Here is a 72,089-nt window from a genome sequence, read left to right as displayed (position 1 = left end):
TTTCTATACATGTTCGATGACACAAAAAGATAAAAAAAGAAAATACCTACACACAAAAATACAATCTTGACGTATAAATTTCTACAAATACGAAGCAAAAAAGTATGAGTTGTGCAATGATGAAAATAATGAGTTAAAAAAGAAAATATAGAGAGAAACATTGTTGTGACAAATAGCGCTAACATGGAGGACACCTTACATGCCACTATGGATACGCTGACTCAGCCAGGGAGTGCAGCTGTGAAACGTAGCTGGCGCGTGAAGATTCCATCCAAAAGATTAACAGATTTTGTTGTGAAGGTTAAGGGTTGAAATACGTGAAGGCATAGCAGATGGTTATATCATGAATAGAGCACAAGATAGTATAAATAAGTTGTTAAGCAATTGTAGTTGCAGGCTATTATGTTGCAGTAAGTTCTGGTTCTCATCTTTCAATTTTGTAATTCTCTCCTCTGTATCTTCAGTAGTCTTTGTATTGTTCTGTTGCTTGTAACTCCATTTGGTTGAGTTAATATAATCAGTACTTGGAATATTTGTCGATTGCTTCATTGATGCTTTCTGTCACATCCCTTTTTTTCCCCTCCAAAAGATATGGATGTAAAATGTTACGGATTGTGGGTTAAAGAGTTTTTCCATTTAAAGTGACATTTTTGAAGTAGGGATTATTTTTTGTTTAGAGTCGCCACTTGGAATTGATTTTTGGGTGTTCCAAATCACCTTTTATTTGAATCCCTATACAAAAGAAGATTTGACTCTTTTATTATTGGTCTGCGAAAATAAAATCCAGGTAAGAAATTATATTGACCGGGGAGAAGGTGTAAGGCATTCCTGAGTCCCTTTGTTCTAGCACAGTCACTTTATTGACAATAGCTTGGCTTGAATTAATTTTGAATAAACTATGATTTATTTGATTTTCATGTTTTATCTATCCACTTTTTATTATTAAAAAAATGGGATTATCTTTGAAACGAATCACCTGCGTGAATCCGTTTTGTTTATTGTATCAAAATTATGTCACACATACGTGTACACAATTAATAACATTTTTATTATTTATTAGGATTGTGTGGCCAACGTTGCGTGAATGCGTACCTTGATTTATTAGTGGGATCATAACTATGTCACGCAAACGGATACATAATTACGATAATTTATTTATTAATACGCGCCTAAATCATTCTAACGCATTTATAAATTATTTGCTAACTACATTTGAGATGTATTGTGAAGCGCGGAGTTATGGAATAATCGAGGAGAATGGGTTAGTTTTGTTCTTATTAAATTGGGCCTAACAGAAATTATTGCAGTCCAAAGCCTAGCTTGTCTAATGTAGCTACTCAATAAATTGTTTGAAAACTCCGGCTATTAAAATACTACCCCACATTGTCTAGTTAACATGCAATTTTTATGTTTTAACTACAAGTAAAGAACTAACCATGATAGGATATTCAAGAACTACACCAATAAAACAACTAATAAGATAATCAAGTAACAAAAATCTAAATCACATTGAATAATTTTAACAAATTTCATGCTTCAAAAGATATATTCACATGTGTAGAAATAAAAAATTTAAACGAAAGTTGAAGGGTTAACCTCAATGGAGAAATTTTCTTTCATGTTAATAGTGAATCTTCAACGTCGTATTACAATAAAAATGCCTACAAGCTTGGAAGCGGGCAGGACGTTGACTGGAGCTCTATCACACGACCTTGCTAATTCAACCATGAAATTACACTGCGACTTCGACGGAACTCAAACTTGAAAACTGTTGATGCGTTATGTGAAAAAGTGGACTATTTTAAGGTGCTTTCAATGGAGTTTTTGGCTGGTTTTTAGACTGATTTTTCAGAAGATTCGCAACTAATTTTTGCCGCTCTCTTGGGCTGTATTTTGCAGTTGTTTTGAGGTTGTTATGGGACTGTTTTTGGACAGAGAAGAGGGCTGATTTTGGGGTAGATTTTCAGTTCTTTTTGGTTCAAAATAGAGCTGAAGTTGTAACTCCTTTAATGATGTTAAAAACTGATTTTTATGACCTCTTTTCTGCCCTATGGTGATGGATTTGAGGGGATTTTTATGGCTATTTTTGGATGGCCAAAAATGAAGTTCATGGCTGTCACTTTTCTTGCTTTTTCATCCTTTTTTTATATGTTGTTCATGTGTGTTTGTGGGGCGTGAGTTGTTTTCTCATATAGTGGAGGGGATCATGGGAGTTAAAGTGTAAGGGTGGAATATGAGTTGGAAAGTGTAAAGGTGGAATGGGAGTTGTGAGGGAATAATTGTGTTGGTGGTAAAGTATGTGCTAAACGACGTGAGGGAGTTTAGAAAAATGTAAGTGTGGTCAAAAATTAGGTGCTCACAGCATGCCCCTCTTTGCTTGGAAACATGAAGAGTTTTCAAACAAAGAGAATGTGAGCCATGTAACTAATTTTTGAACATGTCTTTATTCAAAATGGAAGAAATAAGGATAAGAGAAAGGGTGCAACCGAGTCTTGATTTCGGACAACCTACATATCCTGGGTTGTAAGGGAATCTGGTCGCATTTAGTTCAAGGAGAATTATGGAATGATGAGTTGAGAAGTCGAGTGAGGTTCCGTCGAGGCTCCGGTTCGTAAGTCTGTTATTACATCAAAAATCAAAAACAAACTAAAAAAGCCTATCAGCTATGAGTTACAAGATTCTTATCTATGAGTCATCTGAAACTTGTACTTGAGTCTTGGATGGTTCTTCCTGCAGACTGTGATCTGAATCTTGATGCCCGTTAGCTGCAACCGCTGGTTCATTCTTCTTCAGCTTTTCGGATCATGACAGGACATGCAGAGCTTGTGACTTCAACTATGTCTTGAGCAATTCACATCTTTTCTCCGCTTCTGCACTTTTGATTCACTTCTTTTCCTTAGTTTTCTTTTCTTTTATTTGAATCGAGACTTCTTCTTTTGGTCGCCTCATAACTTGTTCCTCAAGATAAAAACCTGTTCAGGCACCAAAGCAAACAAACAAACGAAATTTTTTGCCCCAGTTTTTACTAGGAAAATTTCGTGAGTTATTCGTAACAAAAATCTAAACTATTTCTTTATTAAAAGCACTATAGTATCAGAATTGGTGTACCCTAGAAAAATATGATTCTTTGGGAATGGTGTACCCTGATTGTCTAAATGGTGTCTAAACTAAGGATTGATGTAACCTATGTTGGAAAACAAAGCTAGGGATTGACGTACCGTATACTGGTAAGGAAATGTAACCAGGGTTGGTGCCATGTATTACTGAAAAAGGAAATGTAACAAGGGGTTGACACCCTGTATTACTGACAAAAATGTTGAATCCCCCTGGGTGATAAAGTTCTACTTGGGTTAAACTACAAAAGGCAAGTCTGCGTGAAGATTACTTCTACACGGAATTATGAGCTGGATCCCCCTAGGTGAAAAGGTTCTATCTGGGTTAAGCTATGAAAAATAACAAGAGCGAAGAGTACTTCGACACAAAACTATGAGCCGGATCCCCTTAGGCGAAAAGGTTCTACCTGGGTTGAGCTACGTAAAACAAGCCTCGGCGAAGAGTACTTCTACCCGGAAATAGGAGCTGGATCCCCCTAGGTGAAAAGGTTTTACCTGGTTTAAACTAACAAAAATCAAGCCTGATCGAAGAGTAATTCTACCCGAAACTTTGAGCTAGATCCCCCTAGGTGAAACGGTTCCACCTGAGTTAAGCTGCGTAAAAATAACCTGAGAGAAGAGTACTTCTATCCGGAAATATGAACTGGATCCCCCTAGGCGAAAATGTTCTACCTGGGTTAAGCTATCTAAAACAACCTGAGCGAAGAGTACTTCTACCCAAAATTATGAGCTGGATCCCCCTAGGCTACAAGGTTCTACCCGGGTTAAGCTATGAAAACTAAGCCTGCGCAAAGAGTTCTTCTACCGAAAATTATGAGCTAGACCCTTCTACGCGAAAACGTTCTACATGGGTTAAGAAATAAAAACTAAGCATGGGCGAAGAAGACTTCTACCCGGAAATATGATATGGATCCCCCTTAGGCGAAATGTTGTATTTGGGTTAAGCTATGAATACTAAGCCCAGGCGAAGAATACTTTCACACGGAAATAGGAGCTGGATCCTCCTAGGCGAAAAGGTTCTACCTGGGTTAAGCTACAAAAACTAAGTCTGGGCGAAGAGTAATTCTACTCGGAACTATGAGCTGGACCCCCTTAGGCGAAATGGTTCCACCTAAGTTAAGTTGTGTAAAAACAACCTGAGTGAAGACGACTTCTAACCGAAAATATGAGCTAGATCCCCCTAGGCAAAAAGGTTTTATCTGGGTTAAGCTGTCAAAACTAAGCATGAGCGAAAAGTACTTCTACCCAGAAATAAGAGCTGGATCCCCTAGGCGAAAATGTCCTAACTGGGTTAAGCTATGAAAACTAAGACTGGGCGAAGAGTACTTCTACCCGAAAATAGGAGCTGGATCCCCCTAAGCGAAAACGTTCTACCTGGGTTAAGCTATGAAAACTAAGCCTGGGCAAATAGTACTTTTACCCTAAGTAAAAAGTTTCTACCTGGGTTATGCTACGAAAAGCAAGCCTGAGCGAAGAGTACTTCTACTTGGAACTATGAGTTGGATATCCTTAGGCGAAAAGGTTCTACCTAGGTTAAACTATGAAAACTAAGCCTGGGCGAATAGTACTTCTACTCGGAAATAAGAGCTGGATCCCCCTAGGTAAAAAGGTTCTACCTGGGTTAAGCAATAAAAACTAAGCCTGGGTGAAGAGTACTTCTACCCGGAAGTAGGATATGGATCTCCCTAGGCCAAAAGGTTCTACCTGGGTTAAGTGGCGTAAAACAAAGCCAGGGCAAAAATTATTTCTACCCGAAAATATGAGCTAGATCCCCCAGGCGAAAAGGTTCTACCTGGGTTAATATGCGTAAAAACAACCTGAGCGAAGAGTACTTCTACCCGAAAATATGAGTTGGATCCCCCTAGCCGAAAATGTTTTATCAGGTTAAGCTGTGAAAACTAAGCATGGGTGAAAAGTACTTCCACCCAGAAATAGGAGCTAGATCCCCCTATGCGAAAATGTTCTACCAGGGTCAAGCTAGGAAAACAAAGCCAGGGCAGAGAGTACTTCTACCCGGAAATAGGAGTTGGATCCCCCTAGGCGAAAAGGTTCTACCTGGGTTAAGCTATGAAAACTAAGCCTGGGCGAAGATTACTTCTACCCGGAAATATGAGCTGGATCCCCCTAGGCGAAAAGGTTCTACCGGGGTTAAGCTATCTAAAACAACCTGAGCGAAGAGTACTTCTACCCGAAACTATGAGCTAAATCCCCCTAGGCTACAAGGTTCTACGCGGGTTAAGCTACGAAAACTAAGCCCGCGCAAAGAGTTCTTCTACCGAAAATTATGAGCTAGACCCTTCTACGCGAAAATGTTCTACATGGGTTAAGAAATAAAAACTAAGCATGGGCGAAGAAGACTTCTACCCGGAAATATGATCTGGATCCCCCTTAGGCGAAAATATTGTATTTGGGTTAAGCTATGTATACTAAGCCCTGGCGAAGAATACTTCACACGGAAATAGGAGCTAGATCCTCTTAGTTAAGCTATAAAAACTAAGTTTGGGCGAAGAGTAATTCTACCCGGAACTATGAGCTGGACCCCCTAGGCGCAACGGTTCCACCTGAGTTAAGCTGCATAAAAACAACCTGAGGGAAGAGTACTTCTACCCGAAAATAGGAGCTAGATCCCCCTAGGCAAAAAGTTTCTACCTGGGTTAGGCTACGAAAAGCAAGCCTGAGCGAAGAGTACTTCTACTCGGAACTATGAGCTGGATACCCCTAGGCGAAAAGGTTCTACATGGGTTAAGCTATGAAAACTAAGCCTGGGTGAAGAGTACTTCTACCCGAAATAAGAGCTGGATCCCCCTAGGTGAAAAGACTCTACTTGGGTTAAGCAATGAAAACTAAGCCTGGGCGAAGAGTACTTCTACCCGGAAATATGAGTTGGATCCCCCTAAGCGAAAAGGTTCTACCGGGGTTAAGCTATCTAAAACAACCTGAGCGAAGAGTACTTCTACCCGAAACTATGAGCTGAATCCCCCTAGGCTACAAGGTTTTACGCGGGTTAAGCTACGAAAACTAAGCCTGCGCAAAGAGTTCTTCTACCGAAAATTATGAGCTAGACCTTTCTACGCGAAAACGTTCTACATGGGTTAAGAAATAAAAACTAAGCATGGGCGAAGAAGACTTCTACCCGGAAATATGATCTGGATCCCCCTTAGGCGAAAATGTTGTATTTGGGTTAAGCTATGAATACTAAGCCCAGGCGAAGAATACTTTCACACGGAAATAGGAGCTGGATCCTCCTAGGCGAAAAGGTTCTACCTGGGTTAAGCTACAAAAACTAAGTATGGGCGAAGAGTAATTCTACTCGGAACTATAAGCTGGACCCCCCTAGGTGAAAAGGTTTCACCTGAGTTAAGCTGCGTAAAACCAACCTGAGCGAAGAGTACTTCTCCTTGGAAATATGAGCTGGATCCCCATAGGTGAAAAGGTTCTATCTGGGTTATGCTGTGAAAATTAAGCATAAGTGAAAATTACTTCTACCCAGAAATAGGAGCTGGATCCCCCTAGGCGAAAATGTTCTACCTAAGTTAAGCTATGAAAATTAAGCTAAGGCGAAGAGTACTTCTACCTGGAAATAGGAGATGGATCCCCCTAGGCAAAAAGGTTCTACCTGGGTTAAGCTATAAAAACTAAGCTAGGGCGAATAGTACTTCTACCCGAAAATAGGAGCTGGATCCCCCTAGGCAAAAAGTTTCTACCTACGTTAAGCTACGAAAAGCAAGCATGAGCGAAGAGTACTTCTACTCGGAACTATGAGCTGGATACCCTTAGGCGAAAAGGTTCTACATGGGTTAAGCTATGAAAACTAAGCCTGGGCGAAGAGTACTTCTACTCAGATATAAGAGCTGGATCCCCCTAGGTGAAAAGACTCTACTTGGGTTAAGCAATAAAAACTAAGCCTGGGTGATGAGTACTTCTACACGGAAGTAGGAGATGGATCCCCCTAGGTTAAAAGGTTCTACCTGGGTTAAGTTGCGTAAAAACAAAGCCAGGGCGAAAAGTATTTCTACCCGAAAATATGAAATAGATCCCCCTAGGGGAAAAGGTTCTACCTGGTTTAAGCTGCGGAAAAACAACCTGTGCGAAGAGTACTTCTACCCAGAAATATGAGCTGGATCCCCCTAGGCGAAAAGGTTCTATCCGGGTTAAGCTGTGAAAACTAAGCATGGGCGAAAAATACATCTAACCAGAAATAGGAGTTGCATTCCCCTAGGCGAAAATGTTCTACCTGGGTTAATCTATGAAAACTAAGCCAGGGCGAACAGTACTTCTACCCGGAAATAGGAGCTGGATCCCCCTAGGCGAAAAGGTTCAACCTGGGTTAAGCTATGAAAACTAAGCCTAGGCAAATAGTACTTATACTCGAAAATATGATCTGGATCCCCTAGGCAAAAAGGTTCTACCTGGGTTAAGATATCTAAAACAACCTGAGTGAAGAGTACTTCTACCCGAAACTATGAGCTGGATTCCCCTAGGCTACAAGGTTCTACCCGGGTTAAGCTACGAAAACTAAGCCTGGGCGAAGAGTTCTTCTACCAAAATTATGAGCTGGATCCCCCTAGGCGAAAATGTTCTACCTGGGTTAAGCAATAAAAACTAAGCCTGGGCGATAAAGACTTCTACCCGGAAATATGATCTGGATCCCCCTTAGACGAAAAGATTGTACCTGGGTTAAGCTATGAATACTAAGTCTGGGCGAAGAATACTTCCACACAGAAATAGGTGTTGGATCCTCTTAGGTGAAAAGGTTCTACCAGGGTTAAGCTACAAAAACTAAGTCTCGGCGAAGAGTAATTCTACCCAGAACTATGAGCTGGACCCCATAGGCGAAATGGTTCCACCAGAGTTAAGTTGCGTAAAAACAATCTGAGCAAAGAGTAATTCTACCCGGAAATAGGAGCTGGATCCCCCTAGGTGAAAAGGTTCTATCTGGGTTAAGTTGTGAAAACTAAGCATGAGCGAAAAGTACTTCTACCTAGAAATAGGAGCTGGATCCCCCAAGGCGAAAATGTTCTACCTGGGTTAAGCTATGAAAACTAAGCCTGGGCGAAGAGTACTTCTACCTGAAAATAGGAGCTGGATCCCCCTAGGCGAAAAAGTTCTACCTGGGTTACGCTATGAAAACTAAGCCAGGGTGAATAGTACTTCTACCCCAAAATAAGAGTTAAATCCCTCTAGGCAAAACGTTTCTACCTAGGTTAAGCTACGAAAACCAAGCCTGAGCGAAGAGTACTTCTACTCTGAACTATGAGCTGGATACCCCTAGGTGTAAAGGTTCTACACGGGTTAAGCTATGAAAACTAAGCCTGGGCGAAGAGTACTTCTACTCGGAAATAAGAGGTGGATTCCCCTAGGTGAAAAGGTTCTACCCGGGTTAAGCAAAAAAAACTAAGCCTGGGTGAAGAGTACTTCTACCCAGAAATAGGAGATAGATCTCCCTAGGCAAAAATGTTCTACCGGGGTTAAGTTGCATAAAAACAAAGCCTGGGCGAAAAGTATTTCTACCCGAAAATATGAGCTGGATCCCCTTAGGCGAAAAGGTTCTACCTGGGTTAAGCTGCGTAAAAATAACCTGAGCCAAGAGTACTTCTGCTCGAAACTATGAGCTGGATCCCCCTAGGCGAAAAGGTTCTACTTAGGTTAAGCTACGTAAACTATGCTTGGGCGAAGAGTACTTCTACATGCAAATATGAGCTGGATCACCCTAGGCGAAAAGGTTCTGCCTGGGTTAAGCTATGTAAAAACAACCTGAGTGTAGAGTACTTCTACCCGGAACTATGAGCTGGATCCATTTAGGCAAAAAGGTTCTACCTGGGTTAAGTTGCGTAAAAACAACCTGAGCGAAGAGTACTTCTACCCGGAACTGTGAGCTGGATCCCTCTAGGCGAAAATGGTTCTACCTGGGTTAAGTTACATAAACTAAACCTGAGCAAAGAGTGTTTCTACCCGAAAACTATGAGCTGGACCCCCCTAGGCGAAAAGGTTCTACCTGAGTTAAGCTACAAAATGCAAGGCTGGGCAAAGAGTAATTCTACTCGGGACTATGAGATGGATTCCTCTAGGCGTAATGGTACTACCCGAGCTAAGCCATGAAAACTAAACCTGGGTAAAGAGTACTTCTACCCGAAAATAGGAGATGGATCCCCCTAGGTAAAAAGGTTCTACCTGGGTTAAGTTGCATAAAAACAAAGCCTGGGCAAAAAGTATTTCTACCCGAAAATATGAGCTGGATCCCCTTAGGCGAAAAGGTTCTACCTGGGTTAAGCTGCGTAAAAATAACCTGAGCCAAGAGTACTTCTGCTCGAAACTATGAGCTGGATCCCCCTAGGCGAAAAGGTTCTACTTAGGTTAAGCTACGTAAACTATGCTTGGGCGAAGAGTACTTCTACATGCAAATATGAGCTGGATCACCCTAGGCGAAAAGGTTCTGCCTGGGTTAAGCTATGTAAAAACAACCTGAGTGTAGAGTACTTCTACCCGGAACTATGAGCTGGATCCATTTAGGCAAAAAGGTTCTACCTGGGTTAAGTTGCGTAAAAACAACCTGAGCGAAGAGTACTTCTACCCGGAACTGTGAGCTGGATCCCTCTAGGCGAAAATGGTTCTACCTGGGTTAAGTTACATAAACTAAACCTGAGCAAAGAGTGTTTCTACCCGAAAACTATGAGCTGGACCCCCCTAGGCGAAAAGGTTCTACCTGAGTTAAGCTACAAAATGCAAGGCTGGGCAAAGAGTAATTCTACTCGGGACTATGAGATGGATTCCTCTAGGCGTAATGGTACTACCCGAGCTAAGCCATGAAAACTAAACCTGGGCGAAGAGTAATTCTACCCGAAAATAGGAGCTGGATCCCCCTAGGCGAAAAGTTTCTACCTAGGTTAAGCTGCGTAAAAACAACCTCAGCGAAGATTACTTCTACCCAGAACTATGAGTTGGATCCCCCTAAGCTAAAAGGTTCTACCTGGGTTAAACTTTGTAAAAATAACCTGAGTGAAGAGTACTTCTACCCGGAACTATGAGCTGGATCCCTAGGCGAAAAGGTTCTACTTGGGTTAAGTTGCGTAAAAACATCCTGAGCGAAGAGTACTTCTACCCGGAACTATGAGTTGGATCCTTCTATGCGAAAAGGTTCTACCAGGGTTAAGCTACATAAAAATAACCTGAGCGAAGAGTACTTATATTCAGAACTATGATCTAGATCCCCCTAGGCAAAAAGGTTCTACCTGGATTAAGCTGCGTAAAAATAATCTGAGCAAAGAGTACTTCTACCCGTAACTATGAGCCGGATCCCCCTAGGCGAAATGTTCTACCTGTGTTAAGCTGCTTAAAAACAACTTGAGCGAAGAGTACTTCTACTCGGAACTATGAACCGGATCCCCCTACGCGAAAAAGTTCTACCTGGGTTAAGCTGCATAAAAACAACCTCAGCGAAGAGTACTTCTACCCGAAACTATGAGCTGGATCCCCCTAGGCAAAAAGGTTCTACCTGAGTTAAGGTACGTAAAACAACCTGAGCAAAGAGTACTTCTACCCGGAACTATGAGTTTTATCCCCTAGGCGAAAAGCTTCTACTTGGGTTAAGCTATGAAAATGTGAGGCATACACTGCAGTGATTTATTCTAGAAATAAAGGAAAGTGAAGATTTTTAGGAAACTTACCTTTGATGGCATTCGTCCTATAGGAATAGCCATTCTGCACTACTTTGTTCCTACTTCAAAAAAAGAAAAATTGTGAGGTTTTAAAGTGGTGGCCAGTTTGTGGCCTTGATACCCTTTCCGAGGTTGGGTGCCCTTTCAATCTATCTTTTTGCTTCAATCAAGAGCCCTATAAATCAGTCTTGTTATTCCTTCTTTGCCTTGGTTTTGGAATAGAGTTAGACCGAAAGGGATTAAAAGAAAAATAAACAATGAAATTGACAGTGAATTTAGGTAAGAGGTCTCCCTTTCGGGGAAAGGAAAGAACTTATCTGGAATATATGCAGACTTCAATGAACATGACATGCCTTTTGGACTGGATGTCTGATCTGTGTAAACAGTCCGACTCTCAGAAATTCATCACAACCTTTGCCTCAAAATCGATAACCCTTACCCAATGATGTGTCGATGCCAATGGAAATGAGGATCCCTTTTCCAATTAGAGGCGCCCTTTGCAAGTTTTCACCAACTAACCTCTCTTATTTCTCTTCTTACCATTGCCTTATAGTGCTCTTTGCGAGTTTTCACTACAAGACTCTCTCATTTTGGTTTCTTTACATACCATCACATTACGATGCCCATGAGGATTTTCACCAATAAGACTCTCTTATTTTATTTTTTCTCATTTGGTTGTATTAGATCCAAGTAATTGTATCCTTCAATTATTGAACATTCTCGTCGATTGATCGGAAGGACTTGAAAAGGATTTAGGTTAAAAGAATTTGGATTGAATTACAATTTTGGAACCATTCAGGCGAAACCATCACCAAACCATTATTATATATGCCCCAGTTTTCACTTTTGGGGAATGTGAATTTTTATTTTGGTGTGACTGAACCTTAAAGCGAGGCTGCCTACGTATCCTTTTGGAATCAAGTCAAACGTAGTTCAATCATGACCTTATTTTGATTTTTATTTTATTTTCCTTCTGTTTTTTTTTCTTTCCTTTCTTTTTTTTTCTTTTTTTTTTTGCCATTTTTCATTTCATTTTATTTTTGTCCTTTTTGTTTTTTTTTCTTTTCAATAATACTTTCAGGTTCCAAAGAGGATGATCAAAGAAAGGTAACCGACTCAAAATGGTTAGCAAAAAGTTTAATGATGTTTGGGTAGCGAGAATGAAAGCCTTCATCATCCTAATCAGAGAACATTAATGCTACATAGAGGCTCAAACATAGTACCTTTTGACTGCATCCGCGTTGACGGTTGTTTCAGGGATATTTACCTTCGATGCTTCCAAGGTACAATGCTCTCTTTTGGCAATACTCCTGTTGCAATGTATGGACCTTTTCAATTTGGAGTATGCTTTCCTTTAGCTTCTTCATGATGCGAGAGAATACGTCTCGGAAGGAGTTGCCCCAATCTAAATTTCCTAGGCCACACTTTCTTGTTGTAGGCATGGGCCATTTTTGTTGGTATAACTGCCCATGGCAGACTGCGGCCAATAGTTTTTAATCAATCAATGTCAATTGTTTCAATCGGGTCCTGACCCAATGTTTATCCTCAATCTCGACTTCAAGAATGGCCCGAAGAGAAGAAATCTCAACTTCGTTCCAATTTTCTATTAAGAAATCTCAACTTCGTTCCAATTTTCTATTTATTTTCTTACAAGCCTTGTCTTCAAAACATTCTGTTTCTTACTTCATTATTCGGGGTCTGACAACATTTTAGGATCTGGGCATGAAATCCGCAAGCGTGTCATGTCATTAAAATCTGCATTAATAGAACTCAAAAGAGAATAAGAAAAGTGACAAGATTAAGAAAAAAACATTACTGGACAATGAGATAGAAGGGTTTACATTGGAAAGTAAGACAATAAAGTAAAACATTCGGATCATATTCTGAAATAATCCGAACACATAAAAGATAGCAAGACCGGTTACCAAGACTCTCATCTGATAGGGAACTTTCAGCTTTGGCAACCCTTTTTTTTCTTTTTTCTCTTTTTTTTTGTCTCGGCAATGAATGCAATGGCCTTTAGTGCCAGATCAAATTTCTCATCTTCACAAAATATTCCGACTACTGGCACATTGATGTGAGTAGGCAGAGGATTGTTCATCATATTAGGGGCCTCTTCATCCTGAAAAACAATTCTTTCAGCTCCAATCAAATCTTCAACTGCCCTTTTGAGTGTCCAACAATCCTTTGTACTGTGTCCCACTGCTCCAGAGTGGTATTCACATCTAGAATCAGCTCGGTGCGTGGGGGACTCGGGGTTTGGCCGGTTCGGGGCCACTGGCTGCAATAGATCTAGTCTGATTAGCTTTTGGAACAAGCTTGAATACGATTCACCAATAGGGGTGAACTGATTCTTTCTGAACGGCTCTCTTGGGCGAGGATTGTATTGGGGATCATTTGGTTAAGGATTATATGGAGCTTGGTAAGGATAGGCATTTCTGGGAAGTGAAGCTCAATTTTGCGGATAATGTTGTGGCCATGGGTAGGGTTGCACGTTTATTACCGCATAGGGAGGCGGTGACACGACATAAGCAGCATCTTGAAGGGGATAATAGTATGGTGGGACCATATGAGGCACATGTGATTGGCTGAATGACCTCGGGCCCCCCTCGAGCTTGAAACCATCATGGTTCCCTTTTCAACATGTTTCTGTCACTTTTTTCTATCTTTCTTTTTTCGTTTTCTTTTTTCAATATTTTTCTTCTTTTTTTCTTATTTTTTTTCTTTTTGTTTATTTTTTTCACTCAATGTGTTTATGGATATGATTGAATCCGATATGGATTGCCTACGTATCATGACGTCGCATGAATCAGATCATTACGTAGTTTAGGAAGATCGAGAATGGAGTAGATAAATAGCTTTTTTTTTTACTTTTTATAAAACTCACACCATGAAAGCTTTAAGAAAAAAGGAAAACACTTTTTTGGATTGTTTTTTGGAATTTTTGAAAGAAATACTTTAAAAGAAGTAAGGAAATATTTTTTGAATTTTTATTTTGATTGATTTTTTTATAATTTTTTTTTATTTTAGAGAAAGACTTCTAAAAAGTCATTTGCTTTTGATTTGAACTTTAGGAATTTTAAAAGTAAAAAGAAAATATATTTTTTGTTTGAATTTTTATTTGTTTTCTATTTTTCTAAAGAAGAAAGAATTTTTTTTGAATTTTCGATGTTACCTCTTAATTTTCGAAAGAAGGACTTTCAAGAAAATGGTTTGAAGGGTTTATTTAAAGGGTTTATTTGCGCTAAACTAGTAGAATGACTTCCCTTTTTTCTTCTCTTTTTTTTTAAAAAAATAATTCCGCTACACTAATTTTCTAAAGCCGGTCGACAATGCAAGTAAGCCTTCCAAATGATGTATCAAGTAGCACATAAGTGGACATGATGGTCTCAAAGAGGATACCTATCTTATACGGACTCGGTCCCTATGCCGAGCTTCGCTAAGTCAAATGCATGTGATGCAAATAAAGCGAACCTACTAGGGATATCCGACATGAGGTTTGTTCTTGTAGGTTTAAATCCTGGTGGGAGAAGGTATCTAGACTGGCTTACTCGAGCAGACAACTCGAGTCGAGGAGGGTCAGTGTACCGGTAGCATTGCTTTCCGGCTTAATTGGTGGTGCTCCCCGCCTAAAAATATGTGTGACTAAAATCTTTCACCGGGCGACAAGCACCTCAGCTATCTCAAAGAAATCAGGCTATGTCAAGCAAATGCCCAATTTTTAATTTCAAGAAGACTCAGAGGGGGCACGTGAGAAAATAGTTTATATGTACAGTTCAACAATATCAAAATGATAAAAAGCGAACAGGTAGCACATTAGGCACAAATAAATCACAATATTTACAAAATTAATAAAGCCAAATAAAAAGTCAACATGTACAAGCTCCAATTCTTATTAAGTATTCCCCAGTGGAGTCGCTAGACTGTCACATCCTTTTTTTACCCCTCCAAAAGATATGGATGTAAAATATTATGGATTGTGGGTTAAAGAGTTTTTTCATTTAAAGTGAAATTTTTGAAGTAGGGATTATTTATTGTTTAGAGTCGCCTCTTGGAATTGATTTTTGGGTATTCCAAGTCACCTTTTATTTGAATCCCTATTCAAAGGAAGATTTGACTCTTTTATTATTGGTCTGCGAAAACAAAGTCCGAGTAAGGAATTATATTGACCGGGAGAAGGTGTAAGGCATTCCTCGAGTCCCTTGGTTCTAGCATGGTCGCTTTATTGACAATAACTTGGCTTGAATTAATTTTGGATAAACTATAATTTATTTGGTTTTCATATTTTATCTATCCGCTTTTTATTATAAAAAATGGGATTATCTTTGAAACGAATCACGTGCGTGAATCTGTTTTGTTTATTGTGTCAAAATTATGTCACACATACGTGTACACAATTAATATATTTTTATTATTTATTAGGATTGTGTGGCCAAAGTTGTGCGAACGCGTACCATGATTTATTAGTGGGATCATAACTATGCCACACGAACGTATCCATAATTATGATAATTTATTTATTAAAACGCGCCTAAATCATTCTAATGCATTTATGAATGATTTGCTAACTACATTTGAGATGTATTGTGAAGTAAGGAGTTATTGAATAATCGAGAAGAATGGGTTAGCTTTTGTTCTTATTAAATTGGGCCTAACAGAAATTATTGTGGTCCAAAGCCTAGCTTGTCTAATGTAGCTACTCAATAAATTGTTTGGTAACTCTGGCTATTAAAATACTACCCCACATTGTCTAGTTAACATGCAATTTTTATGTTTTAACTACAAGTAAAAAACTAACCATGATAGGATATTCAAGAACTACACCAATAAAACAACTAATAAGATAATCAAGTAACAAAAATCTAAATCACATTGAATAATTTTCACAAATTTCATGCTTCAAAAGATATATTCACATGTATAGAAATAAAAAAAATTTAACGAAAGTAGAAGGGTAAACCTCAATGGATAAATTTTCTTTCATGTTAATAGTGAATCTTCAACGTCGTATTACAATGAAAAATGCCTACAAGCTTGGAAGTGGGTAGGACGTTTACTGGAGCTCTATCACACGACCTTGCTAATTCAACCACGAAATTACACCGGCAACTTCGACGGAACTCAAACTTGAAAAATGTTACTGCGTTATGTGAAAAAGTGGACTATTTTAAGGTGCTTTCAATGGAGTTTTTGACTGGTTTTTGGACTGATTTTTCAGCAGATTCGCAAATGATTTTTGCCTCTCTCTTGGGCTGGATTTTGCAGTTGTTTTGAGGAAGTTATGGGACTATTTTTGGACAGAGAAGAGGGCTGGTTTTGGGGTAGATTTTCAGCTCTTTTTTTGGTTCAAAATGGAGCTAAAGTTGTAGCTCCTTTAATGACGTTAGAAGATGATTTTTAGGACCTCTTTTTTGCCCTTTGGTTATGGATTTGAGGGGCTTTTTATGGTTGTTTTTGGATGGCCGAAAATGGAGTTCATGGCTGTCACTTTTCTTGCTTTTTCATCCTTTTTTTATATGTTGTTCATGTGTGTTTGTGGAGTGTGAGTTGTTTTCTCATATGGTGGAGGGGATCATGGGAGTTAAAGTGTAACGGTGGAATGTGAGTTGGAAAGTGTAAGGGTGGAATGTGAGTTGTGAGAGAATAATTGTGTTGGTGGTAAGGTATGAGCTAAATGACGTGAGGGAATTGGGAAAAATTCAAGCATGGTCAAAAATTAGGTGCTCACACTTTCATCCAGATGTGTATAATAGAAGACAACAAAGTACTCAAGGCCTCTATCGATGATTCACTACGGGTTTCAATTCAAGACATGAAGGATTCATTTTCTAAGAAAATGGTAGAGATACATGAGATGCTAATGGAGGTTGTGGCGCCCAACACTCCGGCGAAAATTAACAGACGTGATCCAGCAATGACGATCGTTCGACAAAACCAGGGACCAGCAAACACCATACTTCGGCACAAACCAGAATTCTGTTGGTTCTATGGTGCCAATCCAGAAGCATGGATATTCCAGGCAGAGCATTATTTTAATTTCTATAGAGTTGAGCCCAACGAGCAGTTAATTGTGGCATCGTTATGTATTGATAGGGAACCACTGGAAAGGTACCGCTAGTTGTAAGAACAAACAGTTGGTAGATTGGCCACACTTCATAGAAAAGGTGAAAATTCGCTTTAAGTAGGAGGGTATCGGGTTGGCGGAGGGAAGGTAAGTGAAGCTCCGGAAGATCACCACCGTGTCGGAATTACAGAGCAAGTTCGAAGCCATCACTAATGAAACCGATGACTTATTTGAAAGGTTGATGTTGAAATTCTTTACCTCTATTCTGAGGGAGGATAACAAAAATTCAGTATTGAGTAACGAGCCCAAAACTTTTGAAGAGGCCCTAACCAAGGCCCACATACATGAACGTCGGATCCAGTTAGAGAAAGATCCAACTCGACCCGTGTTTGCTAAAAAAGGTACTCCTCTGTTACCTAACCTTAATCATTCTTCCTCGTATACCAATTCCGCCTCCTCAGTCACACCAGTAGCTCTCAATGCAAATCTAACGCCGATAAAATGGCTCACCCATGCTGAAATTCAAAGTCGCCGTGAGCGGGAGCTATGCTATTATTGCAAAGAAAAGTACACTGCCAGACACAAGTGTAAGTCTCCTCCGCACTTATTACTCCTCAATGATGCTTCCGAGATAGAAACAATGCTACAAGAACCATTTGTTCCTAATGATATTTTAGCCGAAGAATTGCAGTACGTAAAGGTGCAAGAACATTCAGCTATCTCTTATCATGCCTTAGCTGAGGTAATTCCTCCTCGATTCTTCGATTTTTAGGGCACGTAAATAATTCTCCGGTCCAAGTCTTAGTGGACGGTGGCAGTGATCATAACTTCATTCAATCCACGGTGGCGATCTTTCTAGAGTTGGCAGTGGAAACCGTTCCTAATTTTGCAGTAGTGGTGGGTAGTGGCCAACGCTTGAGATGTGAAGGGGTTATGCAGAAAGTTTTCCTCACTGTCTAGGGTTTTGCCCTCCCCTCGACTTATATGTGCTTATATTACATGGGGCTGATGTGGTTCTAGGTACAACCCGGCTTTCTACTTTGGGGCGAGTTGTCACTGATTATGCTGAGTTTATTTTTGAGTTCAACCACCAAGGAGTTGCAGTGCGTTGGAAGGGGCTTGTACCATCTTGCGCCCAGCCGGTGCAATTGCAAAATTTGCATAGGTACACAGCTACAAATTCCATCTCCTCTTACTACAGCTTGCATATAGTGCCCTCAACATCCCTGGTGGATGAGCAAACTTAACCAGCTCTGTTGGCCATGGTAGAATCCTTTGCAGATATGTTTCAAAAACCACAAGGTCTACCCCCTACTCGTTCACAAGACCATGCCATCCATTTGGTGGCTAGAACAGAACCTGTCAACATAAAACCATATCGGTTTCCTTATTTCCAGAAGTAGGTGATGGAGTAGCTCGCAATGAAATATTAAATGAAAGGTTAATTCGAGCCAGCACCAGCCCCTTTTCTTCACCAGTGTTGTTGGTTAGCAAAAAAGACGGAACATGGCAATTTTGCGTGTATTATAGGGCCCTTAATTAAGTCACAATACGGGATAGATTTCTTATACCCACAATTGATGAACTGTTTAATGAGCTCTATGGAGCGCAATACTTTTCTAAGATAGACTTGTTGTCAGGCTACCATCAGATTCGAGTGAGGCCTGAAGATGTGGCCAAAACTGCATTTCATACACACGAGGGACATTATGAGTTCTTGGTAATGCCATTTGGTTTATCTAACACACCATCCACTTTCTAGGACACCATGAATGAAGTGTTTCAACCATATTTGCGCCGATTTGTTCTTGTATTCTTCAACGACATTTTGGTATATAGTCTCACATGGGAGGGTCACTTGGAGAACTTACGACTGGTGTTAGAGTTGCTGTGGTACCATAGGTTGGTGGCTAAGCGGAGAAACTATCATTGTAAATGCCTAATTTTTGCCTTATATATATATATATATATGTGTGTGTGTGTGTGTGTGTGTGTGTGTGTGTGTGTGTGTATATATATATGTGTGTGTGTGTGTGTGTGTATTTGTTCTTATTTGTGTATGTATAGATTTTAGGAGTTGAGTAATTGTTTGATAAATGGGGTAGGGATTGGGCTAGTGTAATTTAATTAAAATTGTGCCAAAATTGGCCCAAAATTTGAGCCTAAAGAGCCCAAATCCGGTCCAAAAAGGAGCTTCCAAGAAGAGCTTAAAATGATGTAGTTTGGTCTTGAAACTACGTCGTTTTGGTTAAGTAACAAGATTCAATCTCATCCACCCATCTTGATTTAATCCAACGGTCCTAGTTTGATCTTCATCCTAGGTATTTAAAGCCCAAAATCCCCAAAAATTTGCCCCATTTCCCCCTTATTTCCTCTCTCTTCTTTCCCTCTCCTTCATTTCTCTTCTCTCTCTCTTCACTCTCTCTACGCCGCCCCATCTCCGCCCACCGTCGCCGGCCGGAAATCGCCGCCGCCGGCGGACCACCTCCAAACACCTCCAAATTCACACCATGTAATCTCCACAACTTCCTCTTTCCATATCTCCAAACCAAATCCTTCAAAAATCCCTCAAACTCCTTGAATCTTAGATCTTGGAAACTTTTCCGTCACTTTTTTGCCCAAATCCTTGAAGCTCCAACCACTACCACCCCACAATACCTACATCAATGGATAGAGCTCCTCAAGACTTAGCTATTGATGCCAATTTCACCCTGAAAATCCGGCGACAAAAATCCGGCCAAATTCCAGCGACCTCCTTGAACACCCTCTTTTGGCATACCACCATTTTTTCGGCCACTTGAATTGTAAAATGGTAAAAATCCTATTCTTTTTCATGGATGATTTTTTATTTTTATTCTTAATTTTCAGATTTTATTTTGGTCTATTATTAATTATTTTAGCATTAATTTTTGAAGTTTGAAATGTTCAATTTTCTGTTTTTGCACTTGTTGAAGTAGTAAAATAGTTTTGTATTAATAAAAGTGAGGTAGTGCAGAATACTTAAGAGTATATGGTACTTGTTTGGTTGTTTATTTACTGCTTCAAGACTCTTTGAGTACAATACTCAAAAGTCAAATTGTTTGGTAAGAAAATGTAGACTTTTGCACAGTGTTTGAATAAAAGTCTGTCTTTGAATAGTGGAGAACAGATTTTGTTTGAAATACTTAACAAGATTTGAACCACAAAGTCTGGCCTTTTGAATTTAAGAGCAGATTTTGTAGAAAATCTGTCAAAAAGATTGATTTTTAATTTTTTGAAATAGCTGGTTGTTTTGATATATAAGGGGGACTCAATCACACTTCCAGGGAGATGGAATAATTGCATTGAACACACAAAAACATAAAAAAAAAATCAGCAGTTGAACACATGAAAAGTGAGCTGAAATGGTGAGCTTTGGGAGTGAATCTTAGAGTGCAAACTTTTAGAAAAGTATAAGTCCTCTTTAGAGTTCGTTTCTGGGTTTCCTCTCTAAGTTTTCGGGTTGTTTTAACACGGATTTGCTGCTGGTTTTGTTGCTGTTTTGCTGCTGTTTTTATGCTGCTTTAGTTGCTGAACTACTATTTATTCTTTTGCTATCCAGGTAATCCTTTAAGACTCGTAACGTACGTATTTTCAGCAATGGGAATAACTTGAACATACTGCACCATTTAAATGTGTTTGATATGATGAATAATTTGACAACAAAAGAGCTTGTATGTTATTGTTATGTATCAAACATGTGATAATGTGAATATAGTCCTTCATAATACTTGAATATTGAGTTGCAAGTTTTTTGAATGTGATATCTAAGTATGCCATGAATGACTTTAGATGTATAACACATAGCATGAGTTCGTTTTAGTTGCTGAAATTTCACTGCCAACATATGCTTCTAGGAATGTTATGATAATTTTTTTTAATCTGGCCATTTTTCCAGATTTACAAAAGTGGCTATTTTTGTAAAGTGTGTGTTTATACAATTGTGACTATGTAGTTAATGGTCATAAATTCAAACTAAGTAAAGAACCGAGATTGTATCAACTTTGGGCCTTTTTGAACCAAAAAATAAAAGCTGGCCCATTTACCTTTAAACAACAAAATTACCCTCTTTTCTTCTATATAACATTGTGCCAATTAAAATCCATTTCTTGGTCCATTTTAATAATAAATTCCAGCAGCCCAAGAGCTCTTTACAAGCTGGCCCATTTTTTTTTAACAAGAAGTTGGCTCATTTCTTTTAAAATAGATTAAGTTGGTCCAACTTTTGTTTGCTTAATTTTTCCCAACTATAAAGCTAGAAAAATAGTAATAATATCAGATTTTTCTACTATTTTTAATTAACTCATTTCCTTTTTAAACGCTAGGCAATTAGTAGGCGCGCTTTAACTCACGGAATCACTTGTGTAGCGTGATGTTTGAATATTTGATAAATTAATTTAATAATCTCATACCATGCCCATTAATTTTAGTTAATTCTTAATTTAGTATTTTTTTTGTTAAGATCGTGAATTCGCTTGCATAGCGCGATAGTTGATTTTTTATTTTATTTCAAATCTAATCTCTTCGAATGTAGTAATTTTTCCAGACGTAAATAACATGCTAACAATCGTTTGTCATGACTGCAGATTCGCTTGCGTAGCGCCGTTATGATTAAATAATAAATTTTGTCGATCATGCACTCGCTTGCGTAGTGTGGTTATGACATCTTCTTATTAAAAAATATTCTTTAATTTTTCTAATAATCAAGAGACAAAAGTGGATAGGTAAAAATATGAAAAATAATATAAATCACAGTTTATCCAAAATTAATTTAAGCCAAATGTAGTCAATAAAGCGACTGTGCTAGAACCACGGGACTCGGGGAATGCCTTACACCTTCTCCTCGGTCAACAGAATTCCTTATCCGGACTTTATTTTCGCAGACCAATAATAAAAGAGTCAAACCTTCCTTTCACTAGGGATTCAAATAAAAGGTGACTTGGAATACCAACAAATCAATTCCAAGTGGCGACTCTGAATAACAAAAATAATCCCTATTTCAAAATTGTCACTTTAATTGGAAAAACTCTTTAACCCACAAATTCGTAGCATAACACGTTACATTTTGTACATATCTTTTGGAGGGGTAAAAAGGGGTGTGACAGCTCTGGCGACTCTGCTGGGGACATCCAGCGTGAATTCGAGCTTGTACATTGACTTTATTTGGCTTTATTAATTTTTTGTTTATAACTGTGATCTATTTAGGCATAATATGCTACTTGCTTACTCTTTACCGCTTTGATATTGTTGAATTGTTTTATAAATTGTCTTCTTGCGCACCCCCCTCTGAGTCTTCTGAATACACCCTCGGGAATCGCGGATACGCACCTCATTCTTTGTTGAGATAAAGCCGGTGGTCCTGGGCTCCCGGTGAAGGATTATTAGTCACCCATATTTAAGAACGGGGAGGGTCCAGTAGTTAAGCCGGAGAAGTATTGCTCCCGGTACGCTACCCCTTCCCAACTCGAGTTGTTCACTCATTTTATGGACAGTCTAGATACGCCTCATCCCCTAAGACTTTTGAAACATAGAAGAACAAGCCACATGACTGGTTATCCCTAGTAGGATCGTTTTGTTGCATCATATGCACTTGACGTAGCGAAGCTCGGCACGGGGGCCGAGTCCGTATAAGACAGGTATCCTTTTTGAGACCATCATGTTCACTTATGTGCTACTTGTTGCATCATTTGGAAGGCTTGCTTGCATTTGTTGACCGGCTTTAGAAAATTAGTTGAGCGAAAAAAGAAAAAAAAAAGAAAAGTCATTCCCTAGTTTTGTACAGGTAATTCATTTTTACCAAATAAAAAAATAATATAAAAATGGTCTAGTCTTGGTTTGAACTACGCAGGTCCGATTCTAACAATTTTAGTGGGGTACGTAGGAAACCTTCATCAGGGTTGGCCCCCATTTTTGCAAGAGTTTTTGAAATCGGTGTGTCCATAATATTTTTCTCTTAATAAATAAAAAAAATCGATAGTTTTGTTTTTTTTGTTTTTGTTTTTTTTCTTTCTCTTTTACTTTTTCACCGTTTTGTCTTTACGTCTGATCATGTTTTTCAATACAACCTCGAAACCTTCTTCGAAGCCATCGAAGGGTTGTTTTCATAGATATAGCTAATATTTTACCATTTTTTCCCCAATGTGGAACCATTTTTGCGGAAATTGCCTTAAAACTTTTCTCGGAAGTGCCAAAGGGCTATTTTCATAAAAAATGATTACTTTGGTCGTTTTTAACACCTTTTACCATTTCGTTTTTATTTTTGACCATTTTGCCGGGACCGCCTTTCAACCTTCCTCGGAAGTGTCGAAGGGCTATTTTCGTAAAAATAGTCATTTTGTTTTTGTCATGTCGTCCTTTGTTCCCAGCCATTTTTGCCAATGTCAACATTACATTTTTAAGCTTTTATTTATTTTTTATCCATGTATTCAGATGTTTTTATCGAGACTGCATTAGTACTTTTCTTGGAGGTGCTGAAGAGCCATTTTCATAAAAATAACCATCTTGTCCTCTTCGTCGCCTTTTATTATTTTCCCTTTGTCCAGCTATTTGTTTTTCCTCGGCGAGATACCTAAGTAATACTTCCAGAGTATAGCCTTCTTATCATATGAAGTTTGTCCGTTGTCTTATCCAGAAGTCTGTTTGGTGTCATTTCTTCGAGTTAAGATTTGGATCCGACCTCATAATTTTATTTATATAGGTACGATATGGATTCAGTTAGTGGGAGACCTGACAAGAGGCTGAGAGATGAAGAGCACTCGCCGTTTAAGATTGTCGACAAAGTGCCTAGGTTATTGAAGCGATGGTGGAACAACATGGATGGATTTGAACAAGGAAAGATCAAAGATTATTTGAAAAACTTGGTAAACATTATGGAGATTGAGCCCAAACGAGAACTCATTGAGGCTTTGGTTTATTTTTGGGACCCGAAGAATAATGTGTTTCGTCTCAATGGGTTTGAAATGACTCCTACCTTGGAGGAATTCGCTGAATATACCGACCTGGGGCATAAGAGTCGAACAAAGAGACTTTTGTCTCCCAGGGACGTTACTGCTACCAAGTTCCTTGAGCAGATATGGATCAGCCACATCGAGATAGCACATGTGGCACAAGGGCAGGTCCACCTAGATTTCTTGTATGACAGGTACGGGCATGAAAGGGGGTTCTCAAAATATGGGAAGAAGCTAATTAACAAACAGAACCAACACACATGGCGAGGCCATGGACGGAAAGCATTCATTGTAGCTTTCTTGGGGTGTATGGTCTTCCCAAGAGAGGATCGGAAGATCAACATTCGGTTATCTAGGATAGTCATAGCGATGATGAAAAGAAATGATTCCTATACTCTTCCAATGGTGTTAGCAGATACCTTTCGCGTTTTGACCAGGTGCTGGGAAGGAAAAGGTTTCTTTGCAGGTTGCAACCTCCTGCTCCAGATGTGGTTCATGGATCATCTTTTCCGTCGTCCTTATCAGGTAGACCACCGTACTTGTTGGGGTAATCATGTTCACCAGTATAATGCTAGATTGAAGAGTGAGTCGGAGATCCGCAATTTCCCAGAAAGTGTCAATGATTGGAGAAAGTATCTTCACTCCTTAACAGATGATCAGATCACATGGAATTATCCTTGGTTCACCGCGGAATATGTCGTCTATAAGTCATCTTGCCATCCATTTCTGATCTTAATGGGGCTTCGAGGTTATCAGTCATATGTTACCATGAGAGTTCTACGTCAGCTGGTCACAAACAAATAGTTCCCCCGGTAGAGGCTATGGAAAATTTTATCTGGGAAGCAACATTAGAGGATCCCATTCGTGAAGCTTATGCCCAACGTGTTTGGAATGTCACTAAGATACTCGAGCGTGGCACCATGGTGGCAGATCGAGGAAGTGGTGAGTTGAATCCTTCTTATCTTGAGTGGTTCTATAACCAAGATGCTCTAGCAGATAGACCAGGTACAGTCGTGAAGAGCACCGCAGAGTGGGAGGCTGAAATTCGAAACAGAGTTGGGCTGGTTGCGGAAGAGATGAAAAGGGGTTATGAATCTGACTTTGGAGCACTACAAGAAGAGCTCAGCATCGTTAAAGTAGACAAGGATTTGTTGTATGATGCTTTTGAGAAAGAGAAATCTCAGTGGGCACGAGAGAGGCAAGCACTCAAATCCCAAATTCGAAAGAAGAACATGGTCACAACCGCACAGGAATAAGAAGAGAGAGAAGCCCAGTTCAGGGCAGTCCGTGATCATGAGCGCATGAGTTACGCTCCACTAATCAAAGGTTTAAGGGATCAGTTAGAGGGAGTTGAATAGAGCAAGGAGAGACAGATCGCGGAGTTTGAAGTAGAAATACATCACTACCAGAGTATGATAAATCGGTTGGAGGGGGAGTTACTAGAAAATCGGCGCCAGAAAGATATGGCCTTGGACCGCGAGCGTGATGCGCTGGATCTAGCTGAGACACGTGGTCAGCAAAATCAAGAGTTGCATGTGGCTCAGGAATACATTAAAGGAAAGATCCTCGAGGTAGCCACATATACCTCAAGAGCACGCAGGAGTTGCCAGGGAATGACGCCCGAGCGGTTTGCATAAGTATCATTAAACATTGTTCGTCATATATCTGCAGACTTGGAGAGGATATACCGCAACGTTGGGGGTCAGGCACAGGAACAAGAGCCTTGATTACAGTGATGTTGGTGGATTCTACTGCAAAGATCAAAGTCTTCATTTAGTTATCAGTCCTTTTTCATTATGCTTTTGTTGTTTCGAGTCTGTAAGAGTCTTTTGGCATTTTGAGTCTTGTTGTTTTGCCTTTTATCCTAAAAAGTCTGTTTTAGTTAGGCTTGGTCTTGTTTATCTTTATGTAACTCTTGCCTTTTGAGTCTTGTATAAAAAAAGAATTATTTTGAAAATCAATGAAAAGAATTTTTTTTTGAAAAATTCTAAAATGAACCAAAAAGATGTTTGTTTTGTAAAAAAAAAACAATTGAACTACTTAATGATCTCTTCCATGCGGTGACATACGTAGGCAACCCACAAAAGGTTCGATCAAGTTTTTATTTTAAATGGCTCTAAAGTAAGGGATCAAATAAGGCGAGTGAAAAAAAACGAATAAAAGAGAAGAAGGAAATAACAGTGTCAATAAGCAACAAGCTGATAAGACGGAATGAAACATTGAAGCTTTCCAAAATCATTTTAGAAATGGTGGCGATGTTAGGAGCATGACATATTACGTGTAATTCATATCTATAAAATGCCTAACCCTAACACGTTTGTTGGCTCTTAATCCAGTAAGTTTAAGGTGGTTGGTTTGTGGTAAATCTGGCAGCACATCATTACTTCACAAGATCTACGGGACCAGTAGTAATTGATAACAGTGATGAAATCGAGTTGGTCAGTGACAATCCGCAGGGTCAGTCAGTTGAGCAAGAGTCTGAGGAGATAAGAAAATTGAGACAACAACTGTCAGATGTATATCAAGCTTGGGTTTCCGGTCGACCTCCACCCCAGGATCCCTCAGAGGGAACTTACACCATACCCCAGGCTACTCAACCACCGCTCCATGCAACGAGCGACCCCATTCTACCACCAGGGTATGTGCCGAATTACAGACTCCATGCTGCCCCCAATACCTGTAATATGCGACCTCCAACCGCACCGGTCAGGAACACCCCTCTCGTCGTGTCTGGCGCACCGGTATATACAATCCCGCCACCATCTCCTGTGACGAAGCCAAATAATGAGCCACCATCTCATGCTTATGATGGACAATACTATTCTCCGAATATGGATTTTGGGGTCTCGGCTCCATACAATCAGACTCCTCGATACGAATCACAAGTGGAAAATGAAATGCCTGCCACGACGATTGAGCCCAATGGGATGGCCAGGAAAATGAAAAGTCTTGAACATAATATAAAGAACATACAGGGACTAGGTGGTCACAAAAGTGTTTCATTCAGTGATCTATGCATGTTCCCTCACATCCATTTGCCACGAGGGTTCAAGACCCCAAAATTTGAGAAATATGATGGACACGGCGACCCTATCGCCCACTTGAAAAGGTACTGCAACCAGCTGAGGGGTGCGGGAGGAAAGGAAGAGCTACTGATGGTTTACTTTGGGGAAAGCCTTATGGGGGTAGCTTCCGAATGGTTCACTGACCAAGACATCTCTCACTGGCATGTTTGGGATGACATGGCCCAGGCCTTCGTCAAGCAACTCCAATACAACATTGATATTGCACCAGACCGCAATTCCCTATCCAATATGAAGAAAAAGCCGACGGAAAGCTTTAGGGAGTACGCCATCAAGTGGAGGGAGCAGGCGGCCAGAGTTAAGCCACCCATAGATAATCATGAGTTGATCACTGTCTTTTTGGATGCTCAAGAGCCTGATTATTTCCAAAACATGATGTCTGCAATGGGTAGGCCTTTTGCTGAAGCATCAAGATAGGGGAAATGGTCAAAAATGGCTTAAAGACTGGCAGAATTGTAAGTCAGGCTGCACTCAAAACCACCACCCAAGCCATCCAAAATGGGTCGGGAAGTTTTGCAAATAGGAAAAAGAGAGATGAAGGTTCTATGATGACCTCGGGATCTAGGGAAGTTCAAAGAGGGGCATCACACCCTTATGTGCAAGTTTAGTAGGGGCGATCCAGCTACCCTCAACATTACTATCCCCCGCCAATTCCTCAATACTCTGTGGGCCCACCACAATGTACGGTGTTCAATGCTCAATCATATGCTCGGCCTCCCAATTATCAGGTACGGGCACCAGCTCCAAGGGGCCCCCGACCTCAACAACAAAATTTTCGGGCACCCTACAATGCTCGTCCCAGGCAGGATTATGGTTGAGAGCATAGGTCGACAGAAAAATTCACTCCATTAGCTGAATCATACTCTAGTCTATTCCAGAAGCTGAAGCAAATGGGCATGATTGGACCTATCTCTCCCCACCATATGCATCCGAATTCACATGGATTTCAAGCAAATGCTAGATGTGAATATCATTCAGGTGCCCCAGGGCATAGCACCAATGATTGTTGGACTCTGAAAGGAACCATAGAAAGACTCATTTCTGAAAAATTAATTATAGTAACGAATGGAAAGGACCCTCCTAATGTGACAAATAACCCGTTGCCGGAACATAACGATGTTCATTTCATGGGAATGATTGACCGAGATCAGGAATACAAGCCGGTCGGCCAAACAGAAATGGCAGTGGGAGCAATTCAAGAAGGAATAAATCTGGAAGTAAGACCAAGCCGAGATGTGCCGTTGATTGTGAAAGGCGTCCCGAACTCAAAAAAGGTAACTTTATTTGTGCCCAAGGTCTCGAGGTTAGAGGTTCGCTCCAATGTTCCAAGACCAAGGTTGTATGTCCTTGGAGGACACCCCGTCATAAGGCAGAATCGGGGCGGTGCGAATGGCATAACAGAGCCGATCATAATCAAACCTGCCATGCAACCCCCTGTGACAAACACGAAAACTGTCCCTTGGAACTACAAAAAAACTATGATGACCTACAAAGGCAAGGAAATCATAGAGGAAGTGGGGGAAACTGGAGGTTTGACTCGATCGGGGAAGTGTTATTCTCCAGAAGAGTTGATGAATGCCAAGCAAATCAGAGGAGGCCAATTTACAATAAAGAAGCCAGTCACTGAAGTAGAGGCAGAAGAGTTTTTGAAGAAAATGAAAGCTCAGGATTACTCAATCATTGACCAGCTAAGAAAGACTCCTGCCCAAATCTCTCTACTATCTCTGCTCATACATTCCAAAGAGCATGCTCGTGTACTAATCAAGGTCCTGAACGAGGCACGTATCTCAAAAGAGACCACAGTGAATAAGTTAGAGAAGATGGCCAATAGATTTTTTGAGGTAAACAGAATCTCATTTACCGATGATGAACTTCCCGAGGAAGGAGCCGGGCACAATAGGGCGTTGAACTTGATAGTAAGATGTGAGGGGCATTATGTAAAGAGAGTCATGGTTGATGGAGGCTCAAGTGTAGATGTATGCCCTCTCTCTACTTTGCAAAGCATGAAGATCAATACGGACAAAATCCGACCCAGCAATGTTCGCATCCGGGATTTTGATGGCTCAGCGAGAGACACCATGGGGAAATCAACCTCACCATGACGATTGGGCCGGTGGACTTTGAGATTGTTTTCCAAGTAGTGGACATGGTCACTTCTTATAACTTTCTTCTTGGATGGCCATGGATCCATACAGCCCGAGCTATGCCATCCACCTTACACCAGATGCTCAAATTCGAACATGACGGGCAAGAAATTATTGTTCATGGAGAAGACGAGTCTTCCATTTATAAATACCCGTTAATCCCCTGTATTGTGGCCAAGGAAGGGTCTGAGTCCATTGTCTATCAGGCTTTTGAAGTGGTTGTTGTGGACCATGTCGAGGAAGGAAAGCCCATTATGCATCCTTGTCTTTCCGCCACATCTGTAATGGTGGCTACGGTTATGATGAGACAAGGTTATGAGCCAGGAAAAGGTTTGGGGGCATCACTGCAAGGGATTTCAGAGCCTATTTCTTCTTTAGGAAATCGGGGTACTTTTGGCTTAGGCTTCAGGCCAACACAAGCAGACAAAAACAAATCCAAACACCGCAAAAAGAGTGGATGGGTCTTGCAACAGCCTATCCCTCATATTTTCTACACTTTTGTCAAGCCACGACTCCGAGAGGGTCAAAATTCCTCGGCGCATGCAAACATTGATGAAATTTGCCATGACCTCAGCGAGATGTTTTATGAAGTGAATATGATCCAGGCTGGTGAATGCACTAGTCATGCCGTTGTGCAACTAATTGACCCAGACACCATGCTCGCCAACTGGGAAGCAACTTCTCTCCCCACAAGGAAGGAGTCTTGGTAGTCTGCTTTTGCAGCTTCCTTTTTTGTATTCTGGGTTACTTTCAGGGTTGTAATCCAAATATCTCAGGATGATTGTTTGTTTGATGTTAACCCTTCTATCCTTTCGAATTCAATAAAATGCAGTTTAGTTTCCTATTAAGTTTCCTATCTTTTCCTTTTCCTAATTCCTGTCATTTTATTCTCATTTCAGTTTTGTTAATGCCGGCTTTAATAACATGACATGCATGCGGAATTCATGCCCAGATCTTGAAAATCTATCTAATATTGAAATAACGCATCAAGAGGTTGAATATGAGGAAGATGAGATTGTTGAGGAAATAAAAAGAGAGTTGGAACAATTTGAAAACAAGCCTAAGCCAAACCTCAATGAAACTGAGATGATTAATATCGGAAGTCCTGAAGAAGTTAGAGAAACGAAGATAAGCATTCACACTGAACAAAAAATGAGAGATATCTTGATTCAACTTTTATTTGAATACAAAGATGTATTTGCTTGGTCTTACGATGATATGCCGGGTTTAAGTGTTGATCTGGTTGTTCATAAGCTTCCTACGTATCCTGGTTTTCCACCAGTCCAACAAAAGCAACAAAAATTTAAAACAGACATGAGCGACAAAATCAAAGAAGAAATAATAAAGCAACTAAGCGTTAATGCGGTCAGAGCTGTCCGATACACCACCTGGGTGGCAAATGTTGTGCCTGTGCTAAAGAAGGATGGAAAAACTAGAGTTTTTGTCGACTATAGGGACCTTAATTTTTCTTTTCCAAACATCCACATTCTTGTAGATAATTGCGCAAAGCATGAGATCCAATCATTTGTGGATTGCTATGCTGGGTACCACCAAATTCTAATGGATGAGGATGATGCAGAAAAGACCGCTTTCACCACGCCATGGGGTACCTATTGTTATAGGGTCATGCCATTCGGTTTAAAGAATGCAGGGGCAACTTACATGAGGGCCATGACCACCATTTTTCACGACATGATGCACAAAGAGATTGAGGTATATGTCGACGATGTCATCATAAAATCAAAGACACAAGCCGATCACGTGTGTGATTTGAAAAAGTTCTTTGAACGGCTTCATAGGTATGACCTTAAGCTTAATCCAGCCAAGTGTGCATTTGGGGTCCCAACTGGGAAACTCCTCGGTTTTATAGTCAGCCGGAGAGGCATCGATTTGGATCTATCTAAGACAAAGTCCATTCGAGATCTGCCACCCCCGAAGAACAAAAAAGAGGTCATGAGTTTGCTCGGGAGGTTGAACTACATCAGTAGGTTTATTGCTTAGGTCACAACCACGTGCGAGCCCATCTTTAAGTTGCTGAAAAAGGATGTCGCTGTCAGATGGACGGACGATTGCCAAAAGGCCTTTGACAGGATCAAAAATTATCTGTCAAAACCCCCTGTACTGGTTCCACCTGAACCTGGTAGGCCTTTATTTTTATTTCTATCATTGATCAATAATTCCTTTGGATGCGTTCTGGGGCAACATGATGCAACAGGCAGAAAGGAACAGGCAATATATTATTTGAGCAAGAAGTTCACCGATTATGAGGTTAAGTACACCCTTTTAGAAAGGACATGTTGTGCCTTGACTTGGGTCGCTTAGAAGTTGAGACATTATCTTTTGGCCTACACTACTCACCTCATATCCAGAATGGATCCTTTGAAGTACATCTTCCAAAAGCCAATGCCCACTGGCAGGCTCGTAAAATGGCAAATCCTGCTCACAGAGTTTGACATCGTCTATGTCACTCGCACCGCGATGAAAGCATAGGCTTTGGCAGATCATTTGGCAGAGAATCCAATTGATAATGAGTACATGCCACTTAGCACATACTTCCCGGATGAAGAGGTCGACTCGATAGAGGAAGTGGTTCCAGATGATCACCCTAAATGGAAAATGTATTTTTATGGGGCTGTCAATATCAAAGGAGTTAGGATCGGGGCAATCCTCATCTCACCTACTGGACACCATTACTCTGCAACGGCCCGACTTCGGTTCTTCTGTACTAATAATACGGCAGAATATGAAACTTGTATCATGAGTTTGAAAATGGCCATCGATCTGGATGTGCATGAACTATTAGTTATGGGAGATTCTGACTTGCTTATCCGGCAAGCCCAAGGCGAATGGGAGACTCGAGATATCAAACTTATTCCGTACAGACAATGTGTACAAGACTTGAGCAAAAGATTCAAATCTATCGAGTTCAGATACATTCCCCGGTTTCACAACGAGCTAGACGATGCCTTGGCTACTCTAGCCTTGATGCTCCCTTATCCAGGCAACACCCATATTGATCCACTAGAAATCCAAGTTCGGAATCAGCACGGTTACTGTAATACAATCGAGACAGAACCAGATGGTGAACCATGGTATCATGACATAAAACAATTCCTGAAAACAAGAGAATATCCAGAGCATGCCAAAGGAGATCAAAAAAGAACTATAAGGCGACTCACCAGTGGTTTCTTCCTGAATGGGGAAATTCTGTACAAGAGGACCCTAGATTTAAACTTGTCGAGATGCATAGATGCTACAGAAGCGGAGCGGATCATGAGTGAAGTGCATTCAGGGGTATGCAGACCTCACATGAATGGATATGTTTTGGCGAAGAAGATTCTACGGGTAGGGTATTACTGGCTTACCATGGAGCGAGATTGCTTTAGATTTGTTCGCAAGTGTCACCAGTGCCAGATTCATGGTGACTTGATTCACTCGCCTCCTTCGGAGTTGCATCCCATGTCCTCTCCTTGGCCTTTCGTTGCTTGGGGAATGGATGTTATTGGGCCGATCGAGCCAAAGGCTTCAAATGGGCATAGATTCATTTTGGTTGAGATTGATTACTTCACCAAGTGGGTGGAAGCCGTCACTTTCAAAGCAGTCACCAAGAAAGCAGTGGTAGACTTTGTTCACTCCAACATCATTTGTCTCTTTGGTATCCCAAAGACCATTATCACTGACAATGCAGCCAATCTAAATAGTCATTTGATGAAGGAGGTATGCGAACAATTTAAAATCATGCATCGCCATTCTACCCCTTACCGGCCAAAAGCCAATAAAGCAATTGAAGCAGCAAACAAGAACATCAAGAAGATTCTTAGGAAGATGATCCAAGGTTCCAGGCAATGTCATGAAAAGTTGCCTTTTGCTTTTTTGGGATACCGTACGACTGTTCGCACATCTGTTGGCGCAACACCGTATTTGCTTGTATACGGAACTGAAGCTGTAATACCCGCTGAAGTCAAAATTCCCTCTCTCTGAATTATTGTGGAATCGGAGATTGAAGACACTGAGTGGGTCAAGACCCGATTAGAACAACTGATGTTGATTGATGAAAAACTGCTAGCAGCAGTGTGTCTCGGCAAGTTATACCAACAAAGAATGACACGCGCTTACAATAAGAAAGTGCGCCCAAGGCAGTTTGAGGTAGGCCAACTGATTTTGAAACGCATCCTTCCGCACCAGGTAGAAGCTAAAGGAAAGTTCGCCCCGAACTAGCAAGGACCCTACATCATCAAGAAAGTGTTACCAAAAGGGGCCTTGCACTTGGTAGATGAAAAAGGACGGGTACCAGACATGACTATTAACGCAGATGCAGTCAAAAGATATTATGTCTCATATATACCCATTGTAGAATTTTCACGCATTCATTTTCTCAAATTGAAGTGGCGAAGGCTATCATTCGCTCGCTATTCCAAATAGGTGTCACCCTTTTTGTTAATCCTTTTGAGCCGTATTTGTCTTCCTTGTTTCTCACTTCTTGGAACTTGTAAAAAAAATCTAAACAATTGAACTACGTCCGACCTGATTTCGAAAGGATACGTAGGCAGCCTTACCCTGGGTTCGGTCCCATCAGAACAAAAAATCCATATTCCCAATACTCCAAAACTGGGGCAGAAGTTTGTTTTATTTCACGATTTTTTTTTCTCTCTATAAAAATGATTCCAAAAGTTGTAATTCAGTTCAAGGTTCATTTTGCCTTTTTAACTTTCAAGAACTTCTGATCGATGTTTTTTAAGAATGATTGAAGTCCCCATGCCAAAGACGTTGGGAAACCTCCCTCATACAGTATCATAGTCAAAAAAAATAAAAAAAAGAAAAAAAAAGAGAAAAAAAGGAAAAAAAAGAAATGAGAGAGTCTTATCAGTGAAAAACCGTACGGGCGCTATAAGGCGATAGTGAACAGAGAAATGAGCTAGTCTTATTGGTGAAAACCCAGATGGGCACCATAAGGTGATGGTTAGTAAAGAAATGAGAGAGGTTAGTTAGCGAAAACCTGCAATGGGCGCTACTAGCCGAATAAGGGTCTTTGATTCTCCGGCATGAGCATAACCAAGACAAATTCAAGATGAACATTTGCGGCGGATTTTGAGAATTAGACAGCTCAGACAAATCATGCATCCAGTCCAAAATGCATGTCATGATTCATTAAAGTCGGCACATACCTCTAGATAAGTCTCCCTATTCCATTCCCCGAAAGGGACACCTTTTGTTTAAGCACAGTTCTTTTTCGCTTCCAATTATTATTCTGTTTTTACCCATAATTTTTCTTTGAGTCCCCTTCGGTCTAATCCTGCATCAAAATCGAAGCAAAGAAAGGGCTGCAAAACTGGCTATAGCTTCCCCGTAATGTCGAGCACAATTTGGGGCATATATGGCATTGACGAAGGCACAAATCCATCTCTGATCTTATTCGATAAGACAAAAAAAGTGTCTAAAGAAAAGAGCTGAAAAGGTCACCTAAGCAGGACCTGCTTTATGAGAAAAGTTGATGAGCACTACGGACACAAACTTATACTAGGTGCAAAACAACTAAGCTTGATTTTAAAGAAAAATCGCCTTGCCTTAGAGACAAGGGTAGCGGTACCATGAACATCTGGGTATAAAACAGTTGGGGGCAGCATTGTAAAGACAAGGTCTCTAGAAAATGATGCAGAGGCAGAGTGTCACACCTCTTTTTCCGACCCCGCGTGGGTGAAGGAGTTTTTCCAATTAAAGGACAATTGAAACGGTATTTATTTATTTGTTTCAGAGTCGCCACTTGGGAGATTTAGGGTGTCCCAAGTCACCAATTTAATCCCGAATCGAGGAAAAGAATGACTCCATATTACAGTCCGCGAACCAGTAATCCGGATAAGGAATTTTGTTAACCCGGGAGAAGGTGTTAGGCATTCCCGAGTTCCGTGGTTCTAGCACGGTCGGTCAACTGTCATATTCGGCTTGATTATCTGATTTAATACATATTAAACCTATGTGCGAATTTTAACTTTTAACCGCTTTTGTCATTATTATTATTTTTATCAAGAATTGCAACATCGTGGAAACACATCTCGAACCACGTCACAATCAATGCACCCGTGGTTGTTGGCATATTTCAACTCTGTTGAGATTTGGATTTGGATCACATAAATGTGCACCCGAGTTTAAGAAGATTAAATTATTAAAGGTGCGCCTAAAGCGACTAGCGTATCATTTACTTTGGGTAGGGCCGTGAAATTTTGCTAAACGGTCCATCCCGAAGTCTAAGCAATTTTAAAGCAAATATTTACTGAGGGCCCCACAATTTTGTATTTTTATTCGGCGAGGCTCATCTCATTCTTATTTTTTAAAGGAATTTGCAACGTCGTGGACATGCATCTCGGACCACGTCACAATCAATGTACCCGTGATTAGAGCCACATTTCGACTCCGTTGAGATTTGGATTTGGGTCACATAAATGTGCACCCGAGTTTAAGAAGGTAAGATTTATTAAAATGCGCGCCTAAAGCGATTAGCGTATTATTATTTTGGGTAAGGCCGTGGAGTTCGCTAAGCGGCCTATGCCGAGTTCTAAGTAATTAACACGTACATTTTTGTGAGGGCCCCGCAATCTGTGCGTTTTATTTGGCGAGGCTCGTCTCATTTTTATTTAAAAGGGTAAACCTACAGTGAATATATTTTTCTATTAAGTTTGTCTCTACAAATAAAAGAAAATCTCCCGATTAATTACATGCTAAAAAAAACATAACTTATTAGTTATTAGTTTACGGCTAATGCGAATGGAAAATTGCAATCGAGTTTGTACAAAGAAAGATTGCTTTCGTTCTATATTCTATTATTTAATAATACTAGAACATGAGATTGACACACCATAATATCACAACAAATTAACTAGTCTTTGATTAATTTAAACTAACATTATTAGATGAAGAAGTTATACATATGCAACCCTATTACTCACTAATCAGTCAACTACATTTTTATACAAAGAAAGGAAAATTCTATTCAAGCACAAATATAAACATGAGGAATTCAACAGTAACAAAGCCTGGTTAATACTTCATTTCGCTTCAAACCGAGAGTGTACAAATGTGTACCTGGAAATGGCAGTACAAGAAGAAAAGGAGGAGGAGTCAACAGCAATAATAAGCAGCAACGCAACAGCAACCCAACAGCAGCAATCCGAACCAGAATCAAAACCCCGGAAAATTTGAAGAAAATCAAGCAAGCTCGATAGAACAAACCCAAAGTTGGTAAAAGACTTAAACAGCAACAAACCACATCACCACAAACATACTCAAACCCACGTGTATTAAACCCGAAACTAAACTCGTTTCTCACTTTGTTTTTGTTTCTCTTTTTAAACTCTCCAACATTCTTGAGATTTTCAGAATGTCTTCCTCAAATCTCTCTCCAAAAATCTCTCTCTAAGTAAGTCTTTCAAGTTCAAGTCCTAGTCTCCATTTTTTTAAAATGTGTCAAATGACTCTATTTATAACAAGACACTTGTCTTGAATCCCCAACCCGAAATATTTCCCCAATTGCATGCTTTGTCCCCACTACTTATTGTTTTTTTTATTTTAAACCCTTGTCCCCCATGCTTTAACATAAATAATTACATTATTCCCACCCCACTACATTATGTCTTGTCCCCCATTATATTAAATAATTGTACAAATGTTTAATTCCAAAAATACCCCTCCGACCTTACTGAAATTACCATTTTACCCCTGAAAGTTTTGTAATTCACCAAACTACCCCCTCAGCTATAACCAATTCACCTAATCGATTTCAACCAAAATACAGCAAATATGACCAATTTCTAAACAAATTCAAGCAACAAATCACATGAACACAGATTGAATCATACAGCTTCAAATTAATGGGAATAAGTTAACCATATTGGGAACCAATCCTGGTTAACTTAGACAAAAAATGAATGAGCAAATAGACAACAGCATCAACAACAAAATACATGATTCAAACTAAATCAACAAATCAAAAACCAAAACAGACTCACATTAAATTACTGGATTAAAAACGAACTTCAAACAAAGAATAAACATGCATTAAATCTATATTAAACAACAAACATGACAGATCCAAATGACTAAACCAACATATTTCTATATTACAACTGAATTCTTTTAATCAAATAGAAACAAACCGAAGAAGAAATAACATTAAAATTAAACTAACAACATTAATTAAATTTCAATTTGAATCTAACAACATTAAAACTAAACTAACACTTTCACATGAACAAACTGAAAAATTAACAAAACGATGAACACGAACGAAACAAGAATACCGATTTTAGATTCGAGCATATCAAAAACAAAATACGGACAAAAGTGAAACTCAAAACCCACTAACCGGATCGAAACAACGAAGAACTTGAATGAGGACAAATCTGTCTGGAAACGATTATCGCACCAAAATAACTCGACGCCTAAGACGTCCATGAACGGACCATTGAACTGGAGGTCGACTGGATCGGAGAAGACGACGAGAAGGCTGTTTTGCACAGCCCTTTTTTCTTTTTTTTTTTTCCAGGTGGAGAAGGCAGCATGGTCGACTTGGAGTCGACGTGAGGATGGGGGTCGATGTGGGTTGCGTGTGATGGAGGAGGAGCAGCAGAAGCCGCTTGATTTTGGAACAAAGGCGACGAGGCAGCAACATAAGCAGCAGAAGGGAGCTGTTGAAGACGCAGCGACCAGCAGCCATGGGAGCTCAGGCTCGAGTTCAACGGAGACGAAGAAGATGAAGCAGAAACAGAAGCGTGGTCTGCTTGGTCGACGCAGAAGCTGCAGGAAGCAGAAGCATGAGCGTGGTCTTCTTGGTCGACGCAGAAGCAGCAGGAAGCAGAAGCATGAGCAACAGTCTTGAAGCAACGGTAGCGGGGTTGTTCGTGGCTGCTCGTTGACGATGGGTTGTTCGACGACTAGAGAAGGGTGGTCGATAGAGGGGTTGTGCGCGTGTGTGAAGGTGAGCAGCCATGGTTGGCTAGGGCAGCCATTGGAGGGGGCTTGGGGAAGCTTTTGGAGAAGAAGAGAAGGGGTGGCGAATGGTTTTTGTTTTTGGTTTTAGGGTTTTTTTAGTTTGTTTTGTGAAAATGTAAGATAGGGGGTGTTGGGTCTTTGGGTTATGGGGCGGACTGGGTCGACCCGGTTTGAAGTGGACCGGGTCATGGCGAAGGTTGGATATTTTTTTGGGCTTGTGGCTTGAATTTGAAGAAGAGCCCAATTCTGATTTTCTTTATATTTTTGCTCTCTTTTCTTCTAAATTCTAAAAATACTTAAATTATTATATATAAATAAATCAAGTTATAAAAGTGCAAATTAATTCCCAATAACAATTAACACATAATTAAGTAATAATTAAGCATAAAATTGTACAATTGGACATTAAATGCTAAAAATACAAACGATGCACATTTTTTTGTAATTTTCATTTTTGTAAAACAAACTTAATTACTAACAATTGTAGGATTAAATCCTAAATGCAAATGCGACATATTTTTGTATTTTTTATTAATTTAACAAATAAACATGCACAGACAAATACAAATGATTATCCAAAAATGTCACAAAAATTCTCAAAATTGCACACCAAGGAAAATCGTTTTATTTTTGAATTTTTTTGGGAGTAATTCTTTCATAGGGCAAAAATCACGTGCTTACAACTATCCCTCTTTGCCCGAAGACACGAAGGGTTTTCGTGCAAAGATAAAGTGAGCGATTTTTGCCCATCCGAGTACTCCGTGTGAAGCATTTTTTGAAAAAGATTTAACCGAACCTTTGCTTCAAAGGTTTCCTACATATTCCTGGCTAAAGGGAAATTAGGTTAATGTAGTTCGGGAAGTTTTGGTAGTTGGGACTACCGTGGGACTGCAATGTTACTGTTGTTGCATGCTATTACCACTGCTTACCGATCTCCTTGTTACACCGTACTTAAAAGAAAACAAGAAGCTAGGCTAGACTACGGATCATAAGATCTCATCTATCTTCCACTTGTTCTTGTTGCCTTGCTTTCTTGTCGGCTTGTGTTTCTTCCGGTGCTTTTCTTCTGAGAATTTGGGGATGACACTGGCCTTTTGCTTTTCTGAATACCAGTTTTCATCATTTTGTTCGGTCCGCTGGGGATATGGCTTCCTTCATTAAGCTTTTCGGTGGTTCCTCTGGGGATACGGCTTTCTTCATCAGATTTGTTATGCTGGGCATAATTTAATGTTCACAGGCCGCTTTTTTCAAGACGCGTATTTTCTTCCTTTTGACTCATGCGCTTGAATTTGTGCAGGGACCTCTTGTTGCAACCTTTTGCTTTCCAGTGCTGGGGATTTGTATTGTTTCTTGCTGGGGATTCCTGTTGTAACTTTCTGCCATCCGGTGGGTTACTGATTTCAAGATCTGCAGTATAAGACTGAAAAGTATTCCTCTCGTTATACAAGTGGGTGCCTGAATGCAAAAATATGAAATGTATTCCCTCGTTATACTGGTGGGCGACCTAGGACATGAAATGAAAAAACAGAAATGTATGCCCGCATTATACTGGTGGGCGGCCTAGAAATGAAATGTAAAGACTGAAAAGTTTTCCTCTCGTTATGTAGGTGGGCGCCTGAGACATGAAATGTAAAGACTGAAAAGTATTCCTCTCGTTATGTAGGTGGGCTCCAGAGACATGAAATGTAAAGACTGAAAAGTATTCCTCTCGTTATACAGGTGGGCGCCTGACTTCAACAACAACTTTGAAAATAAAATGTCATTGCTTTCTTTAGGTTGGCGAGATTTCAACAACTTTTAAAAATAAAACGTCTTTCCTCTCTTCAGGCAGGCTCCTGACTTCAACAAACAACTTTGAAAATAAAATCCTATTTGAGGGCGGATGAACCCAACATATCCTATTTTGAGGGCGGATGAACCCAACATATCCTATTCGAAGGCGGATGAACCCAACATATCCTATTTTGAGGGCGGATGAACCCAACATATCCTATTTTGAGGGCGGATGAACCCAACATATCCTATTTTGAGGGCGTATGAACCCAACATATCCTATTCAAGGGCGGATGAACCGAACATATCCTATTTGAGGGCGGATGAACCCAACATATCCTATTCGAGGGCGGATGAACCCAACATATCCTATTCGAGGTCGGATGAACCCAACATATCCTATTGGAGGGCGGATGAACCCAACATATCCTATTTGAGGGAGGATGAACCCAACATATCCTATTCGAGGGCGGATGAACCCAACATATCCTATTCGAGGGCGGATGAACCCAAAATATCCTATTCGTGGGCGGATGAACCCAAAATATCCTATTCGAGGGCGGATGAACCCAACATATCCTATTCGAGGGCATATGAACCCAACATATCCTATTTTGAGGGCGGATGAACCCACCATATCCTATTCGAGGGCGGATGAACCCGACATATCCTATTCGAGGGCGGATGAACCTGACATATCCTATTCGAGGGAGGATGAACCTGACATATCCTATTCGAGGGCGGATGAACCCAACATAACCTATTCGAGGGCGGATGAACCCAACATATCCTATTTTGAGGGCGGATGAACCCAACATATCCTATTTGAGGGCGGATGAACCCAACTAGGAAGTGCGTCTCCTACGAGTAAAACTTGTATGAACCAAAATCAGGAAATGTGTCTCCTAGTGGTAAACTCTCATTTTTAGGAAGTGCTTCTCCTAAATCAAAATATAACCTGAACGACCCAGACTACGAAATGCGTTTTTTAGGGGTGAAACTTCAATGATTCAAATTAGGAAGTGCGTCTCCTACAAATGAACTTAAATGAACCAGACTAGGAAGTGCGTCTCCTAGGGGTGAAACTTTAATGATTTTAAAGTAGGAAGTGCGTCTCCTATTAATGAAAACTTAATTTAGGAAGTGTGTCTCCTATGCATGAAATCTTAATTTAGAAAGTACGTCTCCTATGCATGAAATTAAACTTAGGAAGTGCATCTCCTAGCGGTAAAATAAACTTAGGAAGTGCATCTCCTCGGGGTAAAACTTTAATGATTTTAAACTAGGAAGTGTGTCTCCTATGAATGAAAATAATTTAGGAAGTGCGTCTCCTATACATGAAAATAAACTTAGGAAGTGCGTCTCCTATGGGTAAAATAAACTTACGAATTGCGTCTCCTGGGGTAAATATAAACTTAGGAAGTGCGTCTCCTTAATGATTTTGAACTAGGAAGTGCGTCTCCTATGAATGAAAATAATTTAGGAAGTGCATCTCCTATGCATGAAATTAAACTTAGGAAGTGCGTCTCCTATGGGTAAAATAAACTTAGGAAGTGCGTCTCCTATGGGTGAAACTTTAATGATTTTGAACTAGGAAGTGCGTCTCCTATAAATAAAAATAATTTAGGAAGTGTGTCTCCTATGCATGACATTAAACTTAGGAAGTGCGTCTCCTAGGGGTAAAAATAACTTAGGAAGTGCGTCTCCTATGGGTAAAACTTTAATGATTTTAAACTAGGAAGTGTGTCTCCTATGAATAAAACTAATTTAGGAAGTGCGTCTCCTATGCATGAAATTAAACTTAGGAAGTGCGTCTCCTATGGGTAAAATAAACTTAGGAAGTGTGTCTCCTCGGGGTAAAACTTTAATGATTTTAAACTAGGAAGTGTGTCTCCTATGAATGAAAATAATTTAGGAAGTGCGTCTCCTATACATGAAAATAAACTTAGGAAGTGCGTCTCCTATGGGTAAAATAAACTTAGGAAGTGCGTCTCCTGGGGTAAAAATAAACTTAAGAAGTGGGTCTCCTATGGGTGAAACCTTAATGATTTTGAACTAGGAAGTGTGTCTCCTATGAATGAAAATAATTTAGGAAGTGTGTCTCCTATGCATGAAAATAAACTTAGGAAGTGCATCTCTTATGGGTAAAATAAACTTAGGAAGTGCGCCTCCTATGGATAAAAATAAACTTAGGAAGTGCGTCTCCTATGGGTGAAACTTTAATGATTTTAAACTAGGAAGTGCGTCTCCTATGAATGAAATCTTAATTTAGGAAATGCGTCTCCTATGCGTGAACCATTTCCTTCTTCCTGAATTACCTTCTTACAGAACTGCTTTCCTTAAAAACTTGTGTTGTCTTCCCTCGAAACTGCTGGGGATAACACTGCTGGGGAATTATTTACTTACCTGTTGGGGGATAAAAGGTTATCAGCTGGGGATAACGCTGTCGAGGATAACACTTCTAGGGGATTTTGATTCCTTCAAAACTAGTGCTTCACTCTTCGGAAGGCTGCTGGGAATGACACTGGCCTTTTGCTTTTTCCGAGCACAAGTTTCATCCTTTTGTTCTGTCCGCTGGGGAACAACTTCCTTCATTAAAACTTATTATGTTGGGGGTAACACTGGTTCAAAGACCACTTCCCTTGAGACTGGTGTTATCTTTATTCTTCCCCAAATGGGTATCTGATTTCGAGAAAATTTTCTAAATGAAAGGAAAATTTTCTGCCCCAGTTTGATAATCTTCCTTGTGGCATGCATTTCTGTCATCAATGCCATTTCCTTTACCTGTTTCAAATCAAACAAAATTTGTTAGTTTAAAACGCGGTGGTTGGTTGTGATACTCCTACTGGGATGACTTTTCCCTTTCTCCTTCCCTGCTCTGCGTGCCAAAAACTTGTTGGGGATGATATTATTTGCCGGGATAATCCCTTTCTGCTAGGGATATCCCTCTTCTTTTGTGGCATAGCTCGGAAACTGGCATTTTCCGACCTTTTAGTCTCGTATGAATTTCCCAAATCATGCTCATTGCTCTCCTTGCTTTGTCCACGGGCCTTGGCCTTGAGTTTTAATAACCTTTGATTTCGGCAGGGATATCCTTCTTGACACTCGCCCTTCCTTTTGTCAATCTCCTTTTGCGGGGGATATCTTTCTTGACACTAGCCTTGCGCTTGTTACTTCCTGACTTAGACCATTTGGATGTTCTAATCGGATCTGGTCTCGCATAATTGGAAAGCTGATGGCATATTTTGAAGTCATTTCTCACTTGTTCTGACCAAACAGACTCTACTGGGGAATTTTCTATGAAAGGAGAAAGATAAAAAGGAACAGAATAAAAGACAAAGGAAAAAGAGACTCTTTAACAAAAGAAACTATAAATAAAAATCTATCAAATGCAGATGCCGACTCTAATGGTCATGACATGCACATGTGGCCTATCCTCTACCGTCAATCGTCTTTCAAGATCTTCACTTGGCGATTCCCCATCTGATTCTTAATCTTATTCGACTTGTAGTGCCCGGAGGGTTTTCACTATCAAGCCTCTCTCATTTTGGTTTTTCTCTCAGCTTTCATCGCCTTATGGTGCCCGTGAAGATTTTCACCGATAAGACTCTCTCATTTGTATCACTTTCCAGCTGGGGATTGGGGTGTTATGTTCCCCGGTAAGACTCTCATTCGTCTGACTTGGCGTCTTTTGAAGACTGATCAGAAGGTCTTTCTTTGGACCGTAATGTGAGATTTTGGATAGGCTAGAAAGAAAGGGTTTTAAAGGCTAAAAAACAAATCAATTTGGGGTTCAAAATTACAACCTTCAGAACCATATTTGTTTACAACAAGCGCAACCCTTGCCCCAGTTTCTTGCTTGGAGATTTTTTTAATTTTTTGTTACACTATGACCGAGCCGTGAGGCGCCTACGTATCCTCTTTGAGGAATCAAATCGAACGTAGTTCACAATTCCTCTGTTTTATTCTGAATTTCTTTTGTTTTTGTTATCATTTTTCTTTTCTTTTTTTTTCTTTTTTTGTTGTTTTTTTTTTGTTTTTGTTGCTTTCTTTTCCCTTTTTTTTCTTCTTTTTCTTCCACGTTTGTGTTTCTAACTTTCGCTACTGATTCCGAATGAGGGGTATGAAAGAAAATAAAGAAGTCTCAAAAAGGGGTAACGAAGGATAAAGTGTTTAGGTAGTAGAACAAAATGCCTTCATCATTCCAGTCTTCAAAACATGCCAAGTGCAAACAACACAATTAAACAAAGATTTGTAGCCTCTTCTGATGGTGCTGGACTTGACAATTAGATTCACACATTTGCTTTTTCATTTGTCCTCTCTAAAGCACCGCTGGGTAACGCTCTCATTCTCATTATCATGAACGACCCTCATGTCAATTTGGAGAATCTTGCTTTTAACGGTTTTCTTTATGTTTTACTTGCCCTAGTTCCGCATGACTCGAGCTCCGTATAATCTCAAACAGTCCTTATTTCTTTTAAATCTCCGATCACCTCTCCATGGTTTTATGATTAACTTTTAAGATTAGGCCCAAACTGTGTGCGCATGTCATGTCACTAGAATCGGCGCTGAACAAAATGATAAAAGAACTAAACAAAAAGATGACTGGAAATAATAAAATACCGGATTTTGCATTAGACTAACGGTGAAATGGTTTGAATAACAAAACAAACAAAAACAAACCAAAATAAAATCCAAAACAAACCTGGACAAAACTACATAAACCGCTATGACAAAAATGGAAAGATAAGAGGATTTGAAACAAGACATTATCCGGACTACAACCCTAAGAATAATTCGGACAACAGAAATGACAACAAAATAAGCCACCGAAAGCTTCTCTCTTGCTAACCAAGGAACGGAGCGTCCTCCCACTTTATCAAACCTGACATCTTAGCCACTGAGCTTCGCATCAGTATTGCCCAGACCATTACCAACTTCAATATCATCAACCTTAGTCAACAAGTTCCCAATAGGATTCGAGTGCTTCTATCATCAGGTCTCATCCCCGCAAAGTGTGCATCATGATATGTAGGTAAAGGATTCTACGTGATATTCTGGGTGTCATTGTCTTGGATTACAATCAGGTTTTCCTGGATCTTGTGTTGTCCGGCTTACCACAAACCAACCACCTTAACTTTCTTTGTGATTCAAAACAAAACAGGTTAGAATGGACTCAGTCGGTCCTCATTATTAACAACATCTTTTTCCTTTTTTCCCTTTTTTCTTTTTTTTCCTTTTTTTCCTTTTTTCGATTTGCTTTTTTTCATTTTTTTTTGTTGTGGTCGAATCTTATAGAGATTGCCTACGTATCATGACCCCGCATGAATCAGACCTTGCGTAGTTCGGACCAATAAAAGATAAATAATAATAACTTTTTTTTTGAATTTTCAATTTTCATAATAAAACAAACTTGATTACAAAAGTTTAAAAACTGACAATACTAACAGACTTTGACAAAAGACAACAAACGGTCTCGAAAATCAAATAACCCGCATACTCTAATAAAAAAATTACAAACTCAAAACAAACAGCCAGATTCCTTCCCCTATATGCCAATTTTAACCAAATGGTTGTTTTTCAGATGTGGCCCCTTCTCAATTTCACATGAATTTTAAGGTCGGGAGGATTATTGGACATCACCCGACTTATTTATGACAAAATTAAAATTTTGACATGTTTTTTGTTTATTTATTTGTTTTTGGATATTTAAGCAAAAAGGGAGGTTGGACCTGATGAGGGTTGCCTACGTATCTCACATCCGATGAGAATCAAACCCGCGTAGTTCGGGAGGATCATGAATAAAGTAAATAAACAAACCCTTTTTTTTAGGAAAGACTTATAAAGAAGAAAGGGAGCATTTTTGCAAAGAAGGATTTCTAAAGAAAAAGTTTTTTTTTTTTTTTGAATTTTGAAAGAAAAACTTCTAAAGAAGAAAGAAAATATTTTTGGAATTTTACTTTCAATGAAAGAAATGCTTCTAAAAAATATTTTTGGATTTTGAATTTTCTTTTCAATTTTGAAAGAAGAATGAAAATATTTTCGGATTTTTGGTATTTTTTTTATTTTTTTAAAAAAACAATTAAAAAGACTTTCTAAAGACATCAATAATGGAAAGTATTTTTGGATCTTTTTCTTGAAAATCGGGGGCCCAAAAAAACGTTTCTAGAAAGGAAATAAAGAAAAATACTTTTTGGATTTATATATATATATATATATATATATATATATATATATATATATATATATATATATTGCAACAAATAATAAAACTACGTTCAACGCAAGACTCTTTTTATTTTTATTTTTGGCATTTTCATAAACAAATAAATAAAATAAAAAAATCATTTTAAAAACAAGACTCTTTTTTTCATTTTCATTTTTCATGGCAAGACAAACTATTTTTCTTTTTCTTCTTTTTTTTTTTCATTTTGAAAACAAGACAAAGTGAAGGCTTTTTTCTTTTAGTTTCACCAAAATGACCAACCTATTCTTCCAAACTTAAAATAAAAGACTTTTTTTATTATTATTTTTTTTTTGAGTGAAATAAAACATTTTTCTTGTCTTCATTTTTTTCAAGATTTTCGGCAGAATTTCGACAGTATTTGGATATTGTTTTTTTTTCCTCTTTCTAAAATAGCAATTAATTCTCTACACTATTACTCTGCTCTCTTTTTTCACAATTTTCCAATATTCCTGATTTTTCGAAACCGGTCAGTATGCAAGTCTGAAGCAAATAAATGCACAAAGCAAACAGGATGTAGCAGGATGGTCTCTTCATTTCAGGTTGCTAGTCCTAGACGGACTCAACCCCTGTGTTGAGTCCCCTAAGTCAAATGCACATGATGCAAATAAGCGTTCCTACTAGGGATCCGGCATGAGGCTTTGTTATACTAAGTTTTAAAACCTCGGTGTTAGTTCTAGACCTGGCTTACCCGAGCGGACAACTCGAGTCGAGGAGGGGAGCTGTGTACCGGTAACCAAAAGGCCATCCAGTTTTGCAACACCTCTGAATCCTCATTCTATTTTGGTATATGACACTAACAGAAAGAAGTCACGACCAGCGTGCATTCCTCAAGAGAGAGAAGAAAGGGGTTTTGACACAATTTATATATACAGTCCAAGTAATATCAAAGCGGTAAGAGTAACATTTTGCACATTTAGGCTAAAACATGTAATAAAATCAGATAATAATTAAAACCAAATAATAACAATCATTCTAAGCTCGAATTCTTAACCCTGAACCAGTGGTTCTGGATTTTATCCCCATCTGAGTCGCCAGAGCTGTCACACCTCCTTTTTCCGACCCCGCGTGGGTGAAGGAGTTTTTCCAATTAAAGGACAATCGAAACAGGATTTGTTTATTTGTTTCAGAGTCGCCACTTGGGAGATTTAGGGTGTCCCAAGTCACCAATTTAATCCCGAATCGAGGAAAAGAATGACACCATATTACAGTCTGCGAACCAGAAATCCGGATAAAGAATTCTGTTAACCCGGGAGAAGGTGTTAGGCATTCCCGAGTTCTGTGGTTCTAGCACGGTCGCTTAACTATCATATTCGGCTTGATTATCTGATTTAATAAATATTGAACCTATGTGCGAATTTTAACTTTTAACCGCTTTTGTCATTATTATTATTTTTATCAAGAATTGCAGCATCGTGGAAACACATCTCGAACCACGTCACAATCAATGCACCCGTGGTTGTTGGCATATTTCAACTCTGTTGAGATTTGGATTTGTGTCACATAAATGTGCACCCGAGTTTAAGAAGATTAAATTATTAAAGGCGCGCCTAAAGCGACTAGCGTATCATTTACTTTGGGTAGGGACGTGAAATTTTGCTAAATGGTCAATTCCGAAGTCTAAGCAATTTTAAAGCAAATATTTACGGAGGGCCCCGCAATTTTATATTTTTATTCGGCGAGGCTCATCTCATTCTTATTTTTTTAAAGAAATTTGCAACGTCGTGGACATGCATCTCGGACCACGTCACAATCAATGTACTCGTGATTAGAGACACATTTCGACTCCGTTGAGATTTGGATTTGGGTCACATAAATGTGCACCCGAGTTTAAGAAGGTAAGATTTATTAAAATGCGCGCCTAAAGCGATTAGCGTATTATTATATTGGGTAAGGCCGTGGATTTCGCTAAGCGGCCTATCCCGAGTTCTAAGTAATTAACACGTACGTTTTTGTGAGGGCCCCGCAATCTTTGCGTTTTATTTGGCGAGGCTCGTCTCATTTTTATTTAAAAGGGTAAACCTACAGTGACTACATTTTTCTATTAAGTTTGTCTCTAAAAATAAAAGAAAATCTCCCGATTAATTACATGCTAAAAAAAACGTAACTTATTAGTTATTAGTTTACGGCTAATGCGAATGGAAAATTGCAATCGAGTTTGTACAAAGAAAGATTGCTTTCGTTCTAAATTCTATTATTTAATAATACTAGAACATGCGATTGACACACCATAATATCACAACAAATTAACTAGTCTTTGATTAATTTAAACTAACATTATTAGATGAAGAAGTTATACATATGCAACCCTGTTACTCACTAATCAGTCAACTACATTTTTATACAAAGAAAGGAAAATTTTATTCAAGCACAAATCTAAACATGAGGAATTCAACAGTAACAAAGCCTGGTTAATACTTCACTTTGCTTCAAACCGAGAGTGTACAAATGTGTACCTGGAAATGGCAGTACAAGAAGAAAAGAAGGAGGAGTCAGCAGCAGTAATAACACAGCAACGCAACAGCAACCCAACAGCAGCAATCCGAACCAGAATCAAAACCCAGGAAAATTTGAAGAAAATCAAGCAAGCTCGATAGAACAAACCCAAAGTTGGTAAAAGACTTAAACAACAACAAACCACATCACCACAAACATACTCAAACCCACGTGTATTAAACTCGAAATTAAACTCGTTTCTCACTTTGTTTTTGTTTTCTCTTTTTAAACTCTCTAACACTCTTAAGATTTTCAGAATGTCTTCCTCAAATCTCTCTCCAAAAATCTCTCTCTAAGTAAGTCTTTCAAGTTCAAGTCCTAGTCTCCGTTTTTTTAAAATGTGTCAAATGACTCTATTTATAACAAGACTCTTGTCTTGAATCCCCAACCCGAAATATTCCCCCAATTGCATGTTTTGTCCCCACTACTTAATGTTTTCTTTATTTTAAACCCTTGTCCCCCATGCTTTAACATAAATAATTACATTATTCCCACCCCACTACATTATGTCTTGTCCCCCATTATATTAAATAATTGTTCAAATGTTTAATTCCAAAAATACCCCTCCGACCTTACTGAAATTACCATTTTACCCCTGAACGTACTGCGATTTACCAAACTACCCCCTCAGCTATAACCAATTCACCTAATCGATCTCAACCAAAATACAGCAAATATGACCAATTTCTAAACAAATTCAAACAACAAATCACATGAACACAGATTGAATCATACAACTTCAAATTAATGGGAATAAGTTAATCATATTGGGAACCAATCCTGGTTAACTTAGACCAAAAATGAATGAGCAAAGAGACAACAACATCAACAACAAAATACATGATTCAAACTAAATCAACAAATCAAAAACCAAAACAGACTCACATTAAATTACTGAATTAAAAACGAACTTCAAACAAAGAATAAACATGCATTAAATCTATATTAAACAACAAACATGACAGATCCAAATGACTAAACCAACATATTTCTATATTACAACTAAATTCTTTTAAACAAATAGAAACAAACCGAAGAAGAAACAACATTAAAATTAAACTAACAACATTAATTAAATTTCAATCTGAATCTAACAACATTAAAACTAAACTAACACTTTCACATGAACAAACTGAAAAATTAACAAAACGATGAACACGAACGAAACAAGAATCAAACATTTACCGATTTTAGATTCGAGCATATCAAAAACAAAATACGGACAAAAGTGAAACTCAAAACCCACTAACCGGATCGAAACGACGAAGAACTTGAATGAGGACAAATCTCTTCGGAAACAATTATCGCACCAAAATAACTCGACGCCTAAGACGACCATGAACGAACCATTGAACTGGAGGTCGACTGGATCGGAGAAGACGATGAGAAGGCTGTTTTGCGTAGCCCTTTTTTCTTTTTCTTTTTCTTTTTTTTCCAGGTGGAGAAGGCAGCGTGGTCGACTTGGAGTCGACGTGAGGATGGGGGTCGATGTGGGTTGCGCGTGATGGAGGAGGAGCAGCAGAAGCCGCTTGGTTTTGGAACAAAGGCGACGAGGCAGCAACATAAGCAGCAGAAGGGAGCTGTTGAAGACGCAGCGACCAGCAGCCATGGGAGCTCAGGCTCGAGTTCGACGGAGACGAAGAAGATGAAGCAGAAACAGAAGCGTGGTCTGCTTGGTCGACGCAGAAGCAGCAGGAAGCAGAAGCATGAGCAGCAGTCTTGAAGCAACGGTAGCGGGGTTGTTCGTGGCTGCTCATTGACGATGGGTTGTTCGACGACTAGTGAAGGGTGGCTGATTGAGGGGTTGTGCGCGTGTGTGAAGGTGAGCAACCATGGTTGGCTAGGGAAGCCATTAGAGGGGGCTTGGGGAAGCTTTTGGAGAAGAAGAGAGGGGGTGGCGGATGGTTTTTGTTTTTGCTTTTAGGGTTTTTTTAGTTTGTTTTGTGAAAATGTAAGATAGGGGGGTGTTGGGTCTTTGGGTTATGGGGCGGACTGGGTCGACCCGGTTTGAAGTGGACCGGGTCATGGGGAAGGTTGGGTATTTTTTTGGGCTTGTGGCTTGAATTTGAAGAAGAGCCCAATTCCGATTTTCTTTATATTTTTGCTCTTTTTTCTTCTAAATTCTAAAAATACTTAAATTATTATATAGAACTAAATCAACTTATAAAAGCGCAAATTAACTCTCAATAACAGTTAACACACAATTAAGTAATAATTAAGCATAAAATTGTACAATTGGACATTAAATGCTAAAAATGCAAAAGATGCCTATTTTTGTGATTTTCATTTTTGTAAAACAAACTTAATTACTAACAATTGTAGGATTAAATCCTAAATGTAAATGCGACATATTTTTGTATTTTTTATTAATTTAACAAATAAACATGCACAGACAAATACAAATAATTATCCCAAATGTCACAAAAATTCTCAAAATTGCACACCAAGGAAAATCGTTTTATTTTTGAATTTTTTTGGGAGTAATTCTTTCATAGGGCAAAAATCACGTGCTTACACAGAGCATCTCGGTACCACACTGACTGAATCGATTTTTCGACAGCAGTGGCCGTGAATCAAGCTACTTAGGGCATCAAGGCCACAAACCAACTGCCACTTTGAAAACTCATAAATTTTTCTTTGCTTGAAGCAGGAACAAAGCGGTGTAGAATGTCGATCCAAAATGAACGAATGTCACCAAACGTAAGCTCCTTAAAATCTCCATTTTCTTTTATTTTCAGCATGCATCACTATTGTTCACACCTCCCATTTTCGTAGCTTAACTCAGGTAGAACCTTTTTCGCCCAGGGGGATCCAGCTCATAGTTCCGGGTAGAAGTACTCTTCGCTCAGGTTGATTTTATGTAGCTCAACCCAGGTAGAACCTTTTTCGCCTAGGGGGATCCAGCTCATAGTTCCGGGTAGAAGTACTCTTCGCTCAGGTTGTTTTACGTAGCTCAACCCAGGTAGAACATTTTCGCCTAGGGGGATCCAGCTCATAGTTCTGGGTAGAAGTACTCTTCGCTCAGGTTGTTTTACATTAGCTAACCCAGGTAGAACCTTTTCGCCTAGGGGGATCCAGCTCATAGTTCCGGGTAGAAGTACTCTTCGCTCAGGTTGTTTTACATTAGCTTAACCCAGGTAGAACCTTTTTCGCCTAGGGGGATCCAGCTCATAGTTCCGGGTAGAAGTACTCTTCGCTCAGGTTGTTTTACGTAGCTTAACCCAGGTAGAACCTTTTTCGCCTAGGGGGATCCAGCTCATAGTTCCGGGTAGAAGTACTCTTCGCTCAGGTTGTTTTACATTAGCTTAACCCAGGTAGAACCTTTTCGCCTAGGGGGATCCAGCTCATAGTTCCGGGTAGAAGTACTCTTCGCTCAGGTTGTTTTACATTAGCTTAACCCAGGTAGAACCTTTTCGCCTAGGGGGATCCAGCTCATAGTTCCGGGTAGAAGTACTCTTCGCTCAGGTTGTTTTACGTAGCTCAACCCAGGTAGAATCTTTTCGTCTAGGGGGATCCAGCTCATAGTTTCGGGTAGAAGTACTCTTCACTCAAGTTGTTTTACATTAGCTTAACTTAGGTAGAACCTTTTCGCCTAGAGGGATCCAGCTCATAGTTTCCGGGTAGAAGTACTCTTCGCTCAGGATATTTTACATAGTTTAACTCAGGTAGAACCGTTTCGTCTAGAGGGATTCAACACTTTATCAATAATACATGGTGCTAACACCCGATTCTATTTCCTTCCAGTAAGAGAGGGTACCAGCCCTGATTACATTTCCTTTCAATAGTACAGGGTACCGATCCCTGGTTAAACTATCATTCGTTACCAAATTTTATCTCTTTTAGCTAGTTTATACTACTATTTCTGTTTGCCTTTTCAATAAATTAGATAATTTACAGATTTGTCTAATAACTCACAAAATTTTCCTAGTGTCAAACTGGGGCAGAAAATTTTTGTTCGTTTTTGTTTGTCTTTGATGGCTTTGCAGGCTCTGCCATATAGCGCAAGTGACGATTAAAGCTTGCAGTTTCAGTTTTCTCATCAGAAGAAAGAAATCCTTCGATCACAAGATAGTCGGAGTTTAGCTTTGATAATGTATCAGCAGCCCAGCTTCTCGAGATTCATCTTCTCAAATTCTGATCCAGAAAGCAAGCCATCGAGATTGAGTCATAATCTTTTCTTCAAAGAGCATCAAGATCCAATCTACGGTCAACACATGCGACAAAGTCAAGAATCAAGATTTGACTCCAGAAGACACATGGATAGAAATTTTGTATAGGAATTTTGTACTCTTAGTTTGTAGACATATATAATGCCCTTCTCTTTTTCTTTTGATGTAAGAAGCGAGTAACCGCAATAGCAACAGCGACAACAACAGCAGCAACAGTCTTAACTCTAGTGTCCGATAGTCCCAGCTACCAAATTTTTCCAGAACTACACTGACCTGATTCCTTTGTAGCCAAGGATATGTAGGCAACCTCGAAAGCAAGGTTCGGTCACTTTTTTTTAAAAATTGCTTCCATTGGAGTGATATGTGAGCAAAAATTAGCTATGGCATTCACTTTTCTTTGCACGAAAACTCTTCACGTTCTCGAGCAAAGAGGGACAGCTGTAAATGCCTAATTTTTGCCTATATATATATATATATATATATATATATATATATATATATATATATATATATATATATATATGTGTGTGTGTGTGTGTGTGTGTGTGTGTGTGTGTGTGTGTGTGTATTTGTGTATGTATAGGTTTTAAGAGTTGAGTAATTATTTGATAAATGGGGTAGGGATTGGGCTAGTGTAATTTAATTAAAATTGTGCCAAAATTAGCCCAAAATTTGAGCCCAAATAGCCCAAATCCGGCCCAAAATGGAGCTGCCAAGAAGAGCTTAAAACGACGTAGTTTGGTCTTGAAACTACGTCGTTTTGGTTAAGTAACAAGATTCAATCTCATCCACCCATCTTGATTTAATCCAACGATCCTAGTTTGATCTTCATCCTAGGTATTTAAAGCCCAAAATCACCAAAAATTTTCCCTATTTCCCCCTTATTTCCTCTCTCTTCTTTCCCTCTCCTTCTTCTCTCTTCTCTCTTTCTTCACTCTCTCTACGCCGCCCCATCTCCGCCCACCGCCGCCGGCCGGAAATCGCCGCCGCCGGCAAACCACCTCCAAACACCTCCAAATTCACACCATGTAATCTCCACAACTTCCTCTTTCCATATCTCCAAACCAAATCCTTCAAAAATCCCTCAAACTCCTTGAATCTTAGATCTTGGAAACTTTCCCGTCACTTTTTTGCCCAAATCCTTGAAGCTCCAACCACTACCACCCCACAATACCTACATCAATGGATAGAGCTCCTCAAGACCTAGCTATTGATGCCAATTTCACCCTGAAAATCCGGCGACCAAAATACGGCCAAATTCCGGCGACCTCCCCGAACACCCTCTTTTGGCATACCACCATTTTTTCGGCCACTTGAATTGTAAAATGGTAAAAATCCTATTCTTTTTCATGGCTGATTTTTTATTTTTCTTTTTAATTTTCAGATTTTATTTTGGTCTATTATTAATTATTTTAGCATTAGTTTTTGAAGTTTGACATGTTCAATTTTCTATTTTTGCACTTGTTGAAGTAGTAAAATAGTTTTGTATTAATAAAAATGAGGTAGTGCATAATACTTAAGAGTATATGGTACTTGTTTGATTGTTTATTTACTGCTTCAAGACTCTTTGAGTACAATACTCAAAAGTCAAATTGTTTGGTAAGAAAATGTACACTTTTGGACAGTGTTTGAATAAAAGTCTGTCTTTAAATAGTGGAGAAAAGATTTTGTTTGAAATACTTGACAAGATTTGAACCAGAAAGTCTGGCCTTTTGAATTTAAGAGCAGATTTTGTAGAAAATCTGTCAAAAAGATTGATTTTTAATTTTTTGAAATAGCTGGTTGTTTTGATATATAAGGGGGACTCAATCACACTTCCAGGGAGAGGGAATAATTGCTTTGAACACACAAAAACATAAAAAAAAATCAGCAGTTGAACACATGAAAAGTGAGCTGGAATGGTGAGCTTTGGGAGTGAATCTTAGAGTGCAAACTTTTAGAAAAGTATAAGTCCTCTTTAGAGTTCGTTTCTGGGTTTCCTCTTTAAGTTTTCGGGTTGTTTTAACACGGATTTGTTGCTGGTTTTGCTGCTGTTTTGCTGCTGTTTTTATGCTGCTTTAGTTGCTGAACTACTGTTTATTCTTTTGCTATCCAGGTAATCCTTTAAGACTCGTAACGTACGTATTTTCAGCAATGGGAACAACTTGAACATACTGCACCATTTAAATGTGTTTTGATATGATGAATAATTTGACAACAAAAGAGCTTGTATGTTATTGTTATGTATCAAGCATGTGATAATGTGAATATAGTCCTTCATAACACTTGAATATTGAGTTGCAATTGAATGTGATATCTAAGTATGCCATGAATGACTTTAGATGTATAACACATAGCATGAGTTTGTTTTAGTTGCTGAAATTTCAATGCCAACATATGCTTCTAGGAATGTTATGATAATTTTTTTTAATCTGGCCATTTTTCCAGATTTGCAAAAGTGGCTATTTTTGTAAAGTGTGCGTTTATACAATTGTGACTATGTAGTTAATGGTCATAAATGCAAACTAAGTAAAGAACTTTTGAACCAAAAAGTAAAAGCTGGCCCATTTACCTTTAAACAACAAAATTACCCCCTTTTCTTCTATATAGCATTGGGCCAATTAAAATCCATTTCTTGGCCCATTTTAATAATAAATTCCAGCAGCCCAAGAGCTCTTTACAAGCTGGCCCATTTTTTTTTAACAAGAAGTTGGCTCATTTCTTTTAAAATAGATTAAGTTGGTCCAACTTTTGTTTGCTTAATTTTTCCCAACTATAAGCTAGAAAAATAGTAATAATATTAGATTTTTCTACTATTTTTAATTAACTCATTTCGTTTTTAAACGCTAGGCAATTAGTAGGCGCGCTTTAACTCACGGAATCACTTGTGTAGCGTGATGTTTGAATATTTGATAAATTAATTTAATAATCTCATACCATGCCCATTAATTTTAGTTAATTCTTAATTTAGTATATATTTTTTTGTTAAGATCGCGAATTCGCTTGCATAGCGCGATAGTTGATTTTTTATTTTATTTTCAAAACTAATCTCTTCGAATGTAGTATTTTTTCCAGACGTAAATAACATGCTAACAATCGTTTGTCATGACTGCGGATTCGCTTGCGTAGCGCCGTTATGACTAAATAATAAATTTCATCGATCATGCACTCGCTTGCGTAGTGTGGTTATGACATCTTCTTATTAAAAAATATTCTTTAATTTTTCTAATAATCAAGAGATAAAAGCGGATAGGTAAAAATATGAAAAATAATACAAATCACAGTTTATTCAAAATTAATTTAAGCCAAATGTAGTCAATAAAGCGACCGTGCTAGAACCACGGGACTCGGGGAATGCCTTACACCTTCTCCTCGGTCAACGGAATTCCTTATCCGGACTTTGTTTTCGCAGACCAATAATAAAAGAGTCAAACCTTCCTTTGATTAGGGATTCAAATAAAAGGTGACTTGGAACACCAACAAATCAATCCCTATTTCAAAATTGTCACTTTAATTGGAAAAATTCTTTAACCCACAAATTCGTAGCATAAAACGTTACATTTTGTACATATCTTTTGGAGGGGTAAAAAGGGGTGTGACAGTCATATTGGGCAACGGTTAGTTGATTATTTGGGCCATGTGATTTCCGACCAAGGATTGAATATGGATCCGGCAAAAATTTCTGCTATTCAACAATGGCCAGTACCTACTAATATGAAAGCGGTACGGAGCTTCCTCGGGTTTGCAGGGTACTATCGACGCTTTATCCATCATTATGTTGTAATTGCTGGTCCTCTTACCGACCTTCTACGCAAGGATTCTTTCAGCTGGTCACCTACGGCGTAAATTGCTTTTGACACCCTCAAAAGCAAGCTGGGTCCTACAGCAGTGCTAGCCTTACCCGACTTCACCCAAGAATTTCAACTTGAAATTGATGCGTCGGGTCAGGGAATTGGGGCAGTATTATCACAGAAGGGGCATCTAATACCATATTTTAGCTAGAAGCGGAGTAATAGGATGCAAGGAGCCTCTACTTATCACCAAGAAATATTTGCCATCATTCAGGCAGTCAGCAAATGGCGCCAATATTTGTTGGGGAGGAGATTTACAATTTATATGGACCAACAATCCCTCAAAAATCTGACAAACACAAACAATTCAAACTCCGAAACAACAAAAATGGTTAAGTAAGTTGGTGGGGTTTGATCTCCAAATCCTCTGTCGACCGGGAAAACTGAACCAAGCCATTGATGCTCTTTCTCGTACTTCAGAGGCAATGTTCCTTACCATTACAGTCAAGGATATGATTTAGGGGATGAACTCATGTCTTTGAACTAGTCTCATCCTGAGCTATTGGAACTACAACAATCTATGCAAGATCTGGACTCAACCATTGAGGGATCCCAATTTCGTAAAGGGCTGCTATTTTTTAAGGGTCGTTTAGTCATACCGGTTGATTCATCCCTGCGTCAGAGGTTGCTCTATGAGTTTCATGACACAATGATTGTGTTACGCCCCATGTTTTCCTACGTGAAAGTACGCCATAAATAAATTGATAAAAGCTCAGAAATAAGATGTTACATCCTGCATTTTTGTACGTTAAAGCTTCGTCGTAAGTTAATCAACGTAAGCTCGGGAATGAGATTATTTTGAGATTATAAGTATTATGCTATTTCAAATAAGTGATAAGTTAATTTGTGAAGGTGAGAGGGTGAACGAATCGAAGAAAATGAGTTTCGTCGAAGTTTGACAATTTGGGATAAAATACGGTCTAAGCTATAATACCCGGTATTTATGGACCTGTGTCATACAAGGTACCACATGACCATGATAGTAAGGTATATAAAATGTATTAAAAGTGAGTAGTATTTTAAGTAATTTGAGATAATTCTTAATTATGTGGATAATTAGGTAATTATTGATTTTAATGGGAGATTAACCATGTAATTAAAATTTGTGGATAAGTTGAACAAAGACCCTATCGCTGCGTGGCAGCAAGAGACTTAAGGTGCAATGACTCTTTGGTCTTTATAACATGGTGGCATGTTTAGGAGAATTTTGGATAAAATAATCCCCAAAAGTGAGGCACACACCCACTAATATGAAAGGCTTCTCTAAATCACAAAGATGGAGATGCTTATAACTATTATGTAACGGATGGAGCTTCAGCAAGAAATTTATATGAAATTATCGCATAATAGCAACGGGATTTGTAATTCTATGAGAGCACGGTACAATCTTTCTCAAGAATATCACACGAATTTTTCCTATTTTGATCTCGCCGTTGCATGTTTCGTCGCGATTGTCGTGTGTTAGAAGGATTGTCAAGAGAATCGGTTCAGGTATGTTAAAGCTATCCCTTCTTTCCTTTTTGGCATGATCCAAATGATACAAATGAAACGAGCAAATGCACAACTTTCGTAAATGACTCTATTCATAGAAATACTAGAGGTGCATATGTTCTTGATTCCCCATGTGTCCTATTAGTCTATCATCTGTTCATGAGTCTCAGAAAATACGTAAATTGATAAAGTTTATTTCATGATATTAATCAAAGGCATATTGATCTTATGACATTCTGAGAAATCTTATTAACGTATTTCATATGCAATTCATTCATTTATACATGTACATTGACCCATGCTCAGATGACGTTATATACGCATATATTATATGTATATGGGATATGGGAAAAGGTTACAGCATTATATACGCACCACCACCCGATCAGCTGGTATACGTTGATATTTTTACCCACAGTGGCCAAGATGATATGATAGGATGCCCTTAGAGGCTTGATGATGTTATGAATGTATATACCTATGCATGGTATGACATTTATACGCATAGACATGACATCATAAATCTTAAATGATTCACAGAGCTATTCAAACTTACATGTTGAGTCTTTTACTCCATGTTTCTCCCATGTCTTTTAGTTACTAATTTTTATTTCTTACATACTCGGTGCATTATTTGTATTGACGTCCCTTTTGCCTGGGGACGTTGTGTTTCATGCCTGCAGGTCCCGATAGATAGGTTAAGAGTCCTCCAAATAGGCTATCATCTCAGCAGAAGATGTTGGTGTGGTTCATTTGCTCCGGAGTTGCTTATTTGGTCACTATGATTTGGACAAGTATTGATTGGTATGGCGGGGCCCTGTCCTAACCTTTATGGTATTTATCTACTCTTAGAGATTTGTGGACATATGTGTATGTGAAAGATTGTATGGCCTTGTCGGCCTATGTTCAATGTACGAGTGATAATTTTGGTCTTATAGGTCCGTATGTCTTATGTATAAGTTGGTATTGCATGTTTTATTCTAGTTATCTCACGTCAACTTTTCCGTCTCATTTACCTATGATAGTATGATACGAAAAGATAAGTTATGTTGGTACTCGGTTGAGTAAGGTACCAGTTGCCCGTCGCAGCCCATCGGTTTGGGTCGTGAAAAAAGTGGTATCAGAGCAGTTCTATCCTAGGGAGTGTGCAAGCTGTGTCTAGTAGAGTCTTGTTTATGGATGTGTTGTGCACCATTCTTATAAGCAGGAGGCTACAAGGCATTTAGGATTGTTACTCTTTCTTCTTACTGTAGATCGTATGGTAGTGCTCAGTTGTAAGAATTCAAACTTCTAAATTCTATTTTATTCGTAATACAACGATACATCATCCAAAAAGATAGTTGATAAGAGATTGAATGTGGATATGGAATAGTTGAGTCAGAGGAACTCGATTTTGCGTCATGTTTATGATAGGTAAATGTGAGGTATTCAGTAAATTATATGTATACTAAGACGTATAAGCTTCTTGATAAGGAGCCCTAAGGCATGAATATTTGTCCACCCATATGGTTAAAAGCAATGAGAGAATCAGAAGGTAGATATAAGTTAACTAGTAAAGAACAACAAGAAGAAGGGTACAGGGTACCCATCTAGTGAAGATTATCATTATTTACCATTTAGGAAGAGAGATATAAGCATTTTATGTTACCTTCAACAGTAGCAGAGGTATGCACAATCAGCCACACCCATCTCAGTTATGCCCTATAGAAGCTAACAGATATGGCTTAAGAGAAGGATGGGATATCAGGATCCGACTGGGGTTAGATTAACCCAAAATGATGAATAAATTGTTTATGTTAATTGACATTTCCGAATGATATTACAAATGTGCTAATAGATCTCCTTGTGAGACACCCAGATGGTGTACTCTAGAATAATATAGCTAGATATGAATACTAAAATGTTCAATTTTTTTTACAAAGATAGGCACTAGAAGCCTAGAAGGGATAAATATTATCTTAGCGTGGCTCTCTCCCTAGTAGAGAGAAAATGTTAGGTAACCCGAAGAGCTAGTGGATGCAGCAAAAGGGAACTAAAAGCAAAATATTGTCTTGTTGAAGTTTTCAGAATAAAGTGATAGACAGAAATGTTAGCAGGGAAAAAAGAAAAGAGTTAATAAAGCATTATGAGTAAGATGTGATACATGGATGTCAATGGTAGATAAAAAAGAATGATGACAGTATTACAGAGCCTATAGTCAAGGGAAGGTAAAGATGAGAGGTGATAGGCCTTGAGACAATAAAAGAGTATAGACCATAAAGTCATATCCTCATTTCGAGAAATAAGTTCGTGACTCTAACATGATTACCAGAAGAAGAAAGTAGACCCAGAGTAATAAAACTCAGTATGGGCTGGTGAACAAGATAAACTAAACATGAATTAGTGACTGGGTGATTCGATAATAGTCAGCATCATGAGAATTTCAGATTGCGTTCTGGCGATAATAGAATGGACGACAGAAGAATAACCTTTAAAGGTCATTCAAGAAGACGCTTTCCTAAAGCAAGCAATGTGAGCAAAGTTAATCTTAAGGGACTATGTGTGCTAGTTACACTAAGTGTCACCCTCGTGAGTAAGGAATTTTGTTATCCTTGGCACTGAAGGATTACCATAAGGCGAGTAAAGGTCATCGATGATGTGAAAAGATGCCAAAGATAAAAAGGTAAAACATCTATAAGTAGATCGTCGTTGCTCTAAATCTTAGTACTCCCTTAAAGGGAGGATTATGGAATGATGTGGTATTAAGTCATAATTAAGTGATTCTAGTAACTATGGAATGGTAAAGGAAGAATGCGATAAAATTGAGAAAGAGATGAGATTGAACTTATGAAAATCCTACATATATGCTACTATTCCAGAACATTATGCAAACACAAAGTCAAGGAGGGGAAGTGAGGGTTCTTTCCTGAGATGTTATTGATAGATAATGAGCAAGTGTGAGACATAAGTTAAGATAAAGGAAATAACCCAAGAAAGATTACGCGGAATATTGATATGAGAATGGGCCAACGAGTAGTTACTAGTTGATTCAAGAAGAGCCTAATTATGGCTAGACAAGAGGATACAGACAAATCAACATATCGCGCAAGATAAACATAGTGAACCCCAACATGGAGAATTCAGCCTCGCATATATGACATCGTGACACTTGATAAATATTCAGACAGGAGTTGGGGTAGTTAAAAGTACCGTATGAGTGTTATAGAAATAAAAAAGAGTGCCACTGGGAAGACAGTCAAAAATATCAGTTCTGAAGCAACCTTACAAGTACAAGGGCATGGAGGTAGTGACCAAGGATAATTATAGGCGAGGAAGAACATCAAAAATTCCGTCGAGTATACGATATAATAGGCTTGCAGTGTTACTAGGGCCAAAAGGTATCCCTAAGTACCACAACAAAAAATTAGCTAAGGAAATAAGGAAGAAAGCCTACACCTAAGCATAGTAACTTGAAGGAGAAATGGTCTTGTACTATCAGTTTCACTACAAAATTGTATGTACTCCAAACAAAAATGGCCCCTACCATGGCTAATGAATGGAGAGTAAAATTGAAAGTAATATTCGAGACCATATGAATTGCACAAAAATTCTGGCATGTGTGGGAACTAATATAAGCTATTTATGCACGTAACAAGGGGGCAGAAGGACCAAGAAAAGTAATTGCCTACGTTTAAAGAAAGTTGAGATGGAACGAAAGGAATTATTCGATCAATGATCCAGAGTTAGTTACGTTATGAATGCACTTAAGATTTCGGAGTATTATCCATGCAGCTTATATATTCACATTCATATAACCGTAGAAGACTCCGGTAAAGGTTAAAAGAAAGAATTGAGTCCAGGTCATAGACAAAGGATTAAATTGTTTGATGATGGTATCACGGATATTGCATTGCGTACATGAAAGGCTAAAGTAATAACTAATACCATGAGCCACAGATCGGAAGATAGCTTAAGCCTACATGAAGGCCGATCAGAAGGAAGAGGAAACTAAAGAGTTATATCAACCAAGTAAATTAGAGGTCTGATTATTGGACCTAGAAAATTATAGAAATTGTGATTGAGAACATTGTAGGATCACTCTTAATATGAGAGGTACGAGAGAGATAGTACAGTAGACATATTCTATAATGGCTCTACTATAAAGCCAGTTAGAAAATTACCAACCTCATAACAAGTCAGTATGAAGCTCCCACCGGATTGTGTATGCACTAGAGGTGCAAGCATTATAATAAAGCTTCAAGTTGTGGATGTAAATTATACCTGTTTTGAAGGGAGGTCATGAAAGAGATAGAAGATGGGATGTGAGATTCTAAGGTAAGTATGGTAAAGGTGAAAAATGTACGAGATATTCAAGTGCAGAAGGTTGTGAATCTGATAAAAATATAGAAGCATGGGGATTCAGTAACCAAGAATGATAGCGGCATCGTTAGTGGCATATCTTCCAACCTATGGTTTCTAGGTATCGAGAGATCTAGTTAAGAGAGCAAAAAAGAGTTAGAGACGATGTGATGTCTCGCTTGATGTTCCAAAATAACACAAAGAAATATATGGTTCAAGCAAGTTGAAGGAAGGTTGCGAGTAATATAAATAGATATGTGTAGGTCACAAGCTAAAGTATGGTAAAACGACAAGGTTTTAGGAAGACAGGAGTAAGGATAAGAAAGGGCGAGTGGGAAGGTGACGGGAATGGATAAGTCCTCAGGATTAAGCCCATGAAAGCAAGAGAGTTGATGGTTTCTCTAAATTATAGAAATTAAGAATATCCTCAATGAACTCAAAAGAGTCTAAGACTAGTAGCATTTAGATGAGATGGAATGTTGCCCTTGTAGTATAATAAAGGGAGTACTTGTGTTAGATAAAGAATGACGTTTGGCCTCAATTGAGTAATAATTTGAAGAAAAAAGGGGGATTTTATGAATTGTACAGGATTAAAATACCCCCATAAGATGAACCACGTAAGGATGCCATGAAATACGGTTATTGAAGTATTGTATCGCCCCTAGTTTGATTAGGCAAGTCACTTAGGATATTCCTCAATGAGACGTAAGCCCTAGTGACAATACATTATGTAAGAGGTTTCAAGTTATCAGTGGTAGATTATGGATCAACATTAAGGTAAATCAACAATAGATGGATAAAGTTCTAACGTACGAGAGGAGATAAGGATACCATCCTTTAGATGAACAGTAATAAAGAAGCATTAAAGGACTTGGATTTATACATCTATGATAAGAAGCGAGAGGATAACCTGGAATTGGGTAGCAGAACTCGATAATAATAAAACCAAAGAAAGAGTCATGGTATAGTATGACCTACCTAGATGTAGTAAAGTCATACGGATGGATAAGTGGGTCTATGAAACACTTCGGTACACCTATATATGCCTAGAGGGAAACCTTGTCAAGTTCCATATACGTTTACAAAGTCAGGCCTAGAGATTGGATAAAAGCTGGAGGAAAGAGGAGAGAAGAGATGGATAGGCGCACATACAAGGACAAAGACGTACAAACTGCATGACAAAAAGTAGCAATAGCTACGAGATTGGAAGAATTCTGATCACAAGTCATGGTGTGAGAAAGAGGCCTAAAGAGGCGGAATGCCCTGGCCTTTGGATTTATTCACAGAACAGTTTCCTAGATGGCAAGAAAAGTACTAAAGTATTCGGAAGACATAGGTTATGAAAATGATAAGTGCATCAATCAACATTCGAGGACGAATGTTCTAAAAGGGGAATTATGTTATACCCCATATTTTCACACGTGAAAGTACGCCATAAGTAAATTGATAAAAGCTTGAAAATGAGATGTTACATCCCATATTTTCGTACGTTATAGTTTCATCGTAAGTTAATCGACGTAAGCTCGGGAATGAGATTATTTTGAGATTATAAGTATTATGCTATTTCAAACAAGTGATAAGTAAATTCGTGAAGGTGAGAGGGTGAGCGAATCAAAGAAAATGAGTTTTGTCGAAGTTTGATATTTTGGAATAAAATACGGTCTAAGCTATAGTACCCGGTATTTATGGACTCGTGCCATACAAAGTACAACATGACCACGATAGTAAGGTATATATAGTGTGTTAAAAGTGAATAGTATTTTAAGTAATTTGAGATAATTCTTAATTATGTGGATAATTGGGTAATTATTAATTTTAGTGGGACATTAACTATGTAATTAAAATTTGTGGATATGTTGAACAAAGACCCTATCGCTGCGTGGCAACAAGGCACTTAAGGTGCAATGATTCTTTGGTCTTTATAATATGGTGGCATGTTTAGGAGAATTTTGGATAAAATAATCCCCAAAAGTGGGGCACACATCGACTAATATGAAAGGCTTCTCTAAATCACAAAGATGGAGATGCTTATAACTACTATGTAACGGATGGAGCTTCAGCAAGAAATTCATATGAAATTATCGCATAATAGCAACAGGATTTGTAATTCTATGAGAGCACGATACAATCTTTCTCAAGAATATCATATGGATTTTCCCTATTTCGATCTCATCGTTACATGTTTCGTCGAGATTGGGGTGTGTTAGAAGGATTGTCAAGAGAATCGGTTCAGGTATGTTAAGGTTATTCATTCTTTCCTTTTTGATATGATCCATACGATACAAACGAAACGAGCAAATGCACAACTTTCATAAATGACTCTATTCATAGAAATACTAGCGGTACCTATGTTCTTGATTCCTCATGTGTCCTATTATTCAATCATTTATTCATGGGTCTCAAAAAATATGTATGTTGATAAACTTTATTTCATGATATTAGTCAAAGGCTTATTGATCTTATGACATTCTGAGAAATCTTATTAACGTATTTCATATGCATTTCATTAATTTATACATGTGCATTGACTCATGATCAGATGGTGTTATATACGCGTATATTATATGTATATGGGATATGGAAAAAGGTTATGGCGTTATATACGTACCACCACCTGATCAGCTGGTATACGTTGATGATTTGCCCACAGTGGCCGCAATGATATGGTGGGATGCCCTCATAGGCTTGATGATGTTATGAACGCATATACCAATGCATGATATGACATTTATACGCATATGCATGACATTATAAATATTAAATGATTCATAGAGCTATTCAGACTTACATGTTGAGTCTTTTACTCCATGTTTCTCCCATGTCTTTTAGTTATTGATTTTCATTCCTTACATACTCGGTGCATTATTTGTACTGACGTCCCGTTTGCCTGGTAACGCTGTGTTTCATGCCCGTAGGTCCCGATAGACAGGTTGAGAGTCCTCAAAGTAGGCTATCAGGTTAGCGGAAGATGTTGGTGAGCTCCATTTGCTCCGGCGTTGCTTATTTGGTCAGTATGATTTGGACATGTATTGATTAGAGGCGTGTAGATATATGGTATGTATGTGAAAGATTGTATGGCCTTGTCGGCCTATGTTTAGTGTATGAGTGATCATTTTGGTCTTACAGGCTCATATATCTTATGTATAAGTTAGTATTACATATTTTATTCTAGTTATCTTACGGCAACATTTCCGTTTCATTTACTTATGATAGTATGATACAAAAAGATACGTTATATTGGTACTCAGTTGAGTAAGGTACCGGTTGCTCGTCGCAGCCCATCAGTATGGGTCGTGACAGATTGGTGGCCATGCCGGAGTAGCTCGCACTTATCATAAAATCTCATGTAATTTCTTCTAGATGGGAAGGAATAAGGATGTCCACTGCTATGTTTCAGCTTGCCAAGTCTGCCAACAAATGAAAGACTCTAACCATTTACCGGCGGGGTTACTCCAGCCTTTGCCTATTTGCCTAGCTCAAGGGGGAATCCACTATCATGATAGTTATGGATAGGCTTTCTAAGTACGGGAACTTTATTGCCCTTCCATCATCCTTTTCGGCACAATATGTGGCTGAAGCCTTTGTGATAGGAGTCATCCATCTCCATGGACCTCCCAGATCGATCGTGACTGACCGTGATGCACTTTTTGTTGCACACCTTCTGGCAAGAATTAAACAGGCTGCAAGGCACCACTTTGGCTATGAGCACCGCATATCATCCTCAAACCGACGGTCAGTTAGAAGACTTGAATAAATGTGTTGAGCAATACCTATGATGCTTTGTAGCTGATGCACCAAACAGGTGGGTCACAATGTTACCATGGGTATAATACAATATTTCAGTCGTCTGCTTGTATGACTCCCTTCAAAGTTTTGTACGGGAGGGATCCCCCTAGTGTCACAAGGTATATCCTGGGCAGCAGCCCCAATGAATTGGTTGGAGCTTACTTGGTAGATCGGGACAAGATTCTGGTTCTTCTCAAAGCTAATCTAGCGCGTGCTCAGAACCGGATGAAGGGGATTGCTGACAAGCGACGCAAAGAACTAAGTTTTCAGGTCGGGGATTGGGTATTTGTTAAGCTCAAGCCCTATTGACAAAACACTGTTCGCCTTAAAAAACACATCAAGTTGGGTAGATGCTACTTTGGGTCCTTTAAGGTTCTTAAAAGCATCGGCGAGGTAGCGTACAAACTAGAATTACCAGATGAAGCGTGCATCCATCCTGTATTCCATGTTTCATTGCTCAAGCGTTGTATTGGAGAACCTACTCAACAACAAGATTCAGGGCAGCTCACTGATCTTGTTGATCCTGGTTTTGATTCATCTCTGAACCTTGAGGACAAGGTTCTTTCAGAGGCGGAAGGTATTATTGTGACCAATAGAGCTGACGTTGAGGACACCTTATATTCCATCGTGGATATGGTGACTCAGCCAGAGAGTGCAACTGTGAAACATAGCTAGCTCGTGAAGATTCTATCCAAAAGATTAATAGATTTTGTTGTGAAGGTTAAGGGCTGAAATACGTGAAGGCAGAGCAGGCGGTTATAGCATGAGTAGAGCACAAGATAGTATAAATAAGCTGTTAAGCAATTGTACTTGTAGGCTATTATGTTGCAGTAAGTTCTGATTCTCTTCTTTCAATTCTGTAATTCTCCTCTCATCTCCTCTGTATCTTCAATAGTCTTTGCATTGTTCTGTTGCTAGTAACTCCATTTGGTTGAGTTAATATAATCAGTACTTGAAATATTTGCTGATTGCTTCAAACATACACGGTGCTATAGTTCTTTTGCAAGAGCCTGAATCATGAGATAAAAACATACTATAATGCACTACCCTGACCAACCTTCTTGTCTTCCTCTATTTTAGACGTACTTACTACTTATGACACAAATTTTGACCAGTTGCGGAATTGTTATTTCTTTACTGTACACAATAACACAAATATAATATATATATATATATATATATATATATATATATATATATATATATATATATCGGAATAAAAACTCTACAAAATGCGTTCATCCAGTATTTTGGAATAAATTCCACTTCTAATTTTTTTTTCCTGTGTTGTTGGCTAGTAACTGTCAAATAAAAGCATGAATGGATATTGGAGGAGAAGATAAGGACAACTTTCTTTCATTTCACTCTTGCTTCAATCCCAATAGGATAAATAGAGCTAGCACTTGCTATAAGGGCTTCTAGCCAAAACCTAAATATTAAGTCAACAACATTCTAAATGCCACTTCATCCCATTGCACCCGTGTTCTGGACGATGTAGCCATAAGGATGTACGTCTTAATGGGGAAAAGATTTTACCCCCGGTATTGCTCGAATGCAGAAAGAGTAGAATTCATTCGAGAGAACTTGTTGGTCGGATCGATCATAGATTCTCGGCCCGTCCTTTGGCTTCCACTCCAGTTGACCTCTCTTGTTTCCATCCCACCATGTGAAGGTAGAGAGCAAAACCAACCCAGCATCGATCCAGCAATATCGCGAGTGAAGAAGGGCAATGCTGCTTGTATAGCTCTTTCGTCGAGTGCGCGATCATAACATGACTCGAGGAAGAAGCCTCGGCTAACTCCGTGCCAGCAGCCCGCTGTAAGTAGGGTATATAGCGATAATGAACATGAGTAGTTGAAGAGTGAAAGCATAGAAAATTCTATATTGTATTTATTTAGCATGTGAAATGAATTCTCATATGTGCAATAATGAAGATGAACTTGGTCTTTCTAACTACTGAATGTAACGTCTCAAATTCCCCACCTTTTGAAAGCAACAAAGAAATCTACTTTAATATGCATAGTTTAATGTATGGGTTTTCTTTGTCTTTTTTTCTTTTTTTATTAGAATGTATAATTACATCTTTGTGCAAAAATTGTTCATCTTCTTAAATACCTTGATGGTAGACTTATAGAACCCTATTGATTTACTTAAAATTTCACGCTTGCTAAAAAAACCTATCCTTCTTATGATGGAAATTAAAGCATCAATAATTACGTCTTAGTAAATTTTCTAAGAAATAACAAATATCTTCAGCAATTAATGACCATAAGAATTCTTAATTAACGCTAGCTAGGCTAAGGGAGAGCTAGCCTTTCTGCAACGGGTTCAGCTGAATCTAGTAGCTTTGGTACAAACCTTATATTTGTAGTAACAAATTTATTGAAATATAGAAATTATTAATTTAGAACCCAATAGCTTAGAAAGACTAGAATTCTTGTCACGACCCAAAATTTACTAGTCGTGATGACACCTAACCTAACCCGTTAGGTTAGCCAGTTAACAGTTAACACAATTCTAGTAAAATAAAGGTGATCAACAAATGATATTTTTGGATTTTCATACAACATTCCAAGGACTGGTAGTACAAGACATGAGCTTCTAAGACCGGATTATTATAAAACGGATATGAAATAAATACAACTTCTGTTTGAAATGTACTTAAACAGAACTTAACTCGAGAACTACCCAAGGACAAGTGGTAGCCATATCCGGAAGGCACGAACATCTTCAGAGTCAGCCCCCGTCATCACCCGTAGCTCCGATCCAAAATCTGCACGCAAGGTGCAGAAGTATAGTATGAGTATAACCGACCTCATGTACTCAGTAAGTATCTTGACTAACCTCGGTGAAGTAGTGACGAGGTTTTTTAGTTAAAAGATACTCACAGACGACTAGCAACAGAACAATACTAGAACTTGACAGAATAGAGTACAATGAAACAAATATGTGAAGCAGTAAATGATTTCTAGAAGAACCACAATTAATATTCCTCACTATCACGACCAATCCTTTCCGTATATCGATAACCGAAAAATCACGGTAATAAATTCATAACTTTCATAGTGTGAGAAACATACTCAAGACATCAAATCAAATGGCACGGCAATACCTGTCCTGCATTTGTCTCATCCTCACCAAATATACGTATAAAGGTACCAATAAGGTGAAAGAAATACCGATAATAATAAAGACAAAGTAGAAAAAATACAAGTAGCAATAATGAACGAGGCAGTACATATGGATGACGGAAATGGACTAGGTAGGAGGCATAGGAGTAATGACATTAACTAGAAAAGAAGAACATAATTTCACTTAACTAGCATGGTAGAAGGCATATATGTAGATATAACAATTAACAAGGGAAAACATGATCTTTATAAGCTAACAAATAGAGGCATGGATGACTAACATGGTAGAAAGATTATACTAAATTGCAACAAATTAGAAATGACATGGAAGGAAGGAATGATTGCAGTTAAACAGAAAGAAGGCTGGACAATGCAACAACAACTGATATAGAGGACAAAGACAGAACAACAACAAGAAGTTACGCAGATAACATAGGTGATATAGTAATAACTCCAGGTAAAGGCATGAATGTACACACAAGGAAAAGATATCACAACATAAGGCATGACCCTCCACCTCGCCTGCACGAAAACACCCTTTGCGCCATGAAATCATGATAATATAAAAATATGGAAATATAAATTAAATGGCATGGCATCACCCTTCGTGCTTTAACTCTTAAATGAAATGACACAGCATCACCCTTTGTGCTTTACACTTTTCTTCACATGATAAAATATATGAAATGGCATGGCCCTCTGTGCTTTACACTCTCCCTCACATGATAATATATATGCAATGGCATGGCATCACTCTTCGTGCTTTACACTCTTCCTCACCAAGCATATGTATATCAATGACAATGACAAGCAAGGTAGGAAGCATAAATAACATTAACGAGAGTGGTTAAACAAATATTCCAAATGAACCTCAATCACAACTTTCAAGCCAACAATAGTTCAATAAACCCTCAAGAACCTTATTGTTCAAGTATTTCAACAAATCTCAAAAATGATCTACAACTCAAGTATAGAATCTAATATCTCAAGAATAACGGCCGTAACAATGTATTAGTGATTAAGCATAATGATGATCATATTAAACATATCAATATTTCTCAAAATTCCGTTAAATTTTAATCAAGTTATAATAAACTAGATCTTGGTTTCTAACATTTGATTCCATATTCTTATTAATCTAGATGTCAAGTAAGACATGAAGTAAGAAGGTCACATAATTCTACAAGGCGCAATTTATAGTATAATTTACCCCCGAGCATGATCAACCCTAGCACGTGCATATACGCTCGTCACCTCATATATGTATCACCCCTGCATGAAACAAATAATGGCAATTAGTAGGAAAAATTCACTCAACAAAATTAGGCAATACACTTACCTCAAACGAGCCAAAACGTTACCCTAGAAGCACCATCCCGTTCAAATCATCCTCCGAACGGCTCGATACTAGCCAAAAGCAACTCAAAGGCATAAAATAATACCTAAGAAAATAATTCCAAATGATAAAGGTCGAATCTTTGATCAAAATTCCGAAGTCAACTAAAAAGCCAAACCCGAGCCCACACCTTAAAACCCAACAAAACTCATAAAATTCGATAACCCATTCAATTATGATTCCAACCATACTAGTTTCAGTCAAATCTGACTCCAAATCGATATTCAAAACTCAAAAATTTATTGTATGAAATTTAAGGCAACAACTCAAAATGTGATAAAATAACTTAAGGGTCCGAATTAGAGTACTTATGTGCTCTGTCCAGTGGTCCTCTATGCAATTGCGATGTCACGCCCCAAAAATCGTGGAATGCGGTTGGCGCTCAACCGAGTAAACCCGACTGAGCAAGCCTGTTAGATTACATTCTGCCCAAGCTAGTTCATGAATAAAGAGGGAATGTTATCCCATTTATCAAAATACTAATCAATCTTCCATTAGCAACTTTCATTTCATTTCCGTTAATGACTTCATTCATAGCTTACAAAATATTACAAGTTTACAAGTTTTTTGAAAAACATGCTTATCTATTACCAACTTTTCTAGTTTGGACTCCCAACATCAACCACCACCCATAAACAGTCTACGGAGCCTCTAACTACAATACAAGAGTAATAGGGAAATGTCGGCAACAAGGCTCCGACTATACCTCAAAACGTGATAAGAATATGAACAAATGATACATGACATGACCCCGGGATGGAGTGGGCCCCACCAAGACTGTTGGGAAGAGAGTACCGCTATCACTAGCCGATGCTGCTTCCCAGCACAATACTACCATGTGTACGGCATGGTGTCCGATCACGGCCCGATCGGTTAGGCTGCCTTCCCACATATGTCGTGTAGTTTACAAATGTTACCAAGTTCATCCCAATTAAGGGGAATAACCACGATCCATCCCTAAACCGGAACGTGTAGTTTCAGGTGTGAGCCTTTATGACCCACCCTTCCACGATTTTGCTAATGATACTCCCAAAAACGTTTTTGATTTGATTTGATATTGCACACAATTGTAGTATAAATACTAGTATACAAATATAGCATAAACATAACCATGCTTACCTCATTACCTTTCACATTTTATAGTTTTTATTAATGTCCTCAATCTCTCTTGATAACAGTATTTCTTTGGCCATTTGGGCCTTTCACAAGATTCATCTTTTTCATGACACGAAGGCCGCATTTGGTTTTCCACATTTTCCATCTCCTTTATTTCCAAGGATCACCAACCAATATTAATGTACTGAATATTCCGGGAATCATATATTTTCGAGTCAATAGTAATAAAATCATCAAACACAAAGGATTCTTCCCAAAGGGGAACATACCAACCAACAATCGAAATACACATTAAAGTTATAAGCAATCAATC

General features: G+C 38.8%; 1 protein-coding gene and 1 long non-coding RNA gene across 2 annotated transcripts; both read left to right on the top strand.

Annotated features, from left to right (window-relative positions):
* The first annotated feature begins 19,507 nt into the window (after positions 1 to 19,507).
* LOC142175108 (uncharacterized) lies at positions 19,508 to 20,586 on the top strand. Its single transcript, XR_012704324.1, has 2 exons — positions 19,508 to 19,644; positions 20,413 to 20,586. It is a non-coding gene; the product is annotated as an uncharacterized LOC142175108 (long non-coding RNA).
* A 45,266-nt stretch (positions 20,587 to 65,852) lies between these two features.
* On the top strand, positions 65,853 to 66,808 carry LOC142177474 (uncharacterized). The gene is made up of 3 exons (XM_075246309.1): positions 65,853 to 66,011; positions 66,134 to 66,415; positions 66,506 to 66,808. The coding sequence occupies exons 1-3, from the start codon at positions 65,853 to 65,855 to the stop codon at positions 66,806 to 66,808; spliced, it is 744 nt and encodes a 247-aa protein (XP_075102410.1).
* The last annotated feature ends 5,281 nt before the right edge of the window (positions 66,809 to 72,089 follow it).

The sequence above is a fragment of the Nicotiana tabacum genome, chromosome 3 (assembly GCF_000715075.1).
Source record: "Nicotiana tabacum cultivar K326 chromosome 3, ASM71507v2, whole genome shotgun sequence".
In the NCBI taxonomy this organism is placed as follows: Eukaryota; Viridiplantae; Streptophyta; class Magnoliopsida; order Solanales; family Solanaceae; genus Nicotiana; species Nicotiana tabacum.
This window is presented reverse-complemented; position numbering and strand designations above follow the sequence as displayed.

What these genes read in the sequence shown, in the direction of transcription:
- LOC142177474 (XM_075246309.1), top strand. Translation starts at nt 65,853, where the DNA reads ATGGATAGGCTTTCTAAGTACGGGAACTTTATTGCCCTTCCATCATCC. An exon ending in TTTTTGTTGCACACCTTCTG is followed by an intron (nt 66,012 to 66,133) that starts GCAAGAATTAAA and finishes GATGCTTTGTAG; the next exon opens with CTGATGCACCAAACAGGTGG. An exon ending in GTTTTCAGGTCGGGGATTGG is followed by an intron (nt 66,416 to 66,505) that starts GTATTTGTTAAG and finishes GGGTCCTTTAAG; the next exon opens with GTTCTTAAAAGCATCGGCGA.